The 72,089-nt window shown below is 51.1% G+C and overlaps 3 protein-coding genes across 4 annotated transcripts in view; 1 reads left to right on the top strand and 2 right to left on the bottom strand.

Moving 5' to 3' along the window:
* Positions 1–42,683: 42,683 nt before the first annotated feature.
* Positions 42,684–59,085, bottom strand: LOC133361920 (baculoviral IAP repeat-containing protein 3-like). 2 transcript variants are annotated; one of them, XM_061580894.1, is made up of 4 exons: positions 59,018–59,085; positions 45,828–46,363; positions 44,619–44,670; positions 42,684–44,054 (listed from the first exon to the last, which is right to left on the bottom strand). In XM_061580894.1, exons 2-4 carry the CDS (start codon positions 46,152–46,154, stop codon positions 43,858–43,860), a joined length of 576 nt encoding a protein of 191 aa, XP_061436878.1. In that variant the 5' UTR covers positions 46,155–46,363; positions 59,018–59,085; the 3' UTR covers positions 42,684–43,857. The 2 variants fall into 2 exon arrangements, with proteins under 2 accessions (XP_061436878.1, XP_061436879.1); XM_061580895.1 differs by having other exon boundaries at positions 44,619–44,652.
* On the top strand, positions 56,179–67,222 carry LOC133361925 (protein LSM14 homolog A-A-like). The gene is made up of 7 exons (XM_061580900.1): positions 56,179–56,201; positions 60,353–60,647; positions 61,761–61,918; positions 63,233–63,374; positions 64,473–64,697; positions 65,842–65,947; positions 67,114–67,222. Exons 2-7 carry the CDS (start codon positions 60,527–60,529, stop codon positions 67,202–67,204), a joined length of 843 nt encoding a protein of 280 aa, XP_061436884.1. The 5' UTR covers positions 56,179–56,201; positions 60,353–60,526; the 3' UTR covers positions 67,205–67,222.
* Positions 67,223–71,029: 3,807 nt separating this feature from the next.
* LOC133361924 (zinc finger protein 239-like) overlaps positions 71,030–72,089 on the bottom strand; it is a 2,035-nt gene continuing 975 nt past the window's right edge. The window contains exons 2-3 of the mRNA XM_061580899.1: positions 72,081–72,089; positions 71,030–71,706 (exon numbers count right to left, since the gene is read on the bottom strand). The exon at positions 72,081–72,089 is cut by the window's right edge and continues 74 nt beyond it. Of these exons, the coding sequence (XP_061436883.1) occupies positions 71,030–71,706; positions 72,081–72,089 (686 nt within the window). The remainder of the gene's footprint in view (positions 71,707–72,080) is intronic.

Below are 72,089 nucleotides of genomic sequence, written 5' to 3'. Positions count from 1 at the left end.
AGAGACAGCGAGGGGAGGGAGGCAGGGGGGAGAGGCAGGGAGGGGAGGGAGGCAGGGGGGAGAGGCAGGGATGCCGGGGGAGGGATGGAGGGAGGCCTGAGAGATCAGATGGCGATAGACCTAGCCGGCGCTGCTGAGACACTAGCACGGGTTTTGTCGTTTAAACCGCGTGGGGGAGGAAGTGAGGGAGCAGGAGGGTGGGAATAGAGACCCAGAGATGAACATCCTCACCCAGACACTCACTCACCCACTCACTAACTCACCCAGACACTCACTCACCCACTTACTAACTCACCCAGACACTCACTCACCCACTCACTAACTCACCCAGACACTCACTCACCCACTTACTAACTCACCCAGACACTCACCCACTCACTAACTCACCCAGACACTCACTCACCCACTCACTAACTCACCCAGACACTCACTCACCCACTCACTAACTCACCCAGACACTCACTCACCCACTTACTAACTCACCCAGACACTCACTCACCCACTCACTAACTCACCCAGACACTCACTCACCCACTTACTAACTCACCCAGACACTCACCCACTCACTAACTCACCCAGACACTCACTCACCCACTCACTAACTCACCCAGACACTCACTCACCCACTCACTAACTCACCCAGACACTCACTCACCCACTTACTAACTCACCCAGACACTCACTCACCCACTCACTAACTCACCCAGACACTCACTCACCCACTTACTAACTCACCCAGACACTCACCCACTTACTAACTCACCCAGACACTCACTCACCCACTCACTAACTCACCCAGACACTCACTCACCCACTCACTAACTCAACCAGACACTCACTCACCCACTCACTAACTCACCCAGACACTCACTCACCCACTCACTAACTCACCCAGACACTCACTCACCCATTCACTCCTCCACCCACCCACTCATCGATTCACTCACCCAGCCATTCACCCACACACTCACCCACTCACTCACCCCCACACTTACCCACTTACTCACTGACCCACTCACTCACCCACTAACTCACCCAGACACTCACTCACCCACTCACTCCTCCACCCACTCATCGATTCACTCACCCAGACACTCACCCACTCACCCACTCACTCACCCCCACACCTACCCACTTACTCACTGACCCACTCACTCACCCACTCACTAACTCACCCAGACACTCACCCACTCACTAACTCACCCGCTTACTCACCCACTAACTCACCCACTAACTCACCCAGACACTCACTCACCCACTCACTCACCCACTAACTCACCCATACACTCACTCACCCACTCACTCCTCCACCCACCCACTCATCGATTCACTCACCCAGCCATTCACCCACACACTCACCCACTCACTCACCCCCACACTTACCCACTTACTCACTGACCCACTCACTAACTCACCCGCTTACTCACCCACTCACTCCTCCACCCACCCACTCATCAATTCACTCACCCAGCCATTCACCCACTCACTCACCTCCCCACTCACCCCCACACCTACCCACTTACTCACTGACCCACTCACTAACTCACCCAGACACTCACTCACCCACTCACTCCTCCACCCACCCACACATCAATTCACTCACCCAGCCATTCACCCACTCACTCACCTCCCCACTCACCCCCACACCTACCCACTTACTCACTGACCCACTCATTCACTCACCCAGACACTCACTCACCCACTCACTCCTCCACCCACCCACACATCAATTCACTCACCCAGCCATTCACCCACTCACTCACCTCCCCACTCACCCCCACACCTACCCACTTACTCACTGACCCACTCATTCACTCACCCACTAACTCACCCGCTTACTCACCCATCGACTCCTCCACCCACCCACTCATCCATTCACTCACCCAGCCATTCACCCACACACTCACCCACTCACTCACCCCCACACCTACCCACTTACTCACTGACCCACTCACCCACTCACTAACTCACCCAGACACTCACTCACCCACTCACTCCTCCACTCACTCCTCCACCCACCCACTCATCGATTCACTCACCCAGCCATTCACCCACACACTCACCCACTCACTCACCCCCACACTTATCCACTTACTCACTGACCCACTCACTCACCCACTCACTAACTCACCCAGACACTCACCCACTAACTCACCCACCCACTCACTCACCCACTAACTCACCCAGACACTCACTCACCCACACACTCACCCACTCACTCACCCCCACACTTACCCACTTACTCACTGACCCACTCACTCACCCACTCACTAACTCACCCAGACACTCACCCACTAACTCACCCACCCACTCACTCACCCACTAACTCACCCAGACACTCACTCACCCACTCACTCCTCCACCCAGACACTCACTCACCCACTCACTAACTCACCCGCTTACTCACCCACTCACTAACTCACCCAGACACTCACTCACCCACTCACTCTTCCACCCACCCACTCATCGATTCACTCACCCAGCCATTCACCCACACACTCACCCATTCACTCACCCCCACACTTACCCACTTACTCACTGACCCACTTACTCACCCACTCACTAACTCACCCACTCACTAACTCACCCAGACACTCACTCACCCACTCACTCCTCCACCCACTCATCGATTCACTCATCCAGCCATTCACCCACACACTCACCCACTCACCCCCACACCTACCCACTTACTCACTGACCCACTCACTCACCCACTCACTAACTCACTGACCCACTCACTCACCCACTCACTAACTCACCCAGACACTTACTCACCCACTCACTCCTCCACCCACCCACCCATCGATTCACTCACCCAGCCATTCACACACACACTCACCCACTCACTCACCCCCACACTTACCCACTTACTCACTCACCCACTCACTCACCCACTCACTAACTCACTGACCCACTCACTCACTCACCCACTAACTCACCCGCTTACTCACCCACTCACTCCTCCACCCACCCACTCATCAATTCACTCACCCAGCCATTCACCCACACACTCACCCACTCACTCACCCCCACACCTACCCACTTACTCACTGACCCACTCATTCACTCACCCACTCACTAATTCACCCGCTTACTCACCCGCTCACTCACCCGCTCACTCACCCGCTCACTCATTCACCCACTAACTCACCCGCTTACTCACCCGCTCACTCACTCACCCACTCATTCATTTTTCCCCCAAAGATGTCCAGCGAGTGACTCCGACAATCTATACAGCATTCTCGTTACAACAGACGATGATGTGGGCTAGCAGCACCTGACAACGGCACGTTGAGCAAAACGTTGGACGCCACGTTTGATAGAATTGGGTGACATTGTTCATTACTGTGCCAAGGCGGGATTCGAAGCGGTCTCAATACGGGGCTCATGAGTGACTGCGTTTGTTACTCCGTGCCTGCTTGTAACAGCCAAACAGCGGAATAAAACCCATTGCATTTAGAGGATCTTGTCCCTTGTAATGCTTTGAATGTTGAACTGTGTCCATGTATATACAGAACAGAACAAACATACATTCATCTTCTTGGTTCTTTCGGTAAAGCCACGTAGAATGGAAGTAATAAAATAATAAAAATAAAACATAATAAAATAAAATAATTCTCACGACGTTTCGGCCACAACGCAAGCAGCCGTCCTCAGGTGAAACCAGGTCTGTTGGGGAGACAGCGTCTGAATGAAACAAGCTCGTGTGCTGTTTCATTCAGACTCTGTCGCCTCGACAGACCTGGTCTTCACCTGAGGACGGCTGCTTGCATTGTGGCCGAAACGTCGTGAGAATAATTTTATTGTGTTTTATTTTTATTATTTTATTCCCTTCTACGTGACGACTTTACCGAAAGAACCAAGAAGATGAATCCCTGCAGTCACGAAAGAAGCTTTAAATCGAAACATACATTCATTTGATCAACAACTTATTTCGGTAAATTACAAATTGTAAAAGAAAGTCTTCATTTGACATGAAGGTAACTTGAGGCCTAATGCTAAGAAGGCGCTAAACGTTCCCGCTGGTCTGGGTTTTTCTCGTAATAAGTATAACCCGTAAAAACAAAGTTTTTCACTCTAAATCCTTTATATGCGTGGCGGCTAGAGTCCTCTCGTCCTCTGGCTTGAGATGGCTGCCACCTATGGGTCAGATGATTGTCTGCCAGTATTAAGCAATTGGTAATTAAATATTTAATTTGTTTTCCCTAAACAGTGTACAATTTTGGAAAAAAATTTCACGAACATTAATTGTCACGCACAACGAGTCTTGTGTGTGCCAAAATGTCATCTCGATTGGATCACGGGAAGTGCGTTAAAAAACGACCGAAAGATTTGCACGGTCGTAAGCAAGCACGCAAGCAAGCGAACTTAATATAAAGGATTTAAAAATGCACTTTAGGTTGTCCATCAGTTCTGCAATATATGTACCCCATGGTAAAAGGTCTCGAGACCCCCCCGAGGCACAAATCAGACCGCCTGGCGTTGCAGCAGCGGTTTCTAATACGAACTTCTAAAAATGTTAATTAGGCAATTCACGTTGAAAGAATGATTCTAATTTTTAAGTTCAACACAACAACAGTTCCGATTTAAAGCTTTCGTGACTGCAGGGATTCATCTTCTTGGTTCTTTCAGTAAAGTCACGTAGAATGGAAATAATAAAATAATAAAAATGCAACATAATACATAATATAAATCGAAAAAAAAAAGACTTTGCTATAACTGTTGTTGTTCTTCTTGGTTCTTCCAGCTGAGGCTGCGGTGTCTTAAATATTGGAAGAGGTCACCCCCTGTGAGTGGCTGGCTGAGGTGCCATCTGTTGAGGAAGTACTGAAGGTGATCCGGAGTTTGAGACCAGGAAAGGCACTGGGCAGAGATGATCTCCCAAGAGAAATGCTGAGGGAGGGTGGCATTTGTGTACAGACTGCCCTATATGACATCATAACAACAGTCTGGACCGCTGGATGGGTTCCGCAGGATTGGAAGGATGCCCTGGTGGTCCCCCTCTTTAAGAAGGGGGACCGCACAGACTGTAACAACTACAGGGGCATCTCACTCCTCAGTGTGTCGGGAAAGGTCCTGGCAAGGGTTATTCAACATCGCCTTGCTAGGCACGCTGAAGAGAGGCTTGCGGAGCCCCAATGCGGTTTCAGGAAAGGGCGGTCCTGCACAGATGCCATATTTTCTGTCTGTCTGCTACAGCAGAGGTGTAGGGAATTTCAGCAAGACCTACATCTCTGCTTTATTGACCTGGTCAAGGCCTATGATACCATCAGTAGGACTGGACTCTGGGTTGTTCTTCGTGCTTTCGAAGTCCATGACCCTCTGCTCACGATCATTAAGGGCCTTCATGATGGTGAGCGGGCCCGGGTTAAACTACGTGGCCAGGAGTCAGAGCCTTTCCCTGTACACCTTGGGGTTCGACAGGGATGTCCTCATTATTTAACATCTATTTTGACCACGTAGTTCGTGATGCCTTCAATAGCTGTACCTGGGGGAATCTCCATTTCGTACAGATATAATGGGAGGCTGATCAATGCCCGGGTGCGATCAAGGGATGCCTCCCTATTGCTCAACCATGTTATGTATGCCGATGCTCTGGTGATTGCTGCTCACTGCTGCTGAACCTGGAGCTTGCCACTAAGAGGTGGGGCCTTATCATCACCCCCACCAAAACTAATCACCTGCCTGGGTATTTTGTACCATCGAAGAATCCACACCCACAACTCCCAATTGGTGATGGGGCAGTTGTGGAGAGATTGCCGAGATTCCCATACCTGGGCAGTGTGCTCATGACCAGCTCCGGTTTATCAGCAGAGGTCTCACTCCAAATCAGTCAAGCGCCATTATCTTTTCATCGGCTGCATTACGCTGTGTGGAAGCTACCTGGTCTCTCGCTCCGCATGAAGCTCCAGGTCTTCTCGGCCACGGTATTCCCTCCCTTCTCTACGCTTGCGAAACATGTGTGTGCCTGCCTTTGAGCAACGCCGGGTACTTACCGCTAGTGTAGAATAAAACTTTCAGCGATACTCTGTCGGCCCATGCCGAACTCAGCTCTTAACAACACATTGTCCCTTAAATTTCGATTTAAATTTTTCGTGACTGCAGGGATTCATCTTCTTGGTTCTTTCGGTAAAGTCACGTAGAAGGGAAGTATAAAAAAAAGGTGAAGAAGACGGCTGCTTGCGTTGTGGCTGAAACGTCGTGAGAATTATTTGATTTTATTATGTTTTATTTTTATTATTTTATTACTTCCCTTCTACGTGACTTTACCGAAAGAACCAAGAAGACATTGTCCCTTCTCTTCTCTACGAGAGACACTGATGGTTGATGTTGGTGCCTGCTCCCTCGTAAGACTGAACAGCTTGAACTGTGTCCGTGCTTAAATGAAAATTCAGCCACCTCGGCTCTGCCTTTCTCACAAAGGACCGGGATTTCCTTTGACGTCGCTTTGCTGTGGGGGAAGTTGGACGTGTGTCCGTGTGTGTTCCGATTCGTTAAGCCATCTGTTCAGTCTCCTTCCCCAAGCCATCTTTTCATCCTTATTCTTAGGTTTTTTCGGTAAAGTCACGTAGGTAAAACATTACTTGATACAGCTGTCGTGGCTGTGACGGTTCCACCTGAAGACGGAAGCTTGTGTTGCCTCTGAAACGTCGTGATTTTTATTTTATTTTACTTTTTTTAATTTTAATGTTTTACCTACACGGTGACTTTACCGAAAAACCCTAAGAATATGAATCCTTGCAGTCACGAAAGCTTCAAATCTAGAATCTTTTCATCCGTGGAAAACAGATGCCCAAACTGCAATAAAACTTTCTGTGAGAGCCACTTCACCCGCTCCCCCCCCTCTTTCCTCGCCTTGGGTGTTACATTATTTGCTATCACATGCTGCGGGAAGACAAAGGCGGCTAGGAGGCTCTTTTCCTATGGAATACATTACATCTTGGTTAGGTATGATTGATCTTCTTGGTTCTTTCGGTAAAGTCACGTAGAAGGGAAGTAATAAAATAATAAAAATAAAACATAATAAAATAATTCTCACTTTTTTAATTTTTTAATTTTTATTTTATTATTTTATTACTTCCCTTCTACGTGACTTTACCGAAAGAACCAAGAAGATGAATCCCTGCAGTCACGAAAGAAGCTTTACATCGAAATGTAGGTATGATTGACTTATTTCACCTTTTATTCTTCTGGATGACCCTTGGTCTAATACTTCATAATTATTATTTGGCTTGTGTTTGTTCAAGATTTGTGATTGAGCATTGTCATTACCACGTATATTCATAAGGTTTTATTAACCTTCGTTCCCCCGCCTGTATCCAGGGTTTGTGCTGTTTTTTCGGTAAAGTCACGTAGGTAAAACATTAAAATTAATAAAAGTAAAATAAAATAAAAATCACGACGTTTCTGGAAGCAACACAAGCTTCCGTCTTTTTTTTTTACTTGATACAGCTGTCGGGCTGTGACGGTTCCACCTGAAGACGGAAGCTTGTGTTGCTTCCGAAACGTCGTGATTTTTTTATTTTATTTTACTTTTATTAATTTTAATGTTTTACCTACACGGTGACTTTACCGAAAAACCCTAAGAATATGAATCCTTGCAGTCACGAAAGCTTCAAATCTAGAATCTTTTCATCCGTGGAAAACAGATGCCCAAACTGCAATAAAACTTTCTGTGAGAGCCACTTCACCCGCTCCCCCCCCTCTTTCCTCGCCTTGGGTGTTACATTATTTGCTATCACATGCTGCGGGAAGACAAAGGCGGCTAGGAGGCTCTTTTCCTATGGAATACATTACATCTTGGTTAGGTATGATTGATCTTCTTGGTTCTTTCGGTAAAGTCACGTAGAAGGGAAGTAATAAAATAATAAAAATAAAACATAATAAAATAATTCTCACTTTTTTAATTTTTTAATTTTTATTTTATTATTTTATTACTTCCCTTCTACGTGACTTTACCGAAAGAACCAAGAAGATGAATCCCTGCAGTCACGAAAGAAGCTTTACATCGAAATGTAGGTATGATTGACTTATTTCACCTTTTATTCTTCTGGATGACCCTTGGTCTAATACTTCATAATTATTATTTGGCTTGTGTTTGTTCAAGATTTGTGATTGAGCATTGTCATTACCACGTATATTCATAAGGTTTTATTAACCTTCGTTCCCCCGCCTGTATCCAGGGTTTGTGCTGTTTTTTCGGTAAAGTCACGTAGGTAAAACATTAAAATTAATAAAAGTAAAATAAAATAAAAATCACGACGTTTCTGGAAGCAACACAAGCTTCCGTCTTTTTTTTTTACTTGATACAGCTGTCGGGCTGTGACGGTTCCACCTGAAGACGGAAGCTTGTGTTGCTTCCGAAACGTCGTGATTTTTTTATTTTATTTTACTTTTATTAATTTTAATGTTTTACCTACGTGACTTTACCGAAAAAACCTAAGAATATGAATCCTTGCAGTCACGAAAGCTTCAAATGTAGAATTTGTGCTGTTTGTTCTCGAGTTATCTGATATCCCGAGGTTAGAGAATTACGCTTTGGCTTAAGAACGTCCCTGTCTAGCCAGAATTCATTATTTGCGTTTGACCTGCATTGAGGTGGTTCCACACAGCATGGGTGGAGGAATAGGTGCGTGAAGTTCATGGGAACAGGAACCTTGGTGGCGATCAAACTGTGGTAAGGGGGTGACCGACGGCCTGCACACGAGCTACTGGAGTGATCTGGTGAGCGCTCAATCATCAATCAACCTCGCCGCTTACGTCGAATTCTACCAAGGGCAGCGAGGTAAGAAATGGACACTCCATCCCAGACAACGTCGGTATTCCAACGTCGGCCCAATGTGTGCTCGCAGTAATAATTGTGCAGCGTTAAAGAAGGCTTGAATAAATAAATGACCAATGCAACCTCTCCATGGGGTGAAAGTCTTGAGGCAGCTTATAGCCTGGCCTGTTGTCACCCCAGTGCGGCCTTGAGATCTCTGCACGATATCACGCGTGAGCAATACATTTAAGCAGGGGCGGTTTCTTCATTAGGGCGATTGGGCGACGCACCACCAATGTCATTCAACCAGAGTCACGCTAGCCGTCACTGTGCCTCAGCGTCATGTCACATTCTGTGGAGTATCGCCTCTTTTTGGGCGATTTCACTCCGGCTGAGAATCGCCCCGAGTGTTCCCGTAGACTTACATTCAAAGATGGTTTTTTTCGAACGGGGGGCGTTGCAATGCATTCTCTACGGCTTCCGGGAGGGCAAGCCCTAACGTGCTTACGTCATCACACGTAAGCACGTTTCAGTCAACAATATTATTTGTCGCCACCTAGTGGAATCTTTAATAAAAGAAACTGAGTGGATTATAATAATAGTGAGTATAGAAACAAACAAGATGTATTGTAAGAGTCACTTTATTTTTCATTAATATTAAAGAAGTGAAGTTGCCTTTACATGCTTAAGCTGTTAATGTATCCATTGCATGGGTGGACCTTATCCTTATCAATCATCCAGACATTTGCCCCCCCTGAGAGATTTTGCAGGAGCCGCCACTGGGTCACGGCACTCGGCGATTCTCTCGTTGAAGTCACGCAGGTAGACAAAGCCGTAGATCACGACGTTTCCATCGCCACGCGAGCCATCGTCATTAGGTGCGGGACAGCAGCAGCAGCAGGAGGACTGCTGACGTATAGGAGATAGAGCCGCTGCTGCAGCTGCTACTGCTGCTGCTGTTGTTACTGCTGCTGCAGCTGCTGCTACTGCTGTTGCAGCTGCTGCAGCTGCTACTGCTGCTACTACTGCAGCTGCTGCTGTTGTTACTGCTGCTGCAGCTGCTGCTGCTACTACTGCAGCTGCTGTTGTTACTGCTGCTGCAGCTGCTACTGCTGCAGCTGCTACTGCTGCTGCAGCTGCTACTGCTGCTGCTACTGCTGCTACTGCTGCTGCTACTGCTGCTACTGCTGCTGCAGCTGCTGCTACTGCTGCTGCAGCTGCTGCTACTGCTGCTGCAGCTGCTGCTACTGCTGCTGCTGCTATTGCTGCTGCAGCTACTGCTGCTGCAGCTGCTGCTACTGCTGCTGCAGCTGCTGCTACTGCTGCTGCAGCTGCTGCTACTGCTGCTGCTGCTACTGCTGCTGCAGCTGCTGCTATTGCTGCTGCAGCTGCTGCTACTGCTGCTGCAGCTGCTGCTACTGCTGCTACTGCTGCTGCTACTGCTGCTGCAGCTGCTGCTACTGCTGCTGCAGCTGCTGCTACTGCTGCTACTGCTGCAGCTGCTGCTGCAGCTGCTGTTACTGCTACTGCTGCTGCAGCTGCTGCTGCTGTCGCTGCTGCTGCAGCTGCTGCTGTTGCTGCTGCTGCTACTACTGCTGCTTCTGCAGCTGCTGCTGCAGCTGCTGTTACTGCTACTGCTGCTTCTGCAGCTGCTGCTGCTGCTGCTGCTTCTGCAGTTGCAGCACAAGTAGCAGCAGTAGCAGCAGCAATCTTCAACGAGTGGGTGGGTCGGTGGTGATTGGCTTAGAGCTGGAGGGGGAGTGGCTTAGAGCTGGAGGGGGGAGTGGCTTCGAGCTGGAGGCGAGTAGCTGAGAGCACGTGGTGCACAGCACGTGTTGCAAAACACGTGCTACTGCTCCAGCTGTTGCTACATCCACGGAGGGTGACCCACAGATACAACTCCCGCCCGGCCGCCTTTGTCTCTCTCAGCGCCACACGCAGGTACAGGCTGCTGCTGCTGCTGCTGGAGAGATCAGCTGTAGGTGCCAGGCTAGGTGCACGTATCTCTAGAAGAAGAAGAAGACGTGTCTATAGATGTGGCACGTGTCTCTAGATGTGTAGTTTTCGTCACTGCGAGTATCCACAATCGGTGGTGTTATTCTGTGAAGTTGTTGTTACTTTATGTTGACCCACGTGACTTCACCGAGTAGAGTAGGTGCACGTGCAGGGCTGTCAAGCAGCACGTGCAGTAGGCCTCGGCAAGGTAAGGTAATTCTAGATTTGAAGCTTTCGTGACTGCAATGATTAATATTCTTAGGTTTTTTCGATAAAGTCACGTAGGTAAAAACATTAAAAAGTAAAATAAAATAAAAATCACGACGTTTCGGAGGCAACACAAGCTTCCATTTTCAGGTGGTACCGTCACAGCCACGACAGCCGTATCAAGTAAACGAGAGATTGCAGAAGCTACCACTCCGTTTATATAATGGTTATATAATGGTTATATAAACGGAGTGGTAGCTCCTACAATCTCTCATTCACTTGATACAGCTGTCGTGGCTGTGACGGTTCCACCTAAAGACGGAAGCTTGTGTTGCCTCCGAAACGTCGTGATTTTTTATTTTATTTTTTAATGTTTTTACCTACCTGGTGACTTTACCGAAAAAACCTAAGAATAAGGTAAGGTAATTTACCCTTGTTACCGGGTACAAGGGGTCAAGGTAAAGGGTAAAGATGTCGACATGCCAAGGGGTAAAGGTCAAGTGTGCAGGGTAAAGGTCGCTAGGGAGAGTTACACGGTAGGGTAAAGGTTGCGTGAAGTGTTACGCGGTAAACACGGCTCCTTGTTTAGCGCTAGAAGCTCCGTGGCGCAGTCTGTGGCCTCCGTATAATAAGTAATATTTGTAGAAACTTTTTTTTAAAACACGCTTTTATTAAATGTACTACTCGTAATGGCAGAACTCCCCAACATAAGGGACCGTGGCCAATTACAGCCAACGTCAGTTGAGCGTGGACAATTAGACCCAAGCCGAAACATAACGTGTAGAAAATAATGTTTAAAAATAAGTTTTTTTATTTTCAATGATAGAATATCGTGTTGTCATCAGTATGACACAAGTATACCAAGTTTGCAGTCGATATCACATTGGGAAGTGGGTTAAAATTGAGTTACAAGATTTGAAGATACAACAACAACAGACAGAGTGAGTTCAAAGAAAGCGTGTACAATTGGAATCATCGAGAATATTCTATATGTATAAAGCGTTCTACCTTAAAGCATTTACCGTTATATACCTTGTTCATGTCGTAGTAGTACCTCAGTAATTACCCTGTAATCGGGTCATTTGTATGGGGTAAGGGTAAAAGGTAGGGTAGAGTGGTTGTATGGGGTAAGGGTAAAAGGTAGGGTCGTTGCTTTTTACCTTTTACCTTACCTGCTAAAGGGTAAAAGATAAGGTAGAGTGATTGTATTGTGGTAAGGTAGAAGGTAGAGTAAAGGTAGGCTCGTTGTTGTTGACCTTTTACCTGTTACCTTACCTGCTAAAGGGTCAAAGGTAATGGTAGAGTGATTGTATTGTGGTAAGGTAAAAGGTAGGGTAAAGGTAGGCTCGTTGCTTTTTACTTTAAAATTTTACCTTACCTTGTCGAGGCCTACGTGCAGTGAAACCCTGGATTGCGATTAACTTGGTCTCGAGTGTTTTGCAAAATAAGCAATTAAAACAAATATATTGATCAACCAGCGAGGTCTTGCAACAGGAGAAGTTTCATTGTTGAAGTGGCACAGACAGACCCCAGTGAGCCCAGAGATGGCAGTGGCTCCGTTCGTGGCAGTGAAAGTAGTCCTACACAATCACCCTCCTCCTCCTCCTCTCTCTCGTCTCCACGATTACATGTCATGGATACATTCGATTACTTTATACTGGTAGGAACGAAGTGGACCAGACCACCAATAGATTAATGTGTCCGTCCGTCCGTCCGTCTGTCCGACAAGATGGCCGCCCGCTCCCCCTGCGATATGTGAACTAAACAAGATGGCCGTCGCTTCCGGCGCCTCACGGCGAAACTTTAAACTTCGCTTCAAATTTACTTCACTGAAATGCAGCACGTTTTTTTTTTACAAAGAGACAGATACATTTATTAACACAGAGACGAGATACATTTAATCGCCTTATTTGTGCACGAAAAGCACGGCGCGAGGCCTAGTGCGGCAGGCTTCGCCAGGCCTAGTGCGGCAGGCTTTGCGAGGCCTACTGCAGAGAAGGCTTCGCGAGGCCTAGTGCAGAGGCTTCGCGAGGCCTAGTGCAGAGGCTTCGCGAGGCCTAGTGCAGAAGGCTTCGCGAGGCCTACTGCAGGGAAGGCTTCGCGAGGCCTACTGCAGAGGCTTCGCGAGGCCTAGTGCAGAGAAGGCTTTGCGAGGCCTACTGCAGGGAAGGCTTCGCGAGGCCTACTGCAGAGGCTTCGCGAGGCCTAGTGCAGAAGGCTTCGCTAAGTCTACTGCAGAGAAGGCTTCGCGAGGCCTAGTGCAGCAGGCTTCGCGAGGCCTAGTGCGGCAGGATTCGCGAGGCCTAGTGCAGAAGGTGGTGGTCAATTAATCTCAGATGTGATCGTTTGGAAATGAAAGACTACGAGTCTTTAAATCTCACAGCGTTTCTTGTCAAAACAAACACTTTTAATTAATGTTACACTAGAATACAGTAATTTTGTCTTTAACTCCTCTATACCCGGTCGATATCCCTGTACCGGTACTAAGTATTATTCCTACCAGCCCACCCCGCAGGGTCCTGTTATTACATTTAAATACAAATTTAAAAAAGGTACAGTATTTTGTAATGTCATCATGGGACCTCCTTTGCCAGTACCAAAATATACTAACAGGTTTTTTTCCCCTTTTTTTTTTCTGGCAACAAAACTGACACCTTTTGCAAGGTCAATGTAAGCATGATTCCTTGCAAAAGGTGTCAGTTTTGTTGCCAAAAAAGGAAAAAAACCTATTATTAATTTAATGTAATGAATAATTTTTTGTATGAATATTTTTTGGGTTGTGAAACGAGTCGTCTTGAGTTTCCATTTTGTCTCATGGGGAAGTTCGCTTTGATGTACGAGTTGCTTTGGATTACGAGCACATTTCAGGACCGAATTATGCTCGCAATCCAACGTTTCACTGTACTAGTAATCAATGCTCGATTGGTTTTAAACATAAATCGATTCTTATACCGTTCAATAAAGGGGGGCGATTCTATCAATCAATGATCGATTCTATGTATCGATTAGCGATTGTGTTGTGTGGGGAGCGGTGGGTGTAGTGGTCAGCGCTGCGTCGCACTACGAACCTGGCGACCCGGGTTCGATTCCCGCTCACGGCCAACACCGTCAGTGGCGATTATCGGAAACCGGTCCTGGGCCTCCCCTAGGTCGACTGAGCCTCAACTGAGTACCTGGTGCGGTGTGTAGTAGTGAACATCGCTAGCACTGGGGAGACAAAGGCGGCCGGGCGTGGTGCTGGCCACCCACCCCCTCGTGTGCCACAGTGCCGGTAGCCTTCACAAGTGCTGCTGCTGCTACTCGCTAACAGCACTTGCCCCTGCAGTCTGATCCTGACCCTGACGACGGCTGCTGCTGCTGCTGCTGTAGCTGCTGTATGTTTGAAGTGTGTGTCTCTCTGTCTCTCTGCCAGGTGCCCCTCAGAGCACGACGAGATGCAGGAGGAGGTGGAGGAGGCAGAGCAGGAGATGAGGGGGGCTGGAGGTGGCGACCCTCAGAGAGGAAGGGGAGGAGGTAGTGAAGATGCCTGGGCCAGGATGTGGGCGGGTTGGGGAGGGTGGCGTGGGCTTGCCGGGGAGGGGGCCTTGTGCTCCTATGATGGTGATGGCGGCGGTAACTATAGCGGTGGTGGCTACGGTGGTGGCGGCGGAGGTGGCGGCGGTAACTATGGTGGTGGTGGTGGTGGTGGCGGCTATGGTAGTGACTATGGTGGTGGTGGCGGTGGTGGTGGTGGTAGTGGCTATGATGATGATGGTGATCCCACGATCGATGACGTGCTACAGAGACTCTAGCAGGTGCAGTGGGGAGATGTAGGAGGAGGTGACGGATCTGGTGGAGTTGAAGGAGGTGGAGATGGAGGAGGAGGTGACGGATCTGGTGGAGCTGAAGGAGGAGGAGGAGGTGGAGGAGGTGATGGATCTGGTGGAGCTGAAGGAGATGGAGGAGGAGTTGACGGATCAGGTGGAGCTGAAGGAGGAGGAGGAGGAGGTGGACATGATTGGGCCAGGATGTGGGCTGGTTTGGGAGGGTGGAGTGGGCCTGGCAAGGAGGGCGTCTGGTGGCGCTATGATGGCGATGACGGTGGTGCCACGATCGATGAGGTCCTATGGAGACCCCAGCAGGTGCAGAGGGGAGACGTGGGAGGAGGTGACGGATCTGGAGGAGCTGAAGGAGAAAGTGAAGGAGAACGTGAAGGAGGTGAAGGAGGAGGACAAGAAGGAGAGCTCCAACAGCAGCAGGTGGTGAGTGTGGTGGTGAGTGTGGTGGTCAGTGTGGTGGTGAGTTTGGTGGCTAGACCTAGGGGAGGCGGACCCACCGCTGACCCGGTGGGTCCCTGACCACTGGCCCGTCCGGACCTGGCCTTCCCCTCACAAGGACATCAGGCCGAGGGAACCTCAGGGTCCTAGCCCCACGACCACTGGCACCGCACTGAGCCCCGGCCCTCAGAAGGATGTCGGCGGCTTGGGGTCCAGGGTCTTCTTCTTCTTCTTGGTTCTTTCGGTAAAGTCGTCACGTAGAAGGGAAATAATAAAATAATAAAAATAAAACATAATAAAATCATTCTCACGATGTTTCGGCCACAACGCAAGCAGCCGTCCTCAGGTGAAGAACAGGTCTGTCTCCCCGACAGACCTGTTCTTCCCCTGAATGACGCTGTCTCCCCGACAGACCTGGTCTTCACCTGAGGACGGCTGCTTGCATTGTGGCCGAAACGTCGTGAGAATTGTATTTTATGCAGTTTTATTTTTATTATTTTATTATTTCCCTTCTACGTGACTTTACCGAAAGAGCCAAGAAGATGAATCCCTGCTGCAGTCACGAAAGCTTTACATCGAAAGGTCTTCTTCTTCTCCAGGAGGCTTCTGGCTTCGGCTTGAGACGGACTGACTTGCGCTCTCAGGGACCCGCCTTATCTACTCTCCCTCCCTGAGGGGCGGGGCTCTGGGGGATCGTAGCTCCCCCCAGCCCCCCCCTCAGAGGGGTTTCAACCGCCGTTGGCCCGACCGGTCCGGACCGGTTCCTACCCCTCCCCCCCCCTGGTTGTGACGCGCGTGTGTCCATCATGGCCGCCACGCACGTGCTGTGTGACGGTCTTCGAAGCCAGCGAGAGATTTCCTCAGAATCTCATTAGCAAACCAACCCCCCCCCACCTCATCTATTTTGTTTTTGGGCTTTTTGAAATTACCTTTTACGGCTTATCTCCTTGCTGCCTGGTGTGGCTTGTGGAAGGCAGCTGCTGAGGGGTGAGGGTGGTTGTGGCGTGTTCGATTGTAGCCTCATGCTGCACCCCGATTGATTATTAAGAAAACAAATATTGGCAGAATTATTCTTAATCTCAATTTTGGAAAAAGGCCGATATATACAACATGGTGGTGAGCGCGGTGGTGAGTGAGTGTGGTGGTGAGTGAGCGCGGTGGTGAGTGCGGTGGTGAGTGCGGTGGTGAGTGGTGAGCGTGGTGGTGAGTGAGTGTACACTGAGTGTGTGTTCATGTTGAACGCGAACTGGCAGATGTTGATTTTCTCCCTGTCCCCTCTCTCCCCACTCTCCTCCCAGCTGACTCACTGCCCAGTGAGTCAACCCGTGACCAATCTCCCCCCCAGGGGGAATCACTCCCTGGCGATGTTCCACCAGGCGCCTGTCAATCACCCCCAGCTGGTGGCCTTCCCGCAGCCTGGTCAACAGCTGAGTCACCCCGGGGTGATGAACCCCCAGATCAAGTACGGCTGGGTGAGCCACCCCCCCCAGCTGATCTACCAACAGCTGGGTCAACCTCCCCAACTGACTCACCCCCCCCAGGTGATTTACCCACAACTGACTCACCCCCCCCAGGTGCATCAACCCCCCCAGGTGCTGTACCCATATTGGGTGGTGAGGGATCGTTAGGGGGTTACTGCCATGCTCAGGAAGCGACGCTAACTACAAAATATGAAGATGTAACAGATACAGCCTGGGGTGTCAACAAACCTGCAGTGTTGTATGTTTTGTGATGTTTAAAAAGTTTTATTGAATACAGAAATGTAACAGATGCAGCGTGGATTTGTTGTATGTTTTGTGATGTTCAAAAAGTTTGATTAAATACAGAAATGTAATAGATACAGCGTGGATTTATGTTGTATGTTTTGTGATGTTCAAAAAGTTTGATTAAATATGGAAATTTAACATATACAGCGTGGATTGACGTATATTTTGTGATGTAAACAGTTTTATTAAATATGTAAATGTAACAGATACACCTGGGTCTGCCCCGTGACCTCCTGCCAGCGGGCATTCGACACTTCACGTTCTCTCATGGTGCACATAGCCTGGCACAAGCGTCGTGGTGACGTCACCGCCACTTAGTGGCGAATGGCGGTTGTTGTTGTTGTGTCTCTGTGTCTGTGTGTGCGTAAGTCCATGTGTGTGTGTGTGAGTCTGTGTGTGTGTGTGTGAGTCTGTGTGTGTCAGTCGATGTGTGTACAGCAATGTGTGTGTGTGACAGTCCATGTGTGTGTGTGTGAGTCTGTGTGTGTCAGTCGATGTGTGTGTGTGTGAGTCTGTGTGTGTCAGTCGATGTGTGTGTGTGTGAGTCTGTGTGTGTCAGTAGATGTGTGTCAGTCCATGTGTGTGTGAGTCTGTGTGTGTCAGTCGATGTGTGTACAGCAATGTGTGTGTGTGTGACAGTCCATGTGTGTGTGTGCGTCGATATGTGTTTGTGTACGTCCAAATGTATGTCTATGTGTGTAGATCCATGTGTGTGCGTGAGTCGCTGTGTATGTGTAAGTCAATGTGTCTGCGTTGGTCCATGTGTGTGTAAGTCCATGTGTGTGTGTGTGTAAGTCCATGTGTGTGTGTGTAAGTCCATGTGTGTGTAAGTCCATGTGTGTGTGTGTAAGTCCATGTGTGTGTGTGTGTGTGTCAGTGACTGCCTGTATCTATGGGGAGCGGTGGTGCAGCGGTTAGCGCGCTGCGCTACGAACCCGGCGACCCAAGTTCGATTCCCGCTCACGGCCAAGACCAGTGACGATTATCTGAACCGGTCCCGGGCCTTCCCTAGGTCGACTCAGCCTCAAATGAGTACCTGGTGCGGTGCGTAGTAAACATCGTCACTGGGGAGACAAAGGCGGTCGGGCGTGGTGCTGGCCACCCACCCCCTCGTGTGCCGTGCCGGCCTTCATAGGTGCTCGCTAACAGCACTTGCCCCTACAGTCTGTCAAGGCTACACGGGGGATCTTTGTCTTTGTATCTATACCCCAAGATGAGGTTTCACTAATAAAACTAAGGATTTAACTCAAAGAGCTGACGAGTTCAAGTGAGCTCGACGCCAACATTGTTTGAATATTTCTATTTATCAAGTGTTAGCCAACACAAGGTTCCAATAACCCAGTCAATGCAAAGACAAAATATCAACTCTGAAATGTATAAAGGATGTGTACCAAGAGCACATTGCGGGAAACAATTTGGGTGAAGTGCGTGTCACAGAGGTCGCAACCGGGTACCCGATACCTGTACCCTACCCGATACCCGGCTAGCCGCGAGTCACTGGTGAGTCACTGGTGAGTCACCGTTTGTCACTCATTTCGGGTAGGGAACGGGTAGGGAACGGGTAGGGAACGGCTACCCGTACCCGGCCGTGTATGGGTACGGTTACCCGTTTGCGACCCTGGTGCGGCCGGGTATGGGTACGGGTAGGCCGTGAGTCACTGGTGAGTCACCGTTTGTCACTCATTTCGCAACGTCTTGTCTCTTCTCACGATTCAAGTTCCTAGAATCAACCCACCCGCGCCTGCAACATGGCTTCATCCCAGAGGTCGCAATCAGGTACCCGATACCCGTACCCTACCCGTACCCGGCCGGGTACGGGTTGGGTACGGGTACGGCCGGGTACGGATACGGGTACCCGTTTGCGACCCTGGTGCGGCCGGGTACAGGTAAGGAATCAAAACCCGTTTGCGACCTCTGGCGTGTCATGGACAGTGGTGGCGGGTTTGACGACACATTCATATGTTTGCTATCTAACCCAACGAAACTCTAATATGGATTAATCACGTCCAGTCTAAATTCACCGCTGAATGAAATTCGTTTTTATTGTACTCAACAGCAGAAACATGCCCATCAACTCCAGCAATGAGACCAGCAAAATACACATTTTAAATACACGGCATTTGTTGTAAGAATCAATGACATATTGGGTTCAATATTTAACTCATGGATCCTTCACCAATTAGAAGCGTGCGTTCGTGCCATGACACCTGCACCTACTCGCAACCCACAATGCAACACTGTTGGCTACGTAGAGTGCGAAAAAAGTTCAACGTAGACACAAACAGGCGGTCGTGTTTGAGGCGAAGGTGATTTTGTAACGAAAGTGGATTTATATTGTTTGGGTCATTCGGTAAAGTCACGTAGATAGGTTCAATAAATAATAAAATAAAAACTACGACGTTTCGATCGCAACACAAGCGATCCTGATGACGACGGAAACGTCGTAGTTTTTTTGTTTATTTATTAAAACCTATCTACGTGAAATCTTGACTTAGAGCTTTCGTGACTGCAGGAATCATACTCTCTGGGTCTTTTGGTAAAAGTGACGTGGGTAGAAAAATATTTTTTTAAATCACGACGGCAACACGAGCAGTTGTCTTCAGGTGAAACAAATGCAGCAGGCGGACTGCTGAGGCAGGAAGACATACAGCGAGAGAGCTACTGCAGCCAGAGGTTCTATCGGTGTGAGATGGGTACAACCCAAGGGTACGTGGGCGGGGCTAGAGATAGAATTTGCAAGTCAGTGTAAGATCACAAAGCCGGCTATACCTTGGCCATTGCATTGCTAGAGATTAGCGTGTCAATGTGTTAATGTAACTCCCGCAGCAGCGGCCGTGTGAATGAGACACATTCAGCCTATTAAACAACGAAGGGAGGAGCAGCCGTGTTAGTGAGACATTCAGCCTGTGAATGTTAAAGACATTTAACAAGGTCATGGAACTCAGAGAGTCGGAAAAAAACCGCGAACATCGGCTTGTTGTTCCCGTGAGCGGGAATCCAACTCGGGCTGTGCCGTGTTCGGCAGCTAACCGCCATCGCGCGGATCCCTCACCTCGAATGTCCATCCGAGAACCCTCCGTATCGCTCGCGCCAAGCCCATGTTTCCGCCCATCTGTACCACTCTTTGCCTCAACTGGTCCCTGGCCCTCGCTTCCCACCCATCTCCCCTCCCCCCCACCTCCCCCCCTCCATGTCCACCCCTCGCTCCCCCCCCTTCTCCCCTCCCCCCCACCTCCCCCCCACCATGTCCACCCCTCTGTCTCACTCCTTCTCCTCTCGCCCGCATCGCTCCCTCTCGCTCTCTACCCCTCACGGCCTCCCCGCCCCCTCTATCCGCCCTCCACCTGTCCACGTCCATTTGTCCGACGTCTCTCATCCTGGCGCCCTCCTCTCTCTGCCTGAGCATCTCGCCTGGCGGTCTCTGTCTTGCCTCCTGACCTCCACCCCTGCCACCGGCACCAATGGCCCTGTCCGCAGCTTCTCTTTCCCTCGCTACTCGCCGGGCCAACGCTCGCTCTCCCCTCTGCCTGGCCGGGTCTCTCTCGCCCCCCCGCCTCTCCCCCTCTCCCCTCATTCGACCTCCGCCACCCGCTGGTCCTCTCCTTCCTCCCCCATCCCTCCGTCTCCCCTCTCCTCTCTCCATCGCGGTACTCGGACTCCTTCTGAAGCCTCTCGCAGCGTCTTGTCCGGTGGGGGGGGGGGGGGGGGGGGGTAGAGACGCAGTGCGCACGCCTCCTGTAATGTGACACCACCACCATCACCGTCAACACAAATGTAATGGGTTCCGGAGACACTTGTAGAGGTGACTTCTTTATTACAATACAACACTCCAACACTCCTGATACTCTGTTACAGCCTAGGGACACAGCCTAGATACACAGCCGAGATACACAGCCTAGATACACAGCCTAGATACACAGCCTAGCGACACAGCCTAGGTACACAGCCTAGGTACACATCCTAGATACAAAGCCTAGGTACACAACCTAGCGACACAGCCTAGGTACACAGCCTAGATACACAGCCGAGATACACAGCCTAGATACACAGCCTAGATACACAGCCTAGCGACACAGCCTAGGTACACAGCCTAGGTACACATCCTAGATACAAAGCCTAGGTACACAACCTAGCGACACAGCCTAGGTACACAGCCTAGCGACACAGCCTAGGGATACAGCCTAGGTACACAGCCTAGGTACACAGCCTAGGTACACAGCCTAGCGACACAGCCTAGGTACACAGCCTAGGTACACAGCCTAGATCAGGGGCCCTCAAACTTTTTAAACAGGGGGCCAGTTCACTGTCCCTCAGACCGTTGGAGGGCCGGACTATAGTAAAAAAAACTATGAACAAATTCCTATGCACACTGCATATATCTTATTTTGAAGTGAAGAAACAAAATGGGAACAAATACAATATTTAAAATGAAGAACAAGTAAAGTTAAATCAACAAACTTGCCAGTATTTCAATGGGAACTATGGGCCTGCTTTTGGCTAATGAGATGGTCAATGTCCGGTTCCATATTTGTCACTGCTAGTCGTAACAAGTGATGCAAGTGTGCATCCGTTAGTCTAGATCTGGTTGGAGATTTCAAATTTTTCATTCTGGAAAAAGTCTGTTCACAGACATAAGTGCTGCCAAAGATGGTTGCCATTTTGAGTGCATGGTTCCTGAGATGAGGATATGTCTCAGAGGGGAGAGATGCATAGAAATTATGAAGGCTGCTTGACTTGAATGCGTCTTTCAGAGAGTCACAATTCTGCAGTTCAGCCAGTTCCATTTGGTAAATTGTATCCACATTTTCAATGTCAATAGAAAATGGGTTACGGAAAAGCTGTATGTCCTGTTCATGGCGATGAAGCTCTTTAAATCTAAATTGGAACTCCTTTTGCAATTTTCCAGTGAATCACACATGTTTTGTTTGGGAATTGCAACCAATGGTTTTTCCGCTAACAGATTTTGAGTTGTGGGGAGATGGCATAAGTTTTCCTCCTTAACTTGTTTGATGAGGAGGCCTAATTCTACTTAAAATGCTTTGACATGTGATTGCATATCACAGAGGAGCTTCCCCTTTCCTTGAAGTTGCACATTGAAACTGTTGAGTAGCTCTGTTACATCTGTCAGAAAGGCAAGGTGCCATTTCCATTCTGCATCATTGAGATCTGGTACTTCTTTGTTTTTTGAAAGCAGAAAAGCTGTAATCTGTGGAAGTAAGTCATCGAAACGTTTCAAAACTCTCCCTCGACTCAGCCAACGGACTTCTGTGTGGTACAGAACATCTTCATAGTCAACATTTAGTTCAGACAGAAATTCCTGAAATTGTCTGTGGTTTAGTGCATGAGCTCTAATGAAGTTAAGACAAGATACCACAATTTTCATAACAGAGTCCCACTTCAGTGATTTACTACACAGCGCTTGTTGGTGGATGAGGCAGTGTATGGCTATTGGATGAGAATGGTTATGTTTGTCCATCTCTTGGTTAATGCGAGCAATTACTCCTTTCTTAGACCCCACCATGCTAGGAGCATGGTGGGGTCTAAGATGCTGATGCAAATTGTCTCCCATTTCTTCAATCCTCCGTGTAATTGTAGGTCCTGAAAGACTCACTGTACTAAATAAATCGGCCTTCTCTGGACACATCTCTTTGGCAACAGAAAGAAGGCATTCTTTAACAAATTCTCCCTCCATGAATGGTCTGCCAGTGCACGCTATTAGCTTGGCAACTTGAAAACTTGCTCGCAGTGATGAAATATTTAGCTGCTTCTGCTTCACAAAAGTATTTTTCTGAGTTGTTAATGTATTTTTTAGTTTAATATTTATCTTTTCTCCGACCAAACAATCATATTTATCTTAATGTTGAGTTTCATAGTGTTGACGTAAATTGTATTCTTTGAACACAGACACTATATTCTGGCATATCAGACACACAGCTCTTTCCTTGTACTGCATGAAAAAGTAATCATAAGTCCACTGTTCTTTGAATATCTTACACTCCGAGTCAATTTTTCTCTTTCTTGACATCATTGTTTCCTAGGGAGTCAAAATTGCTATTAGTAAAATACCAATATATATACAGCGCTACAAAAAACAATATACCAGCAATAACTTTGCCCACACAGAGACATACAGACTGCACTGCCCATCAATGCAGTCTGGGGGAACTCCGCTTTTACCCCAGGCTCACACTGGTGCGGGTGCCGTTAAAAAGTTAATTACACCTGCAGTTTTGTTCACAGATCGCAGTACATCCCCAGCACACAAGAATATCACTGGGAGTGGAGCCGAGGGGCAAGTGAGGGAGCTGAGCGAGGCAGAGCTAGTCAAGTGCAGCCAGGGGAGGGCTGGCAGCCTTAGGCCTGGGGGGCAAGTCCAGTCAATTGGCCCATTGAACCATTCACCAGCGCAGCTCAATGAGTGCCCACCGCCGCAGCTCAATCAGTACTCACCAGCGCAGCCCAATTAGTGCCCACCGCCGCAGCCCAATGAGTGCTCACCAGCGCAGCCCAATTAGTGCTCACCAGCGCAGCCCAATTAGTGACCATGGGATGTGGGTGTCATCTGTCTCACCTCTTCGGTTCGGGGGGTAATGATGCTGCCAACTTCCTCCAAGCTGCCTCTGCTCTAAAAGACTGTGGCTGCGCTGTGATGCTCAGTCTGTCACGTCTCCCGCGCTCTCTCTCCTACGAACCAGCTTCCGGCTTTCACTGCCCACAAGTCACCGCGCAGCTGGCCCCTCCCACATGCCCTGGTTTCCTCTGAGTCCTGGGAGGTGGGGGGGGCCGGATAAATGTCCTTCGCGGGCCGCATGTGGCCCGCGGGCCGTAGTTTGAGGACCCCTGGCCTAGATACACTACTCTGGCTACGCTCTGGGGTCCTCCGGCTACAATTACCCTAGGGGAGGCTACCTGACCCGACCCAGCCAAGGTGCGGGTCTAGACTCTGGCTTCCTCGGAACTCGCCCTTACACGAGCCGGGAGTCCCAGAGTCCCACCACTGGCCCGCACAGCGTCCACACAACGCTGTGACTGAGGAGCGGCGCTTGTTTCAGTCGTGAACAAGGTATACAAGCAAGGCGTCGTATCCCAAGCAAGACGTTGTATCCCAAGCAAGATGTCGTATCCCAAGCAAGATGTTGTATCCCAAGCAAGACGTCGTATCCCAAGCAAGACGTCGTATCCCAAGCAAGACGTCGTATCCCAAGCAAGGCATCGTATCCCAAGCAAGACGTCGTATCCCAAGCAAGGCATCGTATCCCAAGCAAGACGTCGTATCTCAAGCAAGACGTCGTATCCCAAGAAAATTTTTTTCTCGTCAAAACACGACGCGTACCAAATTCGACGTATTCCAAAGTGGTCGTATACCGAGGTTTGACTTTATAGTCACCGGAGTCTCACCTGCGAGTGGCACCACCTGACGCTCTGGCTCCCCACGTGGCTTGGAGCCTCGAAAGCTCCGTGACTCCTGTGTGGTGATACAAAGACAAAGATCCCCCACCGTGTAGCCTTCACAGACTGCTGGGGCAAGTGCTGTTAGCGAGAAGCACCTATGAAGGCCGGTCCACGAGGGGGTTGGTGGCCAGCACCACGTCCGACCGCCTTTGTCTCCCCAGTGCTAGTGATGTTTACTGCACACCATGACACCGGGTACTCATTTGAGGCTGAGTCGACCTAGGGGAGGCCTTGGACCGGTTCAGATAATCGTCACTGCTGCTGGCCGTGAGCGGGAATCGAAGCCGGGTCGCGAGGTTCATAGCGCAGCGTAGCGCTAACCACTACACAGACACATATACAGACACACATCTACACAGACATACACACATACAGACACACACACAGACACACGTGTTACACACACACACACACGTGTTACACACACACGTTACACACACACACACGTTACACACACACACATTACATACACACACACGTTACATACACACACACACGTTACATACACACACACGTTACATACACACATACACACGTTACACACATACACACGTTACACACATACACACGTTACACACATACACACGTTACACACACACACGTTACACACACACACGTTACACATACACACGTTACATACACACACGTTACATACATACACACACACGTTACACACACACGTTACATACACACATACACACGTTACATGCACACACCACACTACACACACACGTTACATACACACACGTTACATACACACACGACATACACACACGTTACATATGTAGAGGTGTAATTGTGTATGGGCACGGATGGCTAACAAACACAAGGGGCGTGATTAGGGCCGTACACAGAGGAGGTGCTCACACCAACGTCCGCACCTGCATCCCCCACGGGCCCCTCCCGGGGGCCGAGTGCTATAAAAGGTGGTGAGCAGGAGGGCTCGAGGTCGAGTATTAGCTTAACCAACGAAGAGTGAAGACCAGCTAGAATAGGCCCCGGAGCTCCCCTGGCTCGCTGTCCTTGTCAGGGCCGACCAGGTCAAGCCGGTGGCGTGGCCCCGAGAGCCCAGACTGACGTTCTTATAAGAGCCGGTCTGGAGACTCAGGGTGCCGGGATCCCAGCTTGACCAGGGCTGGGATAGGTAGCCTCCCCTAGCTCCGTAGTGGAGGACTCGGGCGTAGGTTAGCGGGGTTAGATGTTGTGTCTCCCTGTTAGACGAGTGAAGGGGACGATACCCCTTTAAGTGCTGTGTGTACCCGTTACTGTGCACAAGTTGGTGTTAATAAATAAGTGTGCCTCCGACCCCGTCGTCAAAGCCTCCTGAATACTTACTACATCTGGGGTCAGAAGTGGACGTTCAACGATGGACACACGAGGGACGGCACGTACCAGGGAGTCGGAGATGGAGGACATCTCGGCCGAATCGGCACCAGAGATGGCCGAGGTCGGATCGGAGCAGCCGGGGCCGAGTACACCCGCGCCGCTATGACAGGAAGGGAAGGATGCGTCGGCCGAGGGACTTCGGCTGGCTCACTCCCGCCTGGCGGAGCTGCTCTACGCTGCGGCCGCCACGTTGGAGGAGATCACGCGGCTGGGGGCTGGAGGGGCTGCGCGGGACGACGACGGCAGCCGACGCGCGGCGCCATTTCCCGCCACCCCGACGCGGCTCGCGGTTAAATTTCCCGCCATCACTACAGTGGGAGCAGAGGGCGGGGCCGGCCCGCGTCAGGTGACTGCTGAGGGCCAAGCACAAGCCGTGACATCATCAACACCGGCCAGCGCATCAACAACAGAGCGACCGGCGATGCCATGCTCGCAGCCCGCCCACACTGTAACGTCTGCTGGGAACGACGGAGAGCGATCTGCAGCCACGGACGTCGCGTTACAGCAGCGACTGCCGCCTCTCAAAGAATTCGTGGGCGTGGACGGGGACTGGGGCGGCTTCAAGAGACGGTTCATCGCTCATCAGGAGATGGCGAACTGGACGGACGCCGAAGCACTACGCGCGCTGCCGGCGATGCTGGACAACGACGCCCTGGCTACCCTCACCTCGGCGCCTAAGGAAAAGCGCGCCACGCTGCACTTGGCGCTGCAGCTGCTGTCAGCTGTCTACGGCCCGCCTTCGGACTGCAGGCAGCTGTTCCACGATCATCATCGGGGCGCCAACGAATCGCCTCAGGCCTTCCGGACGGCTCTCTTGGCCCTGGCGAAGGCAGCTTTTCCGCGGATGGACGAGGAGGGAGTGGACGCTATGGTGGCTGAAAAGCTGTTGCTACTCGCGGACGAGTTGGACGTCGCCGTCTTGGCTCAAGACGACACAGAGATGTCTTCCTTGCTGGTCGCACGCCACATCCACGGGGGCTTGCGGTCCCTGCGTCGCAAGGCCGCCAAGGGGGTGGCCGGCCATGCCATGGCGGCTACCACCCTCCCATCGGAGGAGTTCTGCGGGGTGGAGCGGCGGGGGGAATGGAGATCGGCGGGACCACAGGCTCGGAACGGACCGAGCCGCCAGGAGCAGCTCAGGCCATCTGGGGCGCTCACACGCTGCTACAACTGTGGCCTTCAAGGCCACGTTGCTTCAGGATGCCGGGCTCCCCGTCAGCGCGGGGCGACACCTCGTCAGGACGCCGCGCCGTCTCCACCCAAGCTCCAGCAGAGAAATACGGCGAGTCGTGGCACCTCACACGTTTGGCCCATGCACACATCCGACACACACTCACGCGCTGAAACGAACAGGGCTCGCAAATCGACGGCCGTTGCGTCGGATTATTCTGAAATGCGGTGAGCGCTCCAACCGGGTCAGTGGTCGGAGCTCGCCCATCGTGTCGTTGCAGCGTCGGCGGGATCGTCGGTCGTGGTCGGTCATATTGATGGGGTAGAGGTGCGGATTTTAATTGACACAGGAGCATCGGCGACCATTATATCTGATTTGATTCATAACATCCTTCCCGTTCAAAGCCGTCCCTTGCTCCCCGCTGACATGCCATGCTATGCTGCTAACGGGGGCTCGCTGGCCATCATTGGGCAAATCCGCGCCAAAATTTGCATTGGAGACATTAAATTATCCGGCCCTGTTTTGGTTTCCTCCTCACTGGCGGTTCCGTGCCTGTTGGGGACGGATTTCTTGGCCAAAATGCCCATTCGTATCTTGATCGACCAGGGGTGCATCGAGCTCCCGTCGGGCCGACGTGTTACATTTTTGTCTTCCCCTGCCACGGAGCGTCGGGCGTTTGCGACCATGCAGGCGCTCGTGGCAAAAACTGTGCGCGTACCCCCGGAGGCTCAGATGCTCGTCCCTCTTAGGTTGCGTCGGCCGTTTGCTGAGGGGGTTGCGGATCGGGGGGTCTTGTTGGGACCATCTCGAGCCGGGGTCAATGGACCCGATTTGATAGCGGCTCAGACCATGGTGAAAGGGGATGGGGACCCCTTCATTGCAGTCCTTAATGTGGGATCGCGAAGGGCCGTGGTTCCTCAAGGGACCGTGCTTGCACACGCAACACCGGCACCCTATGAGGAACCTCTCGTGGGTCAGGTGAGCACCGATCCTCCGTCGTCACCACATTCTGACTGTGATGACGGATGGCTGGATGCGCTTTGCGCGGGATCAGTGGACCTGTCCGACTCACAGCGTGAGAGCCTGCGAGTTCTCCTGAAGGAGTTTGCCGACGTTTTTAGTCGACACAAATTTGATATTGGTTGTACTAAATTGCTGCGACACCATATTGACACGGGTGACAGTGCGCCAATCCGCCAAAATACCTTTCGGTTGAGTCCCGCCGAAAAGGATCATGTCAAATCGGCCGTTGACGACATGCTAGCCACCGATATCATATCTCCTTCCAACAGCCCGTGGGGCGCACCGATCGTTTTGGTGAAAAAACACGACGGCTCACTGCGGTTTTGTGTCGACTTTCGCCGGTTGAACAAAATTTCAGTAGCCGACGCGTACCCGCTTCCTCTAATGGATGAGTCGCTTGATGCCTTGGCGGGGGCGCGATTCTTTTCCACCCTGGATTTACTTTCTGGATTCTGGCAGCTTCCTCTGGATGACGAATCTAAACCTAAGACGGCTTTCCGTACACCGCACGGCCTTTTCCAATTTAACCGCTTGCCGATGGGCTTACATTCTGCGCCGGCAACTTTTCAGTGGTTAATGGAACTGGTCTTGGCGGGCTTACAATAGGATTCGTGTTTAATTTACTTGGACGATGTCATCGTCTTTAGCAAAACATCGGAGCTGAAACACACGTGGCAAGGTACTTTTGGAATTGAGCATCGGGCTTGAATTTCTTTTTGACAGAGGCATAACAACTACAAAGTCGTTTTGATCTCACAAACGGCTTACCCATAACACGTGGGTTATCGATGTATTAAATTAAACCCCCCAAAAAATGTCATCGGAGTGTTGAGCAGACTTCAGTACGAACACAGCCATCTGAATTCAATTCCCAGAACGGTGTTAGACCAAAGGACGCCATTTTGTCTCTGGTGTGGACCAATCAGTTTAAAAAACAATGCATCTATTATAATCGGAGCCTGTTTTTTGTTTGCATTCTGACCACAAGCATTGTGGTTAATGCAGTGACATGATTCCTTGTAAAAGGTTTCAGTTTGGTGTTTTAACATCTTAGCACGGCTGGTTTTGTTGCCAGAAAAAAGGGGAAACCCTATTCTCGATGTATTTAACCATCGATTCCCGTGGAGTTAGACACCACTAAAAGCCCATCCCGAATTGAATCGCAATGCTGCGCAGGAGAACAATTATTGTCCAACCACATATTTGATTACAGGTGCTTTAAACGTCACCCAGAGTGGCACAGTATGGACTCTTCTCTTACTTTCGGCCCACGTTATCTGCAATCCCCTCGGGTAATCTGCGGGTAACTGAATTCCATTTATAGCAAGACCCGTGGATGAGAGCACCATTGACAAGAAAAGTTTAGCTTTTTGGAATAAAATTGCAATAGAACGCATTTTGACTGCTTGTGTTGCGGTTATTGCAAACATGATGCCTTGTATAAAGGTGTCAGTTTTTGTAACAGTTGAAAGGGTAAAAACCTATCACTACACTTTATTAGTAGTTTCTCCTGCACAGTGTCCATGCTGCAGCCTCTGCCCCTTCAGAAGTACTCGAACTTAATGTATTCTGAAGGCTTCCTTGTCTTGTTTATTTACAGGAGAACCAAAATGCATGGTGGATATGAAGCAACATGTGGATTTCCCCCATAGTGTTGCACTGAGAATAGGGTCTCATTTGAAGTTGATGCCAAAGAATTCCAATTATTATAGAACAAAAATGAAAGGTCATTGTAAGATCTCGGCTACATTTTGCCGTTGACAATGGTACACTCTATCGGAGCTGAAACACACGTGGCAAGGTGCATGTGGAATTGAGCATCGGGCTTGCATTTATTTTTGACAGAGGCATAACAACTACAAAGTCGTTTTGATCTCACAAACGGCTTACCCATAATACGTGGGTTATCGATGTGTAACGGGTTCCGGAGACACTTGTAGATGTAACTTCTTTATTACGATTCAACACTCCAACTCTCCAACAGTCCAACACTCCAACTCTCCAACACTCCAACTCTCCAACAGTCCTGATACTCTGTTACAGCCTAGGTACACAGCCTAGGTACACAGCCTAGGTACACAGCCTAGATACTCTACTCTGGCTACGCTCTGGAACTCGCCCTCACAAGGTCGTAGAGTCGGGAGTTCCAGAGTCCCACCACTGGCTCTCACAGCATCCCAGGGTCCTCCGATGGCTGGTCTTGGGTCTTGAGCTACGACTGGCCCTGATCGTCCAGGGAGCTCCGCTTTTATGCCCAGTCCCCAACGAGGGGTGGGGCCGTGTGCGCCCCCAGATATCCCACAGAGCACACACAGCCCCCCCTTTGGCGGCGCCAAGGGGATTAAGCGTCTGGGAACTCAACGCCTGACGCCAAGAGGCTTAAGCGTCTGACCAGCCTGGGAACTCACGCCTGGTGCCAAGAGGCTTAAGCGTCTGGACCCGCCTGGGGTCCCAGAGCCCCCAGCAGCCCCTCCCTTCTTATGTCACTACATTACCCCCCTCTACGTAGCCTCCAGCCGTCCCGGCTGTCAATAATTAGAAAGTTTAAATTAACGAAAGGGAGAGAGAGAAAAAAAATACGCGAGCCTCAACAGGAAAAGAAAAGAGAACAAGAAAGCAACCATAAATACCATAACCAACCTGTACAACTTTACACTATATACAAGCATCAATCAACAAAAAGGTGAAGCAATGACACGTGAACAAACGACCCGCGGCACACCTAGCCCTCCTCGGGATCCGCATAGAAAACGGGGAATTAACAACAACAAATATACAGATTCCGACGCGTTGGATGCACAACCACCGCATGGATGGCAGGGTTCCACACCACCCTGCCAACCTCCCATCCGTTAGGTGGAGAGAAGGCGAAGACCAACATGTCGAGCATCCCTCTACACACACTAATCTGGACGTCTGTCTACGTCCCGGGTCGAGAAGTCGTACTTCAGGGCCGACCCATGTACTGGGCAAAGAAGTCGCATTTCAGGGCTGCTCCAGTATCTACATTTAAAAAAATATATATAAAATTGACATGACACAAACAAATCTGCCTGCTCCTGTCCATAAATGGTGGCCGCACGCACGAACCGCATCTCCAAAAGGCATCCCGTGCTTGCGTCCCAGCAGCCCTCAATGAGGACCACCACCGACATTACATGTCAACCGTTAGCACCCCCCGCCTTTCCAATGTGGCGCCTCCATCCTAAAACTGTGCACGTCGGCCATATCGGGGGGGAATTTCCGTGTTACCACCCCACCGCCTTTCCGACGCGGCATCACAACCAGTAGCACGCGTCGGCCATATCGGGGGGCTTCAACCCAGTCTCTCTCCAAGACTCGCATCGCAGCATATAGCTGTACCGACCGAGCTGAGACGACCCAGTCTCTCTCCAAGACTCGCATCGCAGCATATAGCTGTACCGACCGAGCTGAGACCCAATCTCTCTCCAAGACTCGCATCGCAGCATATAGCCGTACCGACCGAGCTGAGACCCAATCTCTCTCCAAGACTCGCATCGCAGCATATAGCTGTACCGACCGAGCTGAGACCCAATCTCTCTCCAAGACTCGCATCGCAGCATATAGCTGTACCGACCGAGCTGAGACCCAATCTCTCTCCAAGACTCGCATCGCAGCAAATAGCTGTACCGACCGAGCTGAGATGACCCATCGTTCACTCCCTGCACAACATGCACCCTAACAACTGAGGGATACAGTCCCAACGTAACGGGACAACTACACCTGAACACCACAAATCTCCAGCCCACTGTTTCAACGCGCCTCGGAGTGTTTCAATCTCCGGGCCGTCAGGGCGAGCCTACTGCTCCAGACGCACTACGGAGGGTCTCAACCTCCGGGCCGTCAGGTCAAGCCGTCAGCTACTCCATGACGGGACCACACTCTCCGAGCCATGTGAGTGCACAGCCCACTAGGCTAGACATGCCACGGAGTGTTTCAATCTCCGGGCTGTCAGGTCAAGCCGTCAGCCATAGCATGACCGGACCACACTCTCCGAGCCATGTGAGCACACAGCCCACTAGGCTAGACATGCCACGGAGTGTCTCTATCTCCGGGCTGTCAGGTCAAGCCGTCAGCCATAGCATGACGGGACCACAACTCTCGTGTTAGATACGCAACACCCGCTGGGCCATCCTGGTCAGGATCTGCACCCCAAGATATTTGAGAGCCAGCATGACAATTCCAAATCCTTGGCAGCATGTCACCATCTCAAGATAAATGCCCCATACAGTCTATACATCGTTAACAATGACAGCACAAGCTATACATTAACAATCACGAACAAAGCTCAATACAAACCATACATTGTTAACAATCACAAGCAAAGTTTCGCACACATTGACAACACTCACGAGCGAAGCTCCACACAGTTTACGCAACAACAATCACGACTCCCCGACGACAACGAAGAGAATGTCAACAAAAAAATCATTAATCCGGAGCGTGTAAATGTACGAAATTTTAGGGGCCTGGTCTCCCGACCTCCAAGCTTTGGTCAGAGCAGCAAAGGCGGCGACCAGCGTGTCGGTCGATGTGCCAGGCCTGGCGCCGGTTACAGTAAGAATGGCGTCCTCACTGTCCGGTCGCAGCGCTGATGACGCGGTATGCTAGGTTGCAGACAGCTGTCACCCGGCGGTGAGGGACGCAGCGCTGATGACGCGGCATTGTTCGGTTGGACAGCGCTGAGCCCAGAAGTGATGTCACTTCCAGCGGCCATTGCTCCCCCGGCAGAAGTGACGACACACCCGGATGTATTTGCGGTGGGAACTGCTGCCATCTTTGTGTTGGAGCCGGCAGAATGGCGCGGCCGCTGCGCCGCCTCTCTCCCTCCTGTCTCCGCCTGTGAGCGACGCATGTCGTCCAGGATGGAGACGGTGGCGTGGAGCAGCTCAGTGAGGCGAAGCAGCGCCTCCTCCATCGCTGCTCCCGACGCTGGAGAGGGGACGGTCGGCGGAGCAGACAGCTGTTCAGCCGGCGGTGCAGCGTCGCTGTCAGCCGGCGTTGGCCGCCCCATCGCTGCTTGTTCCTCGACATCGCCGTCAGGACTGAAGGTACGTGGCTTACTTCTTGTCTCCATAGCCACTTCTGACGCCAAATGTAACGGGTTCCGGAGACACTTCTAGAGGTAACTTCTTTATTACAACACAACACTCCAACAGTCCTGATACTCTGTTACAGCCTAGGTACACAGCCTAGGTACACAGCCTAGATACTCTACTCTGGCTACGCTCTGGAACTCGCCCTCACAAGGTCGTAGAGTCGGGAGTTCCAGAGTCCCACCACTGGCTCTCACAGCATCCCAGGGTCTTCAGATGGCTGGTCGTGGGTCTTGGGTCTTGAGTTACAACTCGCCCCGATCGTCTAGGGAGCTCCCCTTTTTATGCCTAGTCCAACGAGGGGTGGGGCCGTGTGCGCCACCAGACATCCCACAGAGCACACACAGCCCCCCCCCCCGTTGGCGGCACCAAAAGGCTTAAGCGCGTGGGAACCCAACGCCTGGCGCCCAGAGGCTTAAGCGTCTGGACCCCCTGGGAACCCAGCGCCTGGCGCCCAGAGGCTTAAGCGTCTGGACTCGCCTGGGAACCCAGAGCCCCCAGCAGCCCCTCCCTTCTTATGTCACTACAGATACACTGATACGCATTTCTAAATAATCTCAACTCGCAAAACCCATCCATCCAGTTCACCATGGAAGTGGAAGCTGACATAACGTTACCATTTCTAGATATTCTGCTCGGACGGGGTAGAAATGGTAAAATAACATACTGACGCCTATCTGAATGCAGTCACACCATCACACCGCACAGAATACTGCTCTTATCAAGACACTCATTCATTGAGCTAAAAAAGTATCAGATGGTGACAGTCTGAGAAGTGAAATTGAATATGTTAAGGAAGCGCTGCAAATGAAAGGCTACAATGATGCACAAATCAACAAAACATTGAATACCAAAACCAAATCAAGTAATTCAAACAATCAAAATACCGTACATTGCGGGAGTAACTGATAAACTAGCCAGATGTTTTGAAAAACAAAACATTCGAGTCATTTGTATCTGGTACAAAAGATGTATTACCGAAGCTATCAACAGAAGGTGTGTTCAGGATCAACTGCACGTGTGGTAAATGTTATGTTGGGCAAACAGGACGAATGATCAGCACGAGACTAAAAGAACATCAGAGAAATATTAAATTCTCCCAAATGCAACTGTCAGCAGTAGCAGAACATGCGTGTCAACCAGGACACTCAATTGATTTTGATGTTTAAGTGTTGTGCAAAACTAGCTACTACTGGCCAAGACTATGAGAGAATCTATAGAAATTTATAGAATTAAAAAAACTTTAACCATTCGGATAGCTACCGTATTAGTGCTGCGTAGAAGCGAATAATCAAAGAAATAAATATTTAAATGCATGCCTACAAAGATCAGCGTATTTCAAAAGGGATTACCATTGGTAGGGCTATTTTAATAAACACAATAGACAGGAAGGACAAGATCAAAGGGCTCGCATAATGCACACGCATAATATACATTACCTCACAGAGGTCGCAAACGGGTTTTGATTCCTTACCCGTACCCGTACCCGGCCGCACCAGAGTCGCAAACGGGTACCCGTACCTGGCCGTACCCGTACCCTACCCGTACCAGGCCGGGTACGGGTAGGTACGGGTATCGGGTACCTGATTGCGACCGCTGGGATGAAGCCATGTTGCAGGCGCGGGTGGGTTGATTCTAGAGAAGAGACAAGACGTTGGGAAATGAGTGACAGTTACCAGCGACTCACAGTCTACCCGTACCCGTACCCGGCCGCACCAGGGTCGCAAACGGGTAGCCGGGTATCGGGTAGGGTACGGGTATCGGGTACCCGGTTGCGACATCTGTTACCTCAGTAATGCCCCCCCCCCCCACCCACATTGTGCAAGAGCGCAGAAGGGTGGTCAACACATATACACCTCTATATAAGGAACGAAACAGTAAGACTTCTCCACAAATCTGGCTGTCGCCTGATGAAGCTCGTTGTAATTACTGGCGAAACGTCATACTCAGATTGTTAATGTTGTGACTTGGCTCTCCAACACACCGGTGTGCTGTACTAGTGACGAATTGGCATGTTCTGTTTACGTGACAGCCATTACTAGTTGGCTGTGTCGGGTGGTGGCTGGTTTTAACAACACAATTTTTGATGGAGTTAAATAGTGATTTGTGATCGTGGGCGATTGAGGCAGACTCCATCTCCTCAGCAACCCGCGACCACCCTTCCTTGCAGCACCTCACGGCTCTCCGAACCTCCGAGTGAAGGCTGCGGTAAGCCTCCTCATTCTCCGACGTGGGATACTGAAGCCGATGAAAGTGGGCCTGTCGCCTTTTTCTCAGCCAGCTTGAACACCTCCTCTGTCAGCCAGGGTCTTTGGGGGGTCTGGACCGCTTACCCAAAGCAGCCATTGCAGCTGCAAGAGCCACAGTCCTAAACCTCGCCCATTTCCCCTCGACATCTGGAGGAGTGGGGGACGATGCTAACCCCAGCCGCAGGCGATGATTAAATTCTCACTTACAACTTTCATCAGCTATCTGAGACCAGGCCACCTTGGGTGTGAATGGGGTCCTGGGTGTGCACCCACCACCGGAGTGAAATAATGGCAGGCGCATCTTACAGATGACTAGTCAATGGTCAGTGGGCAGATCAGCTCCACAGTAGGTCCCGGTGTCAAGGACATGGGCCCGCATCCACTGTTCCGTCACTATGTAGTCCAGCAGATGTTCTTGCTTGGACCCGGCATGCATCCATGATGCTGTGTGGATGTGTCGATGCCGGAACAGCGTGTTGGTAATTACAAGCCCATGGGTTGCACACAAATCTAGCAGCCTCCTACCGTTGTTATTGAGCTGATCTGGCCCATGTCTTCCAATCACTCTAGACCAGGTGCCAGCATCATGACCAACTCGGGCATTGAAGTCACCCAACAAGATGACTCAGTCCCAAGGGGCCACTTTAGCCAACATCTATGACAGGTCATAGAAGGCATCTGACTCATTGGCTTTGCCTGCATCCCTCCACGGACGTTTGTCTTCGAATGGGACATAAGTAACCATGACCACCACTCCTCGCCTCTGGTTGATGGGAAGGTGAGCCCAAAGTAGCCTGGGGCTTGCAGCTTCCCACACCTCACCGCCATGCTCCCATGCCCTCTTCATTATTTTGTTCAGAAGAAGAGCCACTCCCTATTGTTTGGCAGTCTCCTGCCCTGAGTAGAGGACTCATGGTAGCAGGATTCAGAGCCGGTCCACCGGACCTCCTGAATACCAGAGATCCAGGTGGTACCGGTCCAGTTCCCAACAGAGGATTGGCAGCCTCTCCTCCGCAGTGAGCGTTCGAACATTCCACATGGCCACCTGCAGTGTTTTTTTGTTGTTTCTGGAGGAGCCCCGAGGGAAAACATTCATAGATGCCTGTCCCCCCGGGGCCTCCGGCACAAGCTTATTAATTCAATATTTTATGTGGTTTTGTGTAATTCAAGGTGGAGCGGTTACCAGCCCCTCACACCCGTCCAGAGCCCCCATGTAGCCGCTGTGGTGGTTACAAACGCCATGAGGGGAATGGTCAATCTAAATTGGCCCTCGCCCCACGGCACTGCCCATCACAGGGTTGCCGTCCGGCACCACGAGGTAGGGAGTTGTTTTCTACAGGCTCATAGAGACCCGCATAAATATAGAGACCCACAGAAACCCACTGCGAGCCCAGAGAGATCCACTCATTTAGCCCCATAATTTAACTCAACAACTTTTTTTACTTTAGCCAGTAAAGCCGACTGAGCTATGTAGCTTCTTTTTCAGAAGCGCCCACCTGGCTCTCACAAGCGATAGCTCAACGAAGCCATCGTCTTATCATCACGTGGAAATCTATAGCAGCCAAATAGTCAAAATGCATGACGTTAATGAGGAAATAAAAACAGAGGACCCGTAGAAAAATCAACACCACCACGGGCAGAGGAGACACGCAAACTCCAAATATACAGCAGCAGCAGGCGTCTTCAGGGTCGGGATCGTACCCACGACCTCCAGCGTAGCAGGTGAGGTAGTTAACATCTCCTATCCATTGTGATGATGAGAGATGCAAACTCCAAATCTACAGCAGCAGTAACAGGCGTCTTCAGGGTCGGGATCGTACCCACGACCTCCTGCGTACCAGGTGAGGTAGTTAACATCTCCTATCCACTGTGATGATGATGATGAGAGATGCAAACTCCAAATCTACAGCAGCAGTAACAGGCGTCTCTTCAGGGTCGGGATCGAACCCACGACCTCCTGCGTACCAGGTGAGGTAGTTATCATCATCATCACAGTGGATAGGAGATGTTGAGAGATGCAAACTCCAAATCTACAGCAGCAGTAACAGGCGTCTTCAGGGTCGGGATCGTACCCACGACCTCCTGCGTACCAGGTGAGGTAGTTAACATCTCCTATCCACTGTGATGATGATGATGAGAGATGCAAACTCCAAATCTACAGCAGCAGTAACAGGCGTCTGGACTTTTGCAGCCGTTTTAGACTAATTTCAGGGTGCTGATTCCAAATCTGATCTCAGATTTGCTCTATCACATCTCATTTTTATGCTATCGGCATACCCCATTTTCATTGATTTTACCCGAAATTAACTCTGTCACTTATGATTGCAAGTTGTTGCGAGTCAGTGACTGCTTTAGTGTTAAAATATGGTGCTGTGTTTTTAGGATAGTGAGTTTATAATATAATTTTATGTAGATATCCACATTTATTTAATATTTTTCTTCTGCAGATTTGGAATCAGCACCCCAAAATTACCTTAAAACCGTTGAAATACCTTATGCCAGACAAAGTGTGTTGACCAGTGAAAGTCAGACAAATATTTGTGTTTTACAAGGGCAGGCCTCCTCCTACTCGCTCTCAAGGCCTTAGGGAGACATTCACTTTCACACAATTCGTGGTCAGGCTTTTGTGTACTTGGGGATTTTAATTTTGATTTAAATCTTTCATATTCTTGGTTCTTTCGGTAAAGTCGCGTAGAAGGAAAACAATAAAATGATAAAAATATTAAACAACAAAAATCTCGCGACGTTTCGACTTTACCGAGAGAACCAAGAATACTTGGGGATTGGTAACAAGTTTCATTTCACACACTCTAACACTCTCACACCCACCCACACCCACACACACTCTCACACCCACCCACATTCACACACAGACACACACTCACACCCACACACACTCTCACACCCACCCACACTCACACACAGACACACTCTCTCACACCCACACACTCTCACACCCACACTCACACCCACCCACATTCACACACAGACACACACTCTCACCCACCCACACTCACACCCACCCACTCTCACACCCACACACTCTCACACCCACACCCACCCACACTCTCACACCCACCCACTCTCACACCCACACCCACCCACACTCACACACAGACACACTCTCTCACACCCACACACTCTCACACCCACACTCACACCCACCCACTCTCACACCCACACACTCTCACACCCACACACTCTAACCCACCCACCCACACTCTCACACACTCTCACACCCACCCACGTCCGCCATTGTCCACGCGGCGTGTTTGCTGCAACACAACACGTGGGGGCGTTGAGGGTGTTGCTGCATAGCGGCGAGAAATGCCTACATCTTACTACAACAACGAGTGTTGTTGTTGTTATACTCACAGGGTGGAGGTGGTTGTGGTGGTAATAAGAGTTGTGGTAGTAAAAAGAGTTGTGGTGGTAATAAGTAGTAGTCGTGATAAGAGTGCTAGTAATACTCACAAGGTAGTAGTTGCTGTGGTGGTAGTTGTTGTTGTTGTTGCTGGGCGATGTCCCAGCGCCTCTTCCCACCAAGGCGACCTCCTCACGCGCTGAAGCCCCGCCCACAGCAGGCGCGAGCCGCTCCCTGATTGGCTGCCGGCGCTGACGCGTCACCACGCAGCCCCCTCGCTTCTAATTGGTGGATTGAAACCCCACCGCGTGGAAACTTCCGCTTTGATAATCGAAGGGGGTTCCCCCTTTCTGGCCACAATAAAACCCTTGTGTGTTTAAGACGTTAAAACACCAAACTGAAACCTTTGCAAGGAATCATGGCTGCATTTACCACACAAAGACAAAGATCCCCCGTGTAGCCTTAACAGACTGTAGGGGCAAGTGCTGTTAGCGAGCACCTATGAAGGCCGGAACGGTACACGAGGGGGTGGGTGGCCAGCACCACGCCCGACCGCCTTTGTCTCCCCAGTGGCGATGTTTACACACCGCACCAGGTACTCATGTAAGGCTGAGTCGACCTAGGGGAGGCCCGGGACCGGTTCAGATAATCGTCACTGGTGTTAGCCGTGAGCGGGAATCGAACCCGGGTCGCCAGGTTCATAGCGCAGCGCGCTAACCGCTACACCACCGCTCCCCACACACACACACACTTGTGAACATGCAAACAAAAAAACACGTGCTCTGACGGAGTGTGCATTGTCCTTGAAACTGATTGGTCCACAAGAGACGGCTTTCTTTTGAGCCTCGTCTCAAACGGTGCTAGACCAGAGGACGCCAAAAGGCGAACACACTTCAGTTTTCTGAAAGTTGACTGCTGTGCCCGGCTGGTGGTCGCATCGAAAAATATGCCAAAACATTTGTTTTTTTCAGCAAACTATAACGTTCAAAAGCAAAGTATAATGTGTCCAGCAATCGCCTTACATTAGGGGCCATAAATGACGTCACGCGGTTTTGGACGATTTTTTACCCCCCCCCCCCCGCTCGTCACACGGCGTCACAAAAAGTCAGACCTCCCTTCCAATATGACATCACAAAAATAAACCACGCTTCAAATCGCTTTCAACTATTGTCATTGTAGTGCGTATTTAATGCGGCGCTGCACTCTGATGCTGTAGGAGAATACATTTATTAAAAAGTCTATTTAATTAAGTAGAACGTGTTGTCTATATTTAATTAATGTTGCACATTTTGACGTGACGTCACATTTCTCACCCCCCCCCCCCCTCGTCACACATCCTCACAAATGACTGACACCCCCCCTACCTCCCTAGGTGCGTGACGTCATTTATGGACGGCCCCTTATTTCAAATCTCAAGATTTTATTCAAACGTGACACACAGTAGACTTGAGCTGCAGCTCAGTCAGAAACTCAGCCTTCCACAGCCAGCGCTCCCAATGAGTTTATGATGCTCCACAGCAGAGGTCGCAACCGGGTACCCGATACCCGTACCCTACCCGATACCCGTACCCTACCCGATACCCGTACCCTACCTGATACCCGGCTACCTGTACCCGGCTGGCTACGGGTACCCGTTTGCGACCCTGGTGCGGGTACGGGTAGGCCGTGAGTCACTGGTGAGTAACCGTTTGTCACTCATTTCGGGTAGGGAATGGGTACCCGTACCCGGCCGGGTACGGGTATCCATTTGCGACCCTGGTGCGGCCGGGTACGGGTAAGGAATCAAAACCCGTTTGCGACCTCTGCTCCACAGCGGGGACGTCCAACAGCCGGTATAGAACTCGCAACCTGAAGTCCGCGCACCAGAAGGGTGACGACAACTCTCGTCAAAGCATTCAAATGTAACGCTTCTCGGTCACGTGATTCGGCCGTCAAGAGCTCTCCCATATTCTTTGGGTCTTTTGGTAAAGTCACGTAGATAGGTTAGAAAAACTACGACGTTTTGATCGCAACGCCTGATGATGATCGCTTGTGTTGCGATCGAAACGGCGTCGTTTTTTGTCTTCTTTCTTACCGATCTACGTGACTTTTACCGAAAGATTCTAGATTTGAAGGACCCAAAGAATGTGAATTCCTCCAGTCAGAAACTTTAAGTCGAGTTCTCCCATCTCAATTCGCTGCATCCGCCGTTCCCTTTCAATGGCTGCCTGGTTCTGGACAAGCAAGCCACGTGCATGCCGGGGAACGGAGAGACAGCCCCCCCCCTCCATCCCAGAGAGTCGTCCGTCAAGGTCGATGGCGTGCCGAGTCTTCCGCGCAGCCATTGCGTGATCTCTCTTCCTTCGCTGCGATTCTCTTAGCCTCGTCAGTTTAATCATTATCCTAATCGACCAGGTTACACTCAAAACCCAATAGTTTTTAGCTCCGGGGCCTGATGATATCGTCAGGAGATCATTAGAGTTGTTGGTTCATTGGTTTGTGATTGGCGGGTTAGAATCATGTAAGATTAATATATTTAGTGGTTGGTGAAAATAGGCCTTCCTTAATTCTATTCAGGTGTATTGTGTTAGTTAAAGCTGCGGGTTTGATGGAATTATTATGAGCGTGAAGTCGCCATTGACTAATGGGGCTAATGAGTGAGGAATTAGTAACACACGTTGCTTGAAGATACGGTTGACGTTACAATGTTCTCATACATGTTTCATCTAAATTACTTTTGTCATTAATTTTTGTTGTATTATTTAATAACATTAATTAAAATAGCTCGTTAGGTTGCTTGATTTCCACTTGTCTATCAATTCCCCCGGGACCCGCTGCCCTTCTAAGGGCCGGGACTGAGTGGGCCAGTGGTGAGACCTTGGGAACCCCCAGATCGCGACGTCCTTGTAAGGGAGAGGGCCAGTGGTCGAGACCCGCACCTTGGCTGGGTCGGGTCAGTGTAGCCTCCCCTAGGTGGCCGTTAGCCGGAGGCGAGAGAGAGCCCGTGGCGCCAGTGATAGGCCATGCTAGTCCAGGGGTCGTACCCCCCCAGGTAGCGGGTGAAGGGGCCGTTACCCCTTTGTGTTAGGGGCCGTTACTATTGCCGTTACGTGTTGCCTTCACACGCCGTCTCCACTCTCCTTGAACCCACTACACATGCAGCGTTTGTTCAATGTCTCGTGTGGTCACTGTGATAATAAACTTGCTTGGCTTGGATTCCCAGACAATTCGGAATGGCTCTTTGGTTCTTTTGGTAAAGAAATTAAATAATAATAGAATACGACGTTTCAATTGCAACACAAGCAACCATCATCAGATACAAATGAATTAGAACATAGTAAACTTGGAAATATAATACAGGAAGGAACAATGTTCCACACTGCCCACCAGGGATTATTTAGCTGTCTATCTGTCTGTCTGTCGTGCATAAATAAATATATAATACACACAGCTCTTTGATTGGTGGAGACCTACTGCCGGGTACGGAGAGGGGAGGGGCCTAAGGGAGGAGGGAGTCAGGAGAGGGGCCTGTGGGGGGGATCAGAGGAGGGGCCTAAGGATATGGGGGGGGGGGTCAGGGGAGGTGCTTAAGCAAGGGGGAGGGGCCAATAGTTAAGGGGGCTGGCTACCTGGCTACCTCAAGCCACGTGATCTTGTACACAGGTAGGAACAACAGGTTGCACACTTGCCCACCAGGGATTATTTGTCTGTCTGTTGTGCACGAATGCGCTGTCCAACCAAGTTCCTACCTGCCTACTCCGAAGGAACGTGTTGCAATACAACACAGAGAGTCAGCCAGCAAAACAATCAACACCCCACCTGGTTGATTACGTTCTTCCAAAGATTGCTAAATTTGAGAGACAAAACACACAGACACACAAGCAGATAGACACACAACACAGACACAGAGAGAGACACAACACAGACACACAGAGAGAGACACACAGACACACAATGTTACTATGTTCTCATATATATTTTGCTGACAGTTTCACCTGAAGTCAGAAGCTTGTGTTGCCTCCGAAACGTCGGGATTTTTATTCTTTTATTTTTATTAATTTAAATTTCATTTTTTACCTAAGTGACTTTACCGAAAAAAATAAGAGTATGAATCCTTGCAGTCACGAAAGCTTCAAATCTAGAATCCCCTAAAATTATTTCTCACGCGACAGAGAGGGAAAAAAACCCGCCACTTTTTAGAAACAAAAGCACAAAGCGGTCCACACACAGCCCAAAAATCACCCATCCACCGCCGTGTAGCGAGTAGCAGCAGCTGTGAAGGCTACCGGCACTTATAAATGTAATAACTCACAAATGTAAAATTGTTTTACACACGGAAACTTTGCGTAACATTCCAATTCAAATAAAGGTTACAGAACAGTCTTTAACATAACTTCTTCACTTCAAGTCTGGCATCAAACGCCTTCAAATCACCGCACTCGTGTTAACGCTTTCCCATGCCACCATTGCATTGTGTCCCACAGAGTTGTAAGTGTAATAACTCACAAATGTATATTCGCCTTAAAATCACCGCAATCTTTGACCCTTCCACCCATTGCATTGTGTCCCACAGAGTTGTAAGTGTAATAACTCACAAATGTATATTTGCCTTAAAATCACCGCAATCTTTGACCCTTAAACCCATTGCATTGTGTCCCACAGAGTTGTACATGTAATAACTCACAAATGTATATTCGCCTTAAAATCACCGCAATCTTTGACCCTTCCACCCATTGCACTGTGTCCCACAGAGTTGTAAATGTAATAACTCACAAATGTATAAATTGTTAACAAATAAACTTTGCGTACCATCCTGGTTAAAGTACAAATTAAAGAACAGCCTTAAACTTCACTTCTTCACTTTCAAAGTCTGACATCGTACGCCTTCAAATCACCACACTCTGATCGTTATCAATGAACCCTTTCACATTCCGGAAACCAAAAAATAAGCTGATCTATGGGTGGAGGGCGGTGGCCGAGTTAAATTGCCCTCCCCGTGCCTCTCACCGCTTGCCAGCGACCGGCCTATGTCTCGCAACGGGAGAGGGAGGAGGGGTTAATCAACTAACTGGCCCCAACGGTCGGAATCCCGGGCGGTCGTTTCTCTCTCTTCCTTCCCACGGCCGTCCGCCTAAGCCATGATGGCCCGGAGCGCCCTTCTCACGGCCACGCGGCACACGGGACACTCGCTCAGGGAGAGGGCGCAGTGGCCGCACGTCACCACGTGTCTGCACGGCGTGAAGATGATGGACACCTCGTGCTCCATGCACACTTTGCAGGACAGCCGCTCTTCCAGCTTGTCCAGAAGCTCCTCGACCGATGGCGATGCTGTGGACAAAGTGCGCGCACAGACACACACGCACACACACAGAGACACACACACACAGACACACACGCACACACACAGAGACACAGAGACACACACGCACGCACAGACGCAAGCACACACACACAGACACGCACGCACACACACAGAGACACAGAGACACACACGCACGCACAGACGCAAGCACACACAAACAGACACACACGCACACACACAGAGACAGAGACACACACGCACGCACAGACGCAAGCACACACACACAGACACACACACTTTCAGCGGTTTCAAAAATGATCATCAGACTGCTTACATATGGGGCGCAAAGGTGGCGAGATGCTGACCACCTCGTCTGGTCGTGGGTTCAATCGTGACCCTGATGCGACGCCTGTTGAAGTATATCTAGAGCCTGCGTCTCCCTCGTCATCACCGTGGCTATGAGATGTTAACCACCTCGCCTCGTATACATGAGGTCGTGACCCTCACCTGGTTCAGACTCTCACCTGTATCAGACCCTCACCTGTATCAGGTGAGGGTCTGATAAAGTGCGCAGGGATCCGTCGCCTTACCGTGCTCAATCTCCGCAGTTGTACTCTGCGGCGTCTGTCCCGGTAGTTGAGCCTCAAAACGAGAAATAAAATGAACATCTCGTCAGTAAGAATCATCGCCGGTGTCACACAGAGCCGACAAAATGGATAAAATACGCGAGCGACGACCGATCGCGTTCAAAACAATTGCAACTTTTTGCACCGTTACTCTGTGCTCAATTTGCAATTGGCATTTCGGCAAACCAAACCAATCCGCGCTAATGACGGGGGCAGGGCAGCTGCAGACGGCTCAAAATCGTGGAGCATCCTTAAATATCTTTATCAAGTTACCATTTTCCCTGGATCTCTATGCCAAAAACCCAGATTATAGTTCTATATAGTTATAGAGTACATTTAATCTGGCTGTCGCCTGATGAAGATCGTTGTTGTAATTACTGGTCAAACGTCGTACTCAGATTCTAAATGTTGTGGCTTGGCTCTCCAACACACCGCTGCGTGCTGTACTAGTATTATACACTATACACTACTCCACTATACACTACTATATTTACAATAAGCATATTGGTAATAAAACCACATTATTTTTACCCCTGAATGATTAACAACATTTCGTTTTTAATTGAAAAAAATACGACCACGAATGTATCTCAATAGATTCAAAAAGTCAAAGAGTCTCCACTTGATAATTGTTTATTTACCCTTCTATCTGGCAACAAAACTGACACCTTTTTTACGAGGAGTCATGTTTACATAGACCACAATACCTGCAGTCATAATGCAAACAAAAAACACAACTCTGATAATGTGCACTGTCCTTGAAGTTGAGTTGTGCGCCTTTTGGCGTCATCTGGTCCAACCCATGTGAGACTAGGCTCTAAGGAAAGCTGTCTCGGGTGTGGACCAATCAACTTCAAGGACAGTGCATACATTATCAGAGTTATGTTTTTTGTTTGCATTATGACTGCAGGTATTGTGGTCAATGCAAACATGACTCCTTGTAAAAAAGATGTTAGTTTTGTTGCCAGATAGAAGGGTAAAAAAACAATTATCATATTTTTACTGGCAAATGAGGTTCCAATGGAGTCTCCACTTGTTCGCCATCGATGTCGAAACATGCCTGGAATCATCTCCAGTCGGTACCCAGAGCCCAGAGGCACATTAGGAAGGACCCGCATCGCCCCAAACGAGCGATGTCAGAACGTCACCGGCGCCCTCTCTGGCGTCACCCACCTTGAGAGCACAGGCGGGGAAGTGCCTGGCGTGCTCCCGGACGGGGTCGTCTCCCGCCTTCCAGCGATGCATCATCCCGCCGCAGCGGAAACAGGCCACCAGGTCGTCGGGACCCACGCGGTAGAGTCCGGCCCGCGCCAAGTCCGCGGACCGCACGGGGGACGACTCGGGCCACCCCTCGGAGAAGGACAGCAGCCTGGCCGCTTCGGCGTGCATCTCCGAGGCCGACGGCGGCGGTGGGATCCGGTCCGAGCGGGACACCGGGGGAGCGGGGCGTCTCGCTGCCGACGCCCTGCGAAAGGCCCGTGTCTCTATGACGCGCGACATCGACCGAGCGGAAAGGATACGGGGCAATTTTGGGGAGAAGAAGTCGTCGTGCGAATGCTTTTGCAACGGACAAGTTGGCCCGGGCTCTCTTGTGGAAGATCACTCGAGAAACGTCGAGCCTTCTCCTCCTTTCCGGCGTGAAAGAGACGGGTAGTTTAAACACCGGCGATGGGAAATGGCACGACTCCTGTTGTCACTCTCGATAGCTCCTGAATACGGGAAGAAAAAGTTGGGCGGCAAGTGTCATTAAAAACGGACATCTTTTAGTGACTTGAAACCTTGGTTTAAACAATTCATCCATTACAGGTTTTGTGGGGTTAGATCGCGTAAATATATTAATGTTAAATCCGCCACCACCCGACACAGCCAACTAGTAAGGGTTGTCACGTAAACAGAACAACCTCTATTATGGATGATATTGGTCGCCAAAGCCTACGTGTTAAAAAGTTAAACAGTTCAGTCTGTCACTTCTGACAAACGTTTGCACAGCAATAAAAGGGCACACAAAGTCTGGATGGTCCTGTAGCAAACGGAGTTTTGAGGGTTATCTGGTGTGAGAAAAAACAACACTACCCATAGACTCAGCACCGCACCATAGACTCAACACTGCACCATAGACTCACACTGCCCAGACTCAGCACTGCACCATAGACTCAGCACTGCCCCATAGACTCAACACTGCACCATAGACTCAACACTGCACCATAGACGCAACACTGCACCATAGACTCAACACTGTACCATAGACTCAACACTGCCCATAGACTCAACACTGCACCATAGACTCAACACTGCACCATAGACTCAGCACTGCCCATAGACTCAACACTGCCCATAGACTTGAAGTACCGGTGAAGACGCTTGACGCCGAGGTTGAGGCACACGTATATTTATTTCACAATACGACAGTGGGCATATACACACTCGAGGGGGTATCGGCCCCCTCACCCGTATAACTCGGGATACACCCCTAGCTAACTCTGTCCTAGCCCCGAATCCTCCACTAATGGGCTAGGGGAGGCTAACTGGCCCGACACTGGTAAGTCGGGCCCGATACCCGGAGTTCCAGACCAGCTCTTACAAGAGCACCGGCTCTGGCTTTCGGGACCACGCCGCTGGCTCAGTCCTGTCCGGCCCTGAAAAGGACATCGAACTAGGGGAGTCCAGGGCTCTATCTAATACGTCTTCAGTCTTCTTCCCTTAGCTTAAACATAACTGACTCGAGCCCTTTGAACATCCCCTTTTATACCCAACCCCTCCCTGAGGGGTGGGGCCCCGGGGGATCATAACGTTCGAACCAGCCCCCCCCAGGGTGTCTGGCTCGGACGTCGTAGAGGGCACCTCCTCGTGTACTTACGTAGCCCCGCCCACTGTGTTTGTTTTCCATAGGCTGCCATGCATAACGGGCCCTCTCTTTAACCCCCCTACATCACCCCCCCCCCCCCCCGCATAGCTTGCAGCCGTCCCGGCTGCCAACATACAAAAATGACAATAAAAGTGCATTTACACCTTGACCGCGCGTGTGCCTCACTATTTTTCAACAATAACAAGAACAGCAACAAGAACACAACAAAATGCAACAGCAAGAAGAGAAAACAACCCGACGCACCCCCCCTTGAATAAATACGAATTCCGTAAAAAAAACAACCTATATACAATTTGCAGGGAACCCACCATACACACAACACCAGGTGAACCCAACGTATGTACATTTCAATGGGCAGGGAACACACCACCCACACAACACACAATGAACCAAACATATGTACATTCAATGGGCAGGGAACACACCACCCACACAACACACGATGAACACAACCTATGTACACATCTTCCGGCCTCATAACAGTCTGCGCATTTTTGCGCGCGTCCTTGCCGCGGGCCCCTCACACGGGGTAACCCCGGGTGGCGGACCGTCAGGTGGCAATTGTCCGTCCCGGAGTGAGTCCTCATCCGATGCCGCGCGACCGTCGGTATCCCCAGGAGGGGTGGTCGGGCGTGAGCCCGTCAGTCCTGATGCACCTGGAGGTGGCACGGCCGGCAAGGCATTAGGTGAGAACGACGGAGACGGACCCAATGAGTCGGTCGACCCCCCACACGTTTGGCCACGCATGTGTGAAGTGGGTTTGTGTACCGCAACGAAGGGTTTTAACCTAGAGGGGTGCACGAACCATCGCCGCTTCCCCCATTTAATGCGCACGCACTGTGGTCGCAAAACTTCGACCACCTCCACAGGGCCCCGCCACGGCCGCACGAGCTTAGAGGAGGTAGCCAGTGGCACTTGGGGACAGTGCAGCCATGCCTTGTCCCCCGGCTTCCACTGTATCATGTGCGCCCGACCCAGCCTGAGGCGCTCATTCGCCTTTTGACGGAGGTCCGAGTTTAGCATTGCAGCATCCCGCGCCTCTGTTAATTTGGCCAGATTAAATTTGACGTGGTCAGCCAATTTAGTTTTCCCTTGCGGTTCGGGGATCTGCAGCTGGGCGCGAACAGGCGGGTCGGGTTCGCGACCGTACATGAGGTAAAAGGGGGAAAATCCCGTAGCTGCATGGGGTGCCATCCGGTATGCCGCCAAGACCCCTTGAATATGCAGGTCCCAGTCAGTCTGTGAGTCCGAGACCTGCTGTGACATCATTGACGTAATGGTGCGATGCAGGCGCTCGACCATCCCGTCAGTTTGCGGGTGATACGGGGAGGTACGAATTTTCTTCGTGCCTAGGAGGTCACAGACTTGTTTGAGTAATTTACCGGAAAAATTTCTGCCCTGGTCGGTCAGCAGCCGCTCCGGAGCACCTTTGTCCAGGACGTATCCCTGAACAAAGGCCTCCACGATGGCTGCTGCCGACTGGTTGGCAAGGGGCCAGGCCATAGGCCAGCGTGTAAAATACTCGACACCAGTCAACAAATACCTATTGCCCCTGGGGGTGGCGGGAAATGGGCCCAAAATGTCCAGCGCGACAAGCTCATTTATTCTGGACACTTTGATCGATTGCAAGGGCGGGTTAGACTCCCGCGCCGGCGGTTTCCGTTGCGCACACCGAGGGCATGATCCCAATAGATCCCCAACATCCCTCGTCATGCCAGGCCAAAAAAAATCAAGTTGTAGCAGTGCAAGAGTCTTTTGGGTCCCCAGGTGTAATAGGCGCTCATGCGCGGCCCACACCACCTTGCCTCGCAACCCAGAAGGGACCACCAGCCGATGTCGCTGGGATTTCCCGTCCCAATGCATCAGCAGACCTTGCACCATTTCCCATGCATCCGAATCACCCTTCACACGCTCAGCACCCCCGACGCGACGACGCCACCCGAGGAGGGAGGTATCCTCCATCTGGAGGCGCCCCCATTCAGTGACGGGCAACCCCAACAGGGAATCTCTTCCCTGTTGTTCGATCGAATTAGTAATTAATGTTTCGTCGTCGTCGGTGGCTGCCAAGACCGGAACCGATGCGTCCCCTGAAGGCCTGCAACGTCCCGACCCCAGGAGGCATGCACATTCCGAGGTGGTTGGCATGCGCGACAGAGCGTCCGCATTCGTATGGCGAACGCCCTTACGGTAGGTGGTTTCAAAATCAAAGTCCTGGAGAACCTCCAACCATCGAGACAACTGTCCCGATGGTTGTTGAACTCGCAGGGCATACTGTAGTGCCGCATGATCTGTGCGGACGGTGAAATGCCGACCGTACAGATATGGGCGATACTGTTGGATGAAATAGACAATTGCCAACAGTTCCCTACGGGTGACACAATATCTTTGCTCCGCAGGAGACAACACCCGACTACCGTACGCGACCACCCGTTCCACGCCATCAACCACCTGGGAAAGCACACCCCCAATACCCGTGTTGCTCGCATCGGTGTCGAGCAAAAAGGGCTTAGAAAAATCGGGGTAAACCAAGGGAGGGGCTTTTACCAGGGCGTCCCGAAGGGAGCAGAAAGCAGCCTCCTCCTCTTGACCCCAGTGGAACCGAACCCCTTTAGATGTTAAAGCGTGCAGGGGTTTGGCAATTGTCGCAAAATCAGCGACGAACCGTCGGTAATACGACGCGAACCCAATGAAACTCCTGACCTCTCCCACCGAGGTGGGAGTCGGCCAGGAGCTGACACACTGCGTTTTGGCGGGATCGGTAGCAATACCTGAGCGTCCCACGATGTGCCCCAAATAACGCACCGAATCGCGCAACAAATGGCATTTTTGGGGTTTGAATTTCAAATTAGCAGCCCGCATCTTTAGGAAAACCGCCCGCAACCTCTGGAGATGTTCGTCAAAAGTTTTACCAAAGACGATAACGTCATCCAAATAAATGAGGCACGACTCCCATTGCAATCCAGCCAAAACCAATTCCATCAAACGCTGGAAAGTTGCCGGCGCTGAGTGTAAGCCCATCGGCAACCGGTTGAATTGGAAAAGGCCGTGCGGTGTACGGAAAGCAGTTTTAGGCTTTGAATCATCGTCCAGAGGAAGCTGCCAGAATCCCGAAAGTAAATCGAGTGTGGAAAAGAATCGCGCTCCCGCCAAGGCGTCCAGCGATTCATCCATCCGAGGGAGCGGGTATGCGTCGGCAACCGAAATTTTGTTAAGGCGCCGAAAATCAACGCAAAACCGCAACGATCCGTCCTGCTTTTTAACCAGGACGATCGGCGCTCCCCAAGGGCTGGTGGAAGGAGAAATGATGTCGGCGGCCAACATGTCATCAATAGCCGATTTGACATGGTCCTTTTCGGCGGGACTCAACCGAAACGTGTCAATATGGTGACGCAGCAGGTGAGTACAACCCAAATCGTATTTATTCCGACTAAAAACGTCGGAAAATTCCCGCAGTAGTGTTTTAAGTTGTTGACGCTCTGAATCTGACAGGTCCGTCGATCCCGCACAAAGCGCCTCGAGCCACCCTTCATCGCTGTCCGAATGCGGTCGCGGCGCAGGGACAACGCTGACGTGATTTGCGACGGTTTCCTCACATGGCACCGGCGTTGCGTGAGCAAGCACGGTTCCCTGTGGGACCACCACCGTCTGCGAGCCCACATTGAGGACCGCGATGAAGGGTTCACCGTCCCCTCTTACTATGGTCTGGGCCGGAAGTAAATGAGGTCCACTAACCCCGGCCCTAGACGGCCCCAGCAGAACCCCTTGGGCCGCAATACCCTTAGCGAAGGGTCGCCGAAGTTTCAATGGAATCAACATTTGTGCCCCCGGAGAGACGCGCACCGTTCTCTCTACGAATGCCGGCACTGTCGCGAACGCCGTCCGAGTCGTAACGGGTGATGGCAAAAACGCCATGCGTCTGCCCGACGGGAGCTCAATGCATCCCTGGTCGATTAATATCCTAATCGGCATTTTGGCCAGGAAGTCCGTCCCCAGCAGGCACGGAACCGCCAGCGAGGAGGAAACAAAAATCGGCCCAGACAATTTAATTTCCCCAACACAAATTTGGGCCCGAATTTGTCCGATGATGCCAAGTGAGCCCCCGTTAGCCGCATAGAATGGTACGTTAACAGGCATCAAAGGACGGCTCTGGACAGGGAGAATATTGTATATTAACTCCGAAATAATGGTCGCCGATGCTCCCGTATCGACCAGGATGCGCACTTCAACCCCGTCGATGTGCCCCACAACGGCCGACGACCCCGACGATGCGGCTACCACACGATCGGCCAGCACGGACCACTGGCCGGGTTCGATATGAGTACCCAGAGTGGTGCGTGATGGTGCGATGGTGCGCGATATCGGCCCCCCTCTCGTTGCGGTGTTTGAGTGCGTGACGGGCGTGTGCGTGGGCCAAACATGTGGGGTGCCGCGACTCGCCGGGTTATGATGGTGGAGCTTGTGATGAGGCCCGTCGTCCCGTTGAGGTGTCGTCCCGCGCTGACGAGGAGAGCGGCACCCCGAGGCGACGTGGCCCCGGACGCCGCAGTTAAAACACCGCGGGAGCGCCGTCGGAGGTGACGGATGGTCGGAACGGCCCGACCCGTCCCGGCCCGACCGTGCTCCCGTCGCCTGTTGCCGTCGGTGGTCGACGGCGTAGAGCTCCTCCGTCGGAAGGGTGGCTGCAGCCACCGCACGCCCCGCCGATGCCCTGCTGGCTTTCCGCCGGAGCGACAGGAGGTTTGCGTAGAGGAGCCGCGCCGCCTGGAGCGATGTCATTTCCGCGTCCTCCTGCGCGACGACAGCGATGTCAAGGTCGTCTGCCAGGAGGAGGATTTTCTCCGTGACCATAGCATCCACGCCGTCGTCGTCCATACGAGGAAAGGCCGACTTAGCCATCGCCAGGAGGCTCGTCCGGTATGCTAGGGGCGACTCCTTCTCACCCCGCTTGCGGTCGTAAAATTGCTGTCGGCATTCGGCTGATGGTCCATAGACCCCGCCCAGCAGCTGTAGCGCCATCGGTAACGTAGACCGCTTCTCTCTCGGCGCCGATGTGAGTGCGGCGAGCGCGTCGCCGTCGAGGAGCGCCGGCAGCGCACAGAGAGCCTCCTCATCGGACCATTTCGCCATCTCCTGATGGGCGAGGAAACGTCGGCGAAACCCGGCCCAGTCTCCCTCCGCGCCGATGAACTCCTTCAGCGGGGGCAGTCTCTGATGAAGCGCAGCGGTTGTTGTAGACTCCCGCAGGCAGATGTCACCACCACTCGGCTGTGCGTCGGTGCGAACGGCCGATGGGATCGCCTGTCGCGGTTGTGATGACGCACCCTCCGGCGGTGATGACGCTGCAGCTCCAGCGACGGCGATGTCGGAGCAGATGTTCAGGCTGGCCACGCCCTGAACAGCTGTAGCGTCGATGGCGGGAATTTCAAATTCGGACTGCTCCGAAATGGCGGGAAGGCGCCCTGGTCGTTGGCTCGCCTCGCCCCGTGTTGGATCACCGGCCCCCAATCGCGTGATGGTCTCCAGCGTGGCGGCAGCGGCATACAGCAGCTCCGCCAGCCTCCCGTGAGCCAGCCGTAACGCGTCTGACTGCGGCCCCTCTTCATTTCGATGCCCCGGTAAGGAGGCGTCAGGCCCCGGCTGCACCATGTCTTGTGGAGCCGTCTCGGGCTCGACGATCTCGGCAGTGTCTTCCTCCTGCGGTACTTTTGCCCGCGCTGTTTTCCGCGTGTCCATGTTCGAATTACTTCTGACACCAGTTGAAGTACCGGTGAAGACGCTTGACGCCGAGGTTGAGGCACACGTATATTTATTTCACAATACGACAGTGGGCATATACACACTCGAGGGGGTATCGGCCCCCTCACCCGTATAACTCGGGATACACCCCTAGCTAACTCTGTCCTAGCCCCGAATCCTCCACTAATGGGCTAGGGGAGGCTAACTGGCCCGACACTGGTAAGTCGGGCCCGGTACCCGGAGTTCCAGACCAGCTCTTACAAGAGCACCGGCTCTGGCTTTCGGGACCACGCCGCTGGCTCAGTCCTGTCCGGCCCTGAAAAGGACATCGAACTAGGGGAGTCCAGGGCTCTATCTAAGACGTCTTCAGTCTTCTTCCCTTAGCTTAAACATAACTGACTCGAGCCCTTTGAACATCCCCTTTATACCCAACCCCTCCCTGAGGGGTGGGGCCCCGGGGGATCATAACGTTCGAACCAGCCCCCCCCAGGGTGTCTGGCTCGGACGTCGTAGAGGGCACCTCCTCGTGTACTTACGTAGCCCCGCCCACTGTGTTTGTTTTCCATAGGCTGCCATGCATAACGGGCCCTCTCTTTAACACCCCTACAGACTCAACACTGCACCATAGACTCAACACTGCCCATAGACTCAACACTGCCCATAGACTCAACACTGCACCATAGACTCAGCACTGCCCATAGACTCAACACTGCACCATAGACTCAACACTGCACCATAGACTCAACACTGCCCATAGACTCAACACTGCACCATAGACTCAACACTGCCCATAGACTCAACACTGCCCCATAGACTCAACACTGCACCTGCAAATCATCTGCAAATCACGGACTGGACGTTAGAGGACACTCCTTACCTCACGTTTTCTCTCACAAGTGGTGAGATCACATCCCTAGCGGGTCGTCATCGTCGATAATTTATCAATAAAAATCCATCGCAGGCGTCTGCATCCCCCCAACGAATTTTAAAATATCACGACGTTTCGGAGGCAACACAAGCTTCCGTCTTCAGGTGGAACCGTCACAGCACGATTGCTGTATCAAGTAAATTATATTTTTATATTACTTTTATTAATTTAGATTTCTCACCTACGTGACTTTACCGAAAAAACCAGAGAGTACGACTCATTGCAGTCACCAAAGCTTTAAATCTAGAATGAGGCTGGGCGCTACCCATGGGCTGTTCGCTGGGGATCATCAACAGGGCTTCACTAATTCTAGATTTGAAACATTCGTGACTGCAAGTATTCATATTCTTGGTTCTTTCGGTAAAGTCACGTAGAATGGAAATAATAAAATAATAAAAATAAAACATAATAAAATAATTCTCACGACGTTTCGGCCACAACGCAAGCAGCCGTCCTCAGACGCTGTCGCCTCGACAGACCTGGTTTTCACCTGAGGACGGCTGCTTGCGTTGTGGCCGAAACGTCGTGAGAATTGTTTTATTATGTTTTATTTGTATTATTTTATTACTTCCCTTCTACGTGACTTTACCGAATGAACCAAGAAGATGAATCCCTGCAGTCACGAAACCCACCACCATCACCACCATCACCACCATCACCATCATCACCATCACCACCATCACCACCTCCACCACAACCACCACCACCTCAACCACCACCACCATCACCACCTCCACAACCACAACCATCACCACCACCATCACCACCTCCACCCCCCACCATCATCATCACCACCATCACCACCACCTCCACCACCATCACCACCACCACCACCACCCTCACCACCACCACGCTCACCACCTCCTCCACCTGCTTCTGTGAGGCTATATTGCATGCACAATAGTGACTTACCGCGCACACTGAAACTGTACCGCACGCACCGTGCACACTGTACGTGCTGCTGTGTGTACACAGTGCACACTGTACGTGCTGCTGTGTGTACAGTGCACACTGTACGTGCTGCTGTGTGTACACAGTGCACACTGTACGTGCTGCTGTGTGTACAGTGCACACTGTACGTGCTGCTGTGTGTACACAGTGCACACTGTACGTGCTGCTGTGTGTACACAGTGCACACTGTACGTGCTGCTGTGTGTACACAGTGCACACTGTACGTGGTGCTGTGTGTACACAGTGCACACTGTACGTGCTGCTGTGTGTGCACAGTGCACACTGTACGTGGTGCTGTGTGTGCACAGTGCACACTGTACGTGGTGCTGTGTGTGCACAGTGCACACTGTACGTGCTGCTGTGTGTACACAGTGCACACTGTACGTGCTGCTGTGTGTACACAGTGCACACTGTACGTGGTGCTGTGTGCACAGTGCACACTGTACGTGGTGCTGTGTGCACACTGTACGTGGTGCTGTGTACACAGTGCACACTGTACGTGGTGCTGTGTGTACAGTGCACACTGTACGTGCTGCTGTGTGTACACAGTGCACACTGTACGTGCTGCTGTGTGCACAGTGCACACTGTACGTGGTGCTGTGTGCACACTGTACGTGGTGCTGTGTGCACAGTGCACACTGTACGTGGTGCTGTGTGCACACTGTACGTGGTGCTGTGTGCACAGTGCACACTGTACGTGCTGCTGTGTGTACACAGTGCACACTGTACGTGCTGCTGTGTGCACAGTGCACACTGTACGTGGTGCTGTGTGCACAGTGCACACTGTACGTGCTGCTGTGTGCACAGTGCACACTGTACGTGGTGCTGTGTGCACAGTGCACACTGTACGTGGTGCTGTGTGCACAGTGCACACTGTACGTGGTGCTGTGTATGCACATTACGTACAGAGAGATACGGGGAGAGACACGGGGGGAGAGACACGGGGAGAGACACGGGGAGAAAGACAAGGTGGAGAGTGAGAGACACGGTGGAGAGAGACACGGGGAGAGAGATGGGGCGAGATGAGGAGGGATGGGGAGAGAGAGACAGAGCGAGTACTGTTAAGGTAGTGAATGCACCACCACGACCACCACCACCTCGAACCACCATCATCATCACCACCACAACCACTATCACCACCACCATCACCTCCACTATTACAATCACCAACTCCACGACCATCACCACCACCATCACCACGACCATAACCACCTTTACAACCATCACCACCTCAACCACCACCATCACCACCACCATCACCACCATCACCACCACCATAACCACCATCATCACTACCACCACCATCACCACCACCATCACCACCACTACAACCATCACCACCTCCACAACCATCACCATCACCACCACCACCATCACCACCATCTCCACCACCATCACCACCACCATCACCACCTCCACAACCATCACCACCTCCACAACCATCACCACCACCATCATCACCACCATCACCACCTTTACAACCCTCACCACCTCAACCACCATCACCACCACCATCACCACCACGACCACCATCACCACCATCACCACCATAACCACCATCATCACCACCACCACCATCACCACCACCTCCACCACCACCATCACCACCACCACCACCATCACCACCACCACCACCACCACCTCCACCTCAACCACCATCACCAGCATCACCACCATCACCACCATCACCGCCACCACCATCACCACCACCACCATCACCACCACCATCACCGCCACCACCATCGCCGCCACCACCATCGCCACCACCATCACCGCCACCACCATCACCGCCACCACCATCACCATCATCACCACCATCAGCACCACCACCATCACCATCATCACCATCATCACCACCACCACCATCATCACCATCATCACCATCATCACCACCACCACCATCATCACCATCATCACCATCATCACCACCACCACCACCACCATCATCACCATCATCACCACCATCACCACCACCACCATCATCACCATCACCACCACCATCACCACCACCACCATCACCACCATCTCCACCACCATCACCACCACCATCACCACCTCCACAACCATCACCACCTCCACAACCATCACCAACACCATCATCACCACCATCACCACCTTTACAACCCTCACCACCTCAACCACCATCACCACCACCATCACCACCACCACCACCATCACCACCATCACCACCATAACCACCATCATCACCACCACCACCATCACCACCACCTCCACCACCACCATCACCACCACCTCCACCACCACCATCACCACCACCACCACAACCATCACCACCACCACCTCCACCTCAACCTCAACCACCATCACCAGCATCACCACCATCACCACCATCACCGCCACCACCATCACCACCACCATCACCGCCACCACCATCACCGCCACCACCATCACCACCACCATCATCACCACCATCAGCACCACCACCACCATCATCACCATCATCACCATCATCACCACCACCACCATCATCACCATCATCACCATCATCACCACCACCACCACCACCATCATCACCACCATCACCACCACCACCATCATCACCATCATCACCATCATCACCACCACCACCACCATCATCACCATCATCACCACCATCACCACCATCATCACCATCATCACCACCATCACCACCATCATCACCACCATCACCACCACCACCATCATCACCATCATCACCATCATCACCATCACCACCACCACCACCATCATCACCATCATCACCACCATCACCACCATCACCACCACCACCATCATCACCATCATCACCACCATCACCACCATCACCACCATCATCATCACCATCATCACCATCATCACCACCATCACCACCATCATCATCACCACCACCTCCACCACCACCATCACCACCACCTCCACCACCACCATCACCACCACCACCACAACCATCACCACCACCACCTCCACCTCAACCTCAACCACCATCACCAGCATCACCACCATCACCACCATCACCGCCACCACCATCACCACCACCATCACCGCCACCACCATCACCGCCACCACCATCACCACCACCATCATCACCACCATCAGCACCACCACCACCATCATCACCATCATCACCATCATCACCACCACCACCATCATCACCATCATCACCATCATCACCACCACCACCACCACCATCATCACCACCATCACCACCACCACCATCATCACCATCATCACCATCATCACCACCACCACCACCATCATCACCATCATCACCACCATCACCACCATCATCACCATCATCACCACCATCACCACCATCATCACCACCATCACCACCACCACCATCATCACCATCATCACCATCATCACACCACCACCACCATCATCACCATCATCACCACCATCACCACCATCACCACCACCACCATCATCACCATCATCACCACCATCACCACCATCACCACCATCATCATCACCATCATCACCATCATCACCACCATCACCACCATCATCATCACCATCATCACCACCATCACCACCATCACCACCACCATCACCACCACCATCACCACCATCACCACCACCATCATCACCATCATCACCACCATCACCACCATCACCACCATCATCATCACCATCATCACCATCATCACCACCATCACCACCATCATCATCACCATCATCACCACCATCACCACCATCACCACCACCATCACCACCATCACCACCACCATCATCACCATCATCACCACCATCACCACCATCACCACCATCATCATCACCATCATCACCATCATCACCACCATCACCACCATCATCATCACCACCATCACCACCATCACCACCATCACCACCACCATCACCACCACCATCACCACCATCACCACCACCATCACCACCACTCACCTTCTCTCTGTGTCTCTCTCGCTCCGCACCTCAATCCACTCCCTCCACTCGCCCTCACACCAACAAACTCCCCCCACCCACAAGTGGCCACGTGACTGCCCCTCCCCCCATCACGTGACTGCCCCTCCCCCCCATCACGTGACTGCCCCTCCCCCCCATCACGTGGTGGGGGTCAAAAATCGTCCCTTCAATATTTTTCACTCCCCACCACCACCACCACCCACCACCACCACCACCCCCCACCACCACCACCACCCCCACCACCCCCACCACCCCCCACCACCACCACCCCCACCACCCCCCACCACCACCACCCCCCCACCACCCCCACCACCACCCCCCCCACCACCACCACCCCCCACCACCACCCCCCCCCCCCACCACCACCACCCCCACCACCCCCCACCACCACCCCCCACCACCCCCCACCACCACCACCCCCCACCACCCCCACCACCCCCCACCACCACCACCCACCACCCCCACCACCCCCCACCACCCCCACCACCCCCCACCACCACCACCCCCCACCACCCCCACCACCACCCCCACTACCCCCACCCCCCACCACCACCCCCACCACCCGCCAACACCACCACCCCCCACCACCCGCCAACACCACCACCCCCCACCACCCCCCACCACCCCCACCACCACCCCCCACCACCACCCACCACCCCCCACCACCCCCACCACCACCCCCACCACCACCAGGAGGGGTGAGGGGCGGGGGGCGGGGGGCGAGGGGGGCGGGGTTTGGGGATGAACTCAAGTGACCCGACAGATGTTGAGCGCAATTCTTTGTTTATTTCGGTAACGTCGCGTAGATAGGGAACACAATATTAATAATAAAATAGTAAAATATAAAAATGTAATAAAATACCAAAAAATAAATTAACAAATAAATAAATAATACCCCCGTTGACAGGAAGAGGGAAAAAAATCCCCTCCCCCACAATTTGGCGCCCTTTGCACGACGCGACTCGGTGAGCAGCTCAGTTCAAACGGCGTGAACACGCGGGACGCATCGTGGGTGATCACCATCAACATCAACAACATCATCATCAACAACATTAACTACATCATCAACAACATCATCAACAACATCATCACCACCAACAACAACATCATCAACAACATTAACTACATCATCAACAACAACATCATCATCAACAACATTAACTACATCATCAACAACATTAACTACATCAACAACAACAACATCATCATCAACAACATCAACAACACCATCATCATCAACAACATCATCAACACAATCACCATCATCACCTCCTCCTGCCCGGCCCCACCCTCCCCTCTTGTTGTCTCCCGCAGCTCGAGCCGGCGGCGGCTACGAGCAGCAGCAGCATCATCATCAGCAGCAGGAGCAGCAGCATCATCAGCAGCAGCAGCATCATCATCAGCAGCATCATCAGCAGCAGCATCATCAGAATCATCATCAGCAGCATCATCAACATCAGCATCATCAGCAGCAGCAGCATCATCATCATGGCCACGTGGACGCTGTGCTTGGGCAGCAGGACCAGCTTGATCTCCATGGCCGGCATCCGCTACGAGGGCACCCTGAGCGGGGTCAACACGGACGACTGCACCGTCGCCTTGGCCAAAGGTCACGCACGGGGGGGTGGGGGGGGGGTCACGGGTCAAAGGGGGTGAGGGTTTAAACACTTCCCTGCTCCTGCGGAGGGAGCTGCTAGGAACACGTTGGCCAGGGTCAACGACGGTGACCAGGGCGTGGGGCGTGCTGTGTTCTGCAAACATGGCCGACTGTGAGGGCGGGCAGCACAAGGCGGCGTGAGTAGGTGAAACGTTGAGTTTTATAAGGGCACCACGGGGTGAGCAGCCCCTCCCCACTCAGCCCCTCCCAACCCAGCCCCTCCCACCCCCCACCCAGCCCCACCCTCCCCACCCAGCCCCTCCCAACCCAGCCCCTCCCACCCCCCACCCAGCCCCACCCTCCCCACCCAGCCCCACTGCAGGGATTCATCTTCTTGGTTCTTTCGGTAAAGTCACGTAGAAGGGAAATAATAAAATAATAAAAATAAAACATAATAAAATAATTCTCACGACTTTTCGGCCACAACGCAAGCAGCCGTCCTCAGGTGAAGAACAGGTCTGTCGAGAAGACAGAGTCTGAATGACACGCCCCAGGCTTGGAACGTCTATTTAAGCTTAGAGTCGTGGCATCTCTTCAGAAAGGTGAGAGACTCGATTATCCCGGAGTTTGTTGAAGGATCTTAAAGTTTTGTGTTCTTCACCTGAGGACGGCTGCTTGCGTTGTAGCCGAAACGTCGTCAGAATTATTTTATTACGTTTTATTTTTATTATTTTATTACTTCCCTTCTACGTGACTTTACCGAAAGAACCAAGAAGATGAATCCCTGCAGTCACGAAAGCTTTAAATCGAAAAAAGTCAGTGATTGCTTTCGTGTTAAAATACGGTGCTGTATTTTAGGATAGTGTGTTTACAATATCATTTTACGTAGATATCCACATTCACTTAATATTTTTCTTCCGCAAGTTTTTTTTGAAAATGCAATATTTGACATCATCTCAAAAACCCGATGTGATAGACAAAAACCGACGCCAGGGTTGGGATGAAACGCACGACCTCCGATAGACACCAGGCGAGGTGGTTCACTTCTCACCACGGTGGCGCCCACACACCCACCACCACCACGGCACCGTTAGCGGCGTTAGCGGCGTCTTTGTGCGTGCGCAGTGCGTGTGTGCGGCACGGAGGGTCGCCCCGCCGAGCGAGCCGTCGCCCCTCGCGAGGAGATCTACGACTACATCATCTTCCGTGCCAGCGAGATCAAGGACCTGGCGGAGTTGGGGTGCCCGCTCTCCGCTCTGCACCCCCACCTGGCCGTCGTGCAGGTGAGAGGGGGGCAGCCGTTCTCTTCGCCGCCAAACTGGTTGGTTACTTTAGCGGGCAGGACCCCACCGAGATATTTAACTCTGATCATTGGTTGTTTACCCTGTAATCTGGCAACAAAACTGACACCTTTTTTTACAAGGAGTCGTGTTTGCATTGACCACAATACCTGCGGTCGGAATGCAAACAAAAAACACAACTCTGATAATGTATGCACTGTCCTTGAAATTGATTGGTCCATACCCGAGACAGCTTTCCTTAGAGCCTAGTCTCACATGGAGTTGGACAAGATGACTGCCAAAAGGCGCACAACTCAAAGACAATGCACCATCAGAGTATGAGAGCTCGGAGTAAAGCATTTACACCATTGGAACCTCATTTGCCAGTAGAAAAATATGATAATTGTTTTTTTACCCTTCTATCTGGCAACAAAACTGACACCTTTTTTACAAGGAGTCATGTTTGCATAGACCACAATACTTGCAGTTGGAATGCAAACAAAAAACATAACTCTGATAATGTACGCACTGTCCTTGAAGTTGATTGGTCCACACCCGAGACAGCTTTCCTTGAGGCCAGTCTCACATGGTGTTGGACCAGATGACGCCAAAAGGCTCACAACTCAAAACATGACTCCTTGTAAAAAAGGTGTCAGTTTTGTTGCCAGATAAAAGTGTAATAAAGGACTCGGACGCTTCTCTCTGACTTCGTGTCCTTTATTGGGTTCTTGTCTTTTCCCACACGGCACTCTCTTATAGACACTCTATTTGTAGCCCCCGGCTGCTATCGCTATTGTAGCCTCCTTCCTCTCCCTGCAGACTCTCTGCTTTCTCTATTGTAACCTCCTTCCTCTCCCTGCAGACTCGCTGCTGACTCCCTGTGCAGATCCCCGCTGCTTACTCTATATGCAGACCCTCTTGGCTGCTACTCCGTATGCAGACCCGCTGCTGACTCTGTATGCAGCCCCGCTGCTGACTGCAGCCTCCTCGCTGCTTCGGGTCGGTCACCGCTGGCCGACGGTGCCGATCCTCGCTCCCCGTGTCCGTGGCGATCTCGCCACCCTCCGCTTTCGCCCTTCGTGGCCTCTCTCGTTCCTGGTCTCCCATCACTCCCTTTCCTCTTCCGGTTCCCCTCCCTCTATAGCTTAACCCCTCTCCCCCACGTGACCTAACTCCTCCCCTCATGACGTCACTTCCGGAGGGCCGTTTACGCCCGCATTACAAAAGGATAAAAAACCAATTATCATATTTGTTGTTACTGGACACGCTACGATTGATCCCGTCGCTGCGTGACCACCCACCCTCGCCCCCGTCCAGTCCTCCTCGTCACGGGGCGCCCGCCCCCTGCGGGACACGCAGCACGGAGCCCGCGGCGGCCACGGGGGCGGCACGCGCGGAGCCCGCCGGCTCGTGCGGGACACGGCGGACGGGCGGCGGCCTGCACACGGAGGAGCCACAGGTACGGGCGGCGCGGTAAACGCTGGGGATGCAAAGGTGGCCGGGCGTTGTACCGCCCGCCCACCCGCCCCCCTCTTGCAGCCAGCAGCCTTTGCAGGTGCTCGCTAACGGAGCTTATCCTGACGTCGTACGGAAATCCGATGTTTTTTTATTTAAATCCTTTATATTAAGTTCACTTGCTTGCGCGCTTAGGACCGTGCAAATCTTTCGGCCGTTTTTTAACCCACTTCCCGTGATGCAATCGAGCTGATATTTTGCACACAGACTCGTTGTGCGTGACAATTTATGTTCGTGAATTTTTTTTCCAAAATTTTACACTTTTTAGGACAAAAATATTATATTTAATTACCAATTTCTTAATGCTGCCACGCAATCATCTGACCCATAGGTGGCAGCCATCTCAAGCCAGAGGACGAGAGGACTCTAGCCGCCACGCATATAAAGGATTTATAGTGAAAAACTTAGTTTTTACGGGTTATACTTGTTTAAATCCTTTATATTAAGTTAGCTTGCTTGCTTGCGCGCTTACGACCATGCAAAATTTTCGGTCGTTTTTTAACCCACTTCCCATGATCCGATCGAGCTGACATTTTGCACACAGACTCGTTGTGCGTGACAATTAATGTTCGTAAAAAAATTTCATATTTAATTTAAAATACCAATGTGATAAAAATGAAACTCTTACTCAAGAAAAACAGAAATGAATAATAAAATAAAACCGATGCCACGCATATAAAGGATTTATAGTGAAAAACACATGCACACACACACACGCGCACACACGCACTCACACACACTCACACACACACACGCACACACTCACACGCTCACACGCACACACACACACTCACACACGCACTCACACACTCACGCACACACTCACTCACGCACACACGCACACTCACACACGCACACACTCACGCACACACGCACACTCACACACACTCACACACACACACTCACACACACTCACACACACACAATCACACACACACTCACACACACTCACACACACACTCACACACACTCACACACACTCACACACACACTCACACACACACACTCACACACTCACACGCAGCTGCACTATCTCCCACAGCCGCGAGGAAGAGCGCCACGGTGGAGCGGGGGGTGCAGACGTCCCCCCAGCGTCAGCAGCGACGGTGTCGGAGCACGAAGCGGATTGCCGCCCAGACTCCCCGTGGGGCCCCGGAGCCGTGCGTTGAGTTGGACGCGGAGTTTGACTTTGCGAGCGCCAACGCGAAGTTGGACCGCGAGGCGCTGGACAGGGAGTTCCGGGGCAGGGAGGCCAAGCGGAGAGAAGGTGGGGCACTCACTCACACGCTGCCGCCACTGATCAACAACTAAGTCACGTAGGTAAAAAATTAAAATTAATAAAAGTAAAATAAAAAAAAATAAAAAATCACGACGTTTCGATTAATTTTAATTTTGCTGCTGTATCGTCAAAATAGAAATCTTGTCACTCAATTTTTAGAAACTTCCCAATGTGGTACCCACTGCAAACTTGGTAAAGCTGCGTCATACTGGGGTGGGGGAACTCACTCACACGCTGCCGCCACTCAACAACTCACTTCGTCCTCCGCTGCTGTATCGGCAAAATAGAAATCTTAGTAGTAGGTTTTTACCCTTTTAAACTGGTACAAAACTGACACCTTTATTCAAGGCATCATGTTTGCAATAACCACAACACAAGTAGTCAACAAAGCAAACAAAAAGAAGCAACTCTGATAATGATAATAATATGCACTGTCCTTATCATCATTATCAGAGTTGCTTCTTTTTGTTTGCTTTTTTGACTACTTGTGTTGTGGTTATTGCAAACATGATGCCTTGAATAAAGGTGTCAGTTTTGTACCAGTTTAAAAGGGTAAAAACCTACTACTATATTTTGCCAATGGTAAAAGAGATCTCATAGAATAGAAATCTTGTCACTCAATTTTGACACACTTCTCAATGTGGTACCGACTGCAAACTTGTCATCATCACGGTGGCTATGAGATGTTAACTACCTCGCCTGGTGTGCAGGAGGGCGTGGGTTCGATCCCAACCCTGACGATGCCTGCTGCTGTATATTTGGAGTTTGTGTGTTTCTCTCATCATCATCATCACGGTGGCTAGGAGATGTTGACTAACTAAATTACCTTAAAACCGTTGGAATACCTTATGCCAGTAAAAGTGTGTTGACCATCTTCTTGGATCTTTCGGTAAAGTCATCACGTAGAAGGGAAATAATAAAATAATAAAAATAAAACATTAAATAATTCTCACGACGTTTCGGCCACAACGCAAGCAGCCGTCCTCAGGCGAAGACCAGGTCTGTCGAGGAGACAGCGTCTGAATGTGTGTTGACCAGTGGAGTCTTGAGTTGGGTGGGGGGGGCGGATCTTTGTGTGTTTAATTGTCCAGGCCACCCCCTCACTTCTGCCGTTGCGTCTCCCCTTGAGCAGCGGACAAGCTGAGGGGTCCCCGCACGAGCTCCCCCGTCTTCCTGGACGGCTGCTTCTACGACAAAACCAGGAGCTTCTTTGACAACATTTCCAAAGACGGCGGGAGGTAACGGCCGCCTCTGCCACTCGCTCGTGGTGTGTGTGTGTTCTTGTTGGATCTCCTCGCCTTCAAGTGCAACGCCTGCTGGGGGAGGCGATGGGGGAGGCGGCAGTACAGCAAGCGGGCTCCGTCTCCGTCTGTGCGGAGATGGTGTTGCTGTTCCACCCCCACCCCCCACCTCGTGTATAGAAACTCACAAACGGAGTTGGCCTAACCATCCCATTATAGGATGACAGAGCTTGGGCAAATTGTTTGTGCCGTTCCTGGCACATCTGGAAAGTTTGGGCGTCGCAAAAATGTGTGACGTTAACTTGAATCGGCGCGCCAAAAAAAATTGCACGCCGCGTGAATTGCGTAGTTGCACTTGATTCGGAAAAAATCCCAGCCCCGAGAATAAGAGAAGGACGTGCAACTCTTTGACTGGGCACCAGACGAACATTTGTCTAGACGCAGGATGGCGTGGAGCCGTGCAGAGACCTCTCTGATGTCGGGTTTAGACCATTGGAACATCATTTGTCAGCAGTAGCAGAATATGATCATTGTTTTTTTACCCTTTTATCTGTCAACAAAACTGACACCTTTTTTACGAGGAGTCGTGTTTGCATTGACCACAATACCTGCGGTCATAATGCAAACAAAAAGACAACTCTGATAATGTATGCACTGTCCTTGAAGTTGATTGGTCCACACCCGAGACAGCTTTCCTTAGAGCCTAGTTTCACATGGGTTGGACCAGATGACGCATTATGGCTGCAGGTATTGTGGTCTATGCAAAGGTGTCAGTTTTGTTTGCCAGATAAAAGGGTAAAAAACCAATTATAATATTTTTTGCTGGCAAATGAGGTTCCAATGGTAGCCATTTGCCACCCTGGTGCGGCCGGGTACGGGTAGGCCGTGAGTCACTGGTGAGTCACCGTTTGTCACTCATTTCGGGTAGGGTACGGGTAGGGAACGGGTAGGGTACGGGTAGGGTACGGGTAGGGTACGGGTAGGGTACGGGTAGGGTACGGGTAATGAACGGGTAGGGTACGGGTAGGGTACGGGTACCCGTTTGCGACCCTGGTGCGGCCGGGTACGGGTAAGGAATCAAAACCCATCTGCGACCTCTGACCAGCCGTGCTCACCCCCCCACCCCCCGCCCCTCCCCCCTCCTCCTCCTCCCGCCCCGCCAGGAACTGCCGCGTGACGTTGGCGGAGCAGCGGCGCCTGAACGTGGCGACGTTCGGGGCGGACCTCCCCTCCTCTGGCCGAGGTGCAGCCTAGACAGGTGACGACCACGGTGACGGTGACAGCAGCTCGGCTTATTGGAGAGTATATTTAGTATATTGATGATACTGATGTAGTTTATATTTTAGTTTTTTTACGTGGTGGCTTAGTTGCTGCAGCTCCCATACTATTAACATTCCTTCCCTTTCTAGATTTGAAGCTTTCGTGACTGCAAGGATTCGTATTCTTAGGTTTTTTCGGTAAAGTCACGTAGGTAAAAAAAAAAATGTATTAATAAAAGTTACATAAAATAAAAATCACGACGTTTCGGAGGCAACACAAGCTTCCGGAAGCTTTTTTTATTTAACTTTTATTAATTTAAATTTTTTTACCTACGTGACTTTATCGAAAAAAACCTAAGAATATGATTCCTTCCCTTTATTAATGCTACCCCTACTCCCTCCCTTTGATGCTGCTAATCCTGCATAATATGACTTTGAAACCCCCCGCCCACCTCCTACACATTCCACAAGTAGTGACTAATCCCATATCTGAATTTCCTATAAATATACTACATTCCTCTGTTGATATGTGAGTCCCTTTGTCAAGGCGCTCTTCCTCCTCTAACCCAGCTTAAATATACGCTGCCAAGCTTAGTGGTGTTCATTCAGACGCTGTCTTTCCGGCTGCAACACGATAACGGAAGTCTGTTGATGTTGCTTGTGAGGTTCTCCTCGTGAGAACACGCTGCTCCGTGGAGGATGAGAGAGAGACCATTTGACGGGGTATGCCGATAGCATAAAAATGAGATGCGACGGACGGAGCAAATCTGAGATCAGATTTGAAATCGGCACCCTGAATTTAGTCCAGAACAGCTGCAAAAGTCCAGGCCAGAACTACATGTTGTTGTTTTGTTTTGTTGACCAGTGTGATATAATTTGCGTATTATATCGTGAACAACTTCTAAATCAAAGAGCGCTCGCACAGCTGCGTGGGTCTCACCCGGTGAGATAAAGATGTGGAGGAGTTTGTTTCAAACGGCAGTCGCTTGTCAACGCTCTCGTGCCCCACGTTAGAGATTGGATGACACGGAGAAATGTCGGCCACAATCGGCAATTCTCCAAGTGACAATCCAGCCCTTTGCGGGGTTTGACCACGATCTGTCGTGTTGCTTCTTGACGTCGCCAATGCCGCTCACTGCTGCTGTTGTTGTTGTTGTTGCAGGTTGCAGAGAACCACAGCTCACACCCAGAGCGTACACATATCGGGGGTTTGTTTGATTTAAGAAAAAATGTTGTTGGGTCTGAAGAAACGTTACGTTAAGGACTGCATGTGGGTTTCGATTTAAAGATTCTTTCGTGACTGCAGGGATTCATCTTCTTGGTTCTTTCGGTAAAGTCACGTAGAAGGAAAATAATAAAATAATAAAAACATAATAAAATACAATTCTCACCACGTTTCGGCCACAACGCAAGCAGCCGTCCTCAGGTGAAGAACAGGTCTGTCGGAAAGACAGCGTCTGTCTTTCCGACAGACCTGTTCTTCACCACAACGCAAGCAGCCGTCCTCAGGTGAAGAACAGGTCTGTCGGAAAGACAGCGTCTGTCTTTCCGACAGACCTGTTCTTCACCACAACGCAAGCAGCCGTCCTCAGGTGAAGAACAGGTCTGTCGGAAAGACAGCGTCTGTCTTTCCGACAGACCTGTTCTTCACCACAACGCAAGCAGCCGTCCTCAGGTGAAGAACAGGTCTGTCGGAAAGACAGCGTCTGTCTTTCCGACAGACCTGTTCTTCACCACAACGCAAGCAGCCGTCCTCAGGTGAAGAACAGGTCTGTCAGAAAGACAGCGTCTGAATGAACACCACCAAGCTTGGCAGCAATATACACAGCAATATACGCTGCCAAACCTGGTGGTGTTTCATTCAGACGCTGTCTTTCCGACAGACCTGTTCTTCACCTGAGGACGGCTGCTTGCGTTGTGGCCGAAACGTCGTGAGAATTGTATTTTATTATGTTTTATTATTTCCCTTCTACGTGACTTTACCGGAAGAACCAAAAAGTCTGCATGTGGGTTTTGTTAATTGATACGCGATTCTTGCAATGTTTATGGTGTGTACACAAGGTACACACCGCGTTTGGTTGAACACTTTAGACGTTTATAATTTTAAAGAAAGTTTTTTACTTTAGTCTAATGGATGAAGGCAAAACATGTCTGTTAAGTCGGACTTTAAATTGTTTCCTGAAATGGGTGCTTTTGTGCGACCGGTCTTAATCTGAAATGAGCATGGACATGACAATTTAATTGAGTTGTGTTTGTATTTCACAAGGCAGCATTAAATGTTGCGGAATTTATATTGGCGCATTGGCCGTGGTGAAGTGTCTGGCGAAGATTAAAGTTGACCGGCTGTTGGCTTTAGAACATTGCTTCTTTGAATTTACTGCGTTGCTTTAGATTGCTAGTGTGTGTAGTGTGTGTACTGTGTGTGTAGTGTGTGTGTAGTGTGTGTGTACTGTGTGTGTACTGTGTGTGTACTCTGTGTGTGTACTCTGTGTGTACACTGTGTGTGTGTACTGTGTGTGTGTGTACTGTGTGTGTGTACTGTGTGTGTGTAGTGTGTGTGTAGTGTGTGTGTACTGTGTGTGTGTACTCTGTGTGTGTGTAGTGTGTGTGTAGTGTGTGTGTAGTGTGTGTGTACTGTGTGTGTGTACTCTGTGTGTGTGTACTGTGTGTGTGTACTGTGTGTGTGTACTGTGTTAATTTGTGTCTGACCAGCTAGTTGTGCCTCTGGCTTGTTCCATCTGGCCCGGCCCTCTAGCTGCTACCGTAGGCGCACACCAGCTCAACATCCCTGGTGAGTCGCTACAGTCAGCAGCTGCCAACGCCGAACCCCGGGCGGCGGATAACTAACCCGGCAAACTCGGCTAGTCTGAGCCTGGGCGTGTGGAACCCCTGGTGGAGGAAATTCCACCAAAACGGGTCTTTGGACCTTCCACAGTTCCACTGCAACCAGGACCATCTCCAGTCGTCTTGACTACGTCTCGCCACTGGGTACAGATGCGGCTGGTCGAGAGAGTGAGGTTGACGCTGCGCAAATCACCCTCACTTCAATCCAAGTTCTCTGCGCAAGTCATAGCACTTTATTTACCATCGTCATTATAGTGTATAGTTATAGTAGTGTAGTGTATAGTAGTGTAGTGTATAGTGTAGTGTATAGTAGTGTATAGTGTATAGTAGTGTATAGTAGTGTAGTGTATAGTAGTGTATAGTAGTGTATAGTGTAGTGTATAGTAGTGTATAGTAGTGTAGTGTATAGTGTAGTGTATAGTAGTGTAGTGTATAGTAGTGTAGTGTATAGTGGTGTAGTGTATAGTAGTGTAGTGTATAGTAGTGTAGTGTATAGTAGTGTAGTGTATAGTGTAGTGTATAATAGTGTAGTGTATAGTAGTGTAGAGTATAGTAGTGTAGTGTATAGTAGTGTATAGTGTAGTGTATAGTAGTGTAGTGTATAGTAGTGTAGTGTATAGTAGTGTATTGTAGTGTAGTGTATAGTAGTGTAGTGTATAGTGGTGTAGTGTATAGTAGTGTAGTGTATAGTGGTGTAGTGTATAGTATAGTGTATAGTAGTGGTGTATAGTAGTGTAGTGTACAGTGTATAGTAGTGTAGTGTATAGTAGTGTAGTGTATAGTAGTGTAGTGTATAGTAGTGCAGTGTATAGTGTATAGTAGTGTAGTGTATAGTAGTGTAGTGTATAGTAGTGTAGATTTGTTTCTTGAAATAATTCCCGACGCCCCCCCGAGCTCACAGCCTCTCACGGCCGCGTGCGTGCCTCCCAGTGTGCACCACCAAACGTATTCGGTTAGACCCCCTCCCTAGCTAGACTCACTCCCCGTGAGTCACCGAATGCCGCTGAAGGTGGCGACGCAAAGCAAACCCGTTGCCGCACACTGCGCACACGTACGGCCTCTCCCCCGTGTGCTTCCTTGCGTGCACGTGCAAGCTGTCCACCTGCGTGAACCCCTGCCCGCACTCGTCGCACACGTACGTTCTCTCGCCCGCGTGCGTCCTGGCGTGCCTCTTCATGTCGGAGCAGCCGGGAAAACTCTTCCCGCAATCCTCGCAAACGTACGGCCTCTCGTCCATGTGCGACCTCACTCGCAGGTTCAAGTTGCAGGCCTGCGCGGAGCCCTTCCCGTACTCCTCGCAAACGTACGACCTCTCGTCCGTGTGCGACCTCACTCGCAGGTTCAAGTTGCAGGCCTGCGCGGAGCCCTTCCCGTACTCCTCGCAAACGTACGACCTCTCGTCCGTGTGCGACCTCACTCGCAGGTTCAAGTTGCAGGCCTGCGCGGAACCCTTCCCGTACTCCTCGCAAACGTACGACCTCTCGTCCGTATGCGACCTCACTCGCAGGTTCAAGTTGAAGTCGTGCGCAAAGCCCTTGCCGCACTCGGCGTACACGTACTGCTTCTCGCCCGTGTGCGTCTCGAAGTGGGGAAAGCCGCACTGCCCGCACGCGTGCCGCCTGTCACCGGCGGTGCTTGCTGTCTTCTTGTCTCCTGCAAAGGTACGGACGGGCGGGGAGGACGGTGTGGTGGGAGCATTGTACAACAGGCGTCAGGGTCGGGATCGAACCCAGGACCTCCTGTATACCAGGCGAGGTAGTCAACGTCTCATAGCCACCGTGATGATGATGATGATGAGAGAGAGATCGAACCCACGACCTCCTGTATACCAGGCGAGGTAGTCAACGTCTCATAGCCACCGTGATGATGATGAGAGATCGAACCCACGACCTCCTGTATCCCAGGCGAGGTAGTCAACGTCTCATAGCCACCGTGATGATGATGAGAGAGAGATCGAACCCACGACCTCCTGTAGACCAGGCGAGGTAGTCAACGTCTGCTATCCACCGTGGTGCCACCGTGCTCACCAGCATCGA

The sequence above is a fragment of the Lethenteron reissneri genome, unplaced genomic scaffold (assembly GCF_015708825.2).
Source record: "Lethenteron reissneri isolate LAM-NWPU_2019-01 unplaced genomic scaffold, ASM1570882v1 scaffold_1293, whole genome shotgun sequence".
Lineage (NCBI taxonomy): Eukaryota > Metazoa > Chordata > Hyperoartia > Petromyzontiformes > Petromyzontidae > Lethenteron > Lethenteron reissneri.
Note: the sequence above shows the minus strand (reverse complement) of the source record. Positions and strands in the feature narration are given on the sequence as shown.

What these genes read in the sequence shown, in the direction of transcription:
- LOC133361920 (XM_061580894.1), bottom strand. Translation starts at nt 46,154, where the DNA reads ATGTCGCGCGTCATAGAGACACGGGCCTTTCGCAGGGCGTCGGCAGCG. An exon ending in TCCCCGCCTGTGCTCTCAAG is followed by an intron (nt 44,671 to 45,827) that starts GTGGGTGACGCC and finishes TCTCGTTTTGAG; the next exon opens with GCTCAACTACCGGGACAGAC. An exon ending in AACTGCGGAGATTGAGCACG is followed by an intron (nt 44,055 to 44,618) that starts GTAAGGCGACGG and finishes CTTTGTCCACAG; the next exon opens with CATCGCCATCGGTCGAGGAG.
- LOC133361925 (XM_061580900.1), top strand. Translation starts at nt 60,527, where the DNA reads ATGGCCACGTGGACGCTGTGCTTGGGCAGCAGGACCAGCTTGATCTCC. An exon ending in TGCACACGGAGGAGCCACAG is followed by an intron (nt 63,375 to 64,472) that starts GTACGGGCGGCG and finishes TATCTCCCACAG; the next exon opens with CCGCGAGGAAGAGCGCCACG. An exon ending in GGAGGCCAAGCGGAGAGAAG is followed by an intron (nt 64,698 to 65,841) that starts GTGGGGCACTCA and finishes CCCCTTGAGCAG; the next exon opens with CGGACAAGCTGAGGGGTCCC.